The sequence below is a fragment of the Leishmania mexicana genome, chromosome 15 (assembly GCF_000234665.1).
Source record: "Leishmania mexicana MHOM/GT/2001/U1103 complete genome, chromosome 15".
NCBI classification, from domain to species: Eukaryota; Euglenozoa; class Kinetoplastea; order Trypanosomatida; family Trypanosomatidae; genus Leishmania; species Leishmania mexicana.
This window is the reverse complement of record NC_018319.1, coordinates 109,340-165,025: the sequence shown is the minus strand read 5'-3', so window position 1 is coordinate 165,025 and position 55,686 is coordinate 109,340. Positions and strand designations below refer to the sequence as shown.

The following is a 55,686-nucleotide window of genomic DNA, read 5'->3' as shown; positions in this document are numbered from 1 at the left end:
CGCCGGCCTTCTCCGGCTCCACGTCCGTCATCTGCACAGTGGAGAGCCGACGCTCCGGGCGCTTGCGGTGTCTTCCTGGGTAATGCGTTGTGAGCGATGCCAGAGATGGTGTCTGTGGTGATTCGCCCTTCTCTGCCGGTGCTTCATCGGTGCAGTGAAGGCGTGGGTGTGTGCTGGGAAGTTCCTCATCAGTCTCGTGAATTTCGCCCACTTGATGCTCCGGCACCGCTTCGAAAATTGTCAGGGAAGTCATCGACTGGGTTCGGCGGCGGGTGTGATGCCGGCGCGACTTTTCACTCACCACCACTTTCGGACTCTCCAAGGCGCTCTCCAGCGGCTGCTGCGCCTCGTCCACGGGCGTGCCCATCGACCGCTCCAGCACGGCGTCGCGGTCGGCGCGCTCCTTCTCAACGCCGGCTTGCTGCAGGGCGCTCTCCAGCGGCTGCTGCGCCTCGTCCACGGGCGTGCCCATCGGCCGCTCCAGCACGGCGTCGCGGTCGGCGCGCTCCTTCTCAACGCCGGCTTGCTGCAGGGCGCTCTCCAGCGGCTGCTGCGCCTCGTCCACGGGCGTGCCCATCGACCGCTCCAGCACGGCGTCGCGGTCGGCGCGCTCCTTCTCAACGCCGGCTTGCTGCATGGCGCTCTCCAGCGGCTGCTGCGCCTCGTCCACGGGCGTGCCCATCGACCGCTCCAGCACGGCGTCGCGGTCGGCGCGCTCCTTCTCAACGCCGGCTTGCTGCATGGCGCTCTCCAGCGGCTGCTGCGCCTCGTCCACGGGCGTGCCCATCGACCGCTCCAGCACGGCGTCGCGGTCGGCGCGCTCCTTCTCAACGCCGGCTTGCTGCATGGCGCTCTCCAGCGGCTGCTGCGCCTCGTCCACGGGCGTGCCCATCGGCCGCTCCAGCACGGCGTCGCGGTCGGCGCGCTCCTTCTCAACGCCGGCTTGCTGCATGGCGCTCTCCAGCGGCTGCTGCGCCTCGTCCACGGGCGTGCCCATCGACCGCTCCAGCACGGCGTCGCGGTCGGCGCGCTCCTTCTCAACGCCGGCTTGCTGCAGGGCGCTCTCCAGCGGCTGCTGCGCCTCGTCCACGGGCGCGCCCATCGGCCGCTCCAGCACGGCGTCGCGGTCGGCGCGCTCCTTCTCAACGCCGGCTTGCTGCATGGCGCTCTCCAGCGGCTGCTGCGCCTCGTCCACGGGCGTGCCCATCGGCCGCTCCAGCACGGCGTCGCGGTCGGCGCGCTCCTTCTCAACGCCGGCTTGCTGCATGGCGCTCTCCAGCGGCTGCTGCGCCTCGTCCACGGGCGTGCCCATCGGCCGCTCCAGCACGGCGTCGCGGTCGGCGCGCTCCTTCTCAACGCCGGCTTGCTGCAGGGCGCTCTCCAGCGGCTGCTGCGCCTCGTCCACGGGCGTGCCCATCGACCGCTCCAGCACGGCGTCGCGGTCGGCGCGCTCCTTCTCAACGCCGGCTTGCTGCATGGCGCTCTCCAGCGGCTGCTGCGCCTCGTCCACGGGCGTGCCCATCGGCCGCTCCAGCACGGCGTCGCGGTCGGCGCGCTCCTTCTCAACGCCGGCTTGCTGCATGGCGCTCTCCAGCGGCTGCTGCGCCTCGTCCACGGGCGTGCCCATCGACCGCTCCAGCACGGCGTCGCGGTCGGCGCGCTCCTTCTCAACGCCGGCTTGCTGCAGGGCGCTCTCCAGCGGCTGCTGCGCCTCGTCCACGGGCGTGCCCATCGACCGCTCCAGCACGGCGTCGCGGTCGGCGCGCTCCTTCTCAACGCCGGCTTGCTGCATGGCGCTCTCCAGCGGCTGCTGCGCCTCGTCCACGGGCGTGCCCATCGGCCGCTCCAGCACGGCGTCGCGGTCGGCGCGCTCCTTCTCAACGCCGGCTTGCTGCAGGGCGCTCTCCAGCGGCTGCTGCGCCTCGTCCACGGGCGTGCCCATCGACCGCTCCAGCACGGCGTCGCGGTCGGCGCGCTCCTTCTCAACGCCGGCTTGCTGCATGGCGCTCTCCAGCGGCTGCTGCGCCTCGTCCACGGGCGTGCCCATCGACCGCTCCAGCACGGCGTCGCGGTCGGCGCGCTCCTTCTCAACGCCGGCTTGCTGCAGGGCGCTCTCCAGCGGCTGCTGCGCCTCGTCCACGGGCGCGCCCATCGGCCGCTCCAGCACGGCGTCGCGGTCGGCGCGCTCCTTCTCAACGCCGGCTTGCTGCATGGCGCTCTCCAGCGGCTGCTGCGCCTCGTCCACGGGCGTGCCCATCGACCGCTCCAGCACGGCGTCGCGGTCGGCGCGCTCCTTCTCAACGCCGGCTTGCTGCATGGCGCTCTCCAGCGGCTGCTGCGCCTCGTCCACGGGCGTGCCCATCGGCCGCTCCAGCACGGCGTCGCGGTCGGCGCGCTCCTTCTCAACGCCGGCTTGCTGCATGGCGCTCTCCAGCGGCTGCTGCGCCTCGTCCACGGGCGTGCCCATCGACCGCTCCAGCACGGCGTCGCGGTCGGCGCGCTCCTTCTCAACGCCGGCTTGCTGCATGGCGCTCTCCAGCGGCTGCTGCGCCTCGTCCACGGGCGTGCCCATCGGCCGCTCCAGCACGGCGTCGCGGTCGGCGCGCTCCTTCTCAACGCCGGCTTGCTGCATGGCGCTCTCCAGCGGCTGCTGCGCCTCGTCCACGGGCGTGCCCATCGGCCGCTCCAGCACGGCGTCGCGGTCGGCGCGCTCCTTCTCAACGCCGGCTTGCTGCATGGCGCTCTCCAGCGGCTGCTGCGCCTCGTCCACGGGCGTGCCCATCGGCCGCTCCAGCACGGCGTCGCGGTCGGCGCGCTCCTTCTCAACGCCGGCTTGCTGCAGGGCGCTCTCCAGCGGCTGCTGCGCCTCGTCCACGGGCGTGCCCATCGGCCGCTCCAGCACGGCGTCGCGGTCGGCGCGCTCCTTCTCAACGCCGGCTTGCTGCAGGGCGCTCTCCAGCGGCTGCTGCGCCTCGTCCACGGGCGTGCCCATCGGCCGCTCCAGCACGGCGTCGCGGTCGGCGCGCTCCTTCTCAACGCCGGCTTGCTGCAGGGCGCTCTCCAGCGGCTGCTGCGCCTCGTCCACGGGCGTGCCCATCGGCCGCTCCAGCACGGCGTCGCGGTCGGCGCGCTCCTTCTCAACGCCGGCTTGCTGCATGGCGCTCTCCAGCGGCTGCTGCGCCTCGTCCACGGGCGTGCCCATCGACCACGTAGGAACATGTGTGACATGGTGAGGCTGAGCGTGATGTTCGTGGTGATAGTAGCGTTCACGGTGTAGATTTTGCCGGATGATTGTTGTATAGGGATATCGTGTGTCGGTTGCGGGCGCCGAATCGTCCATGTTGACAGCGCTGATGAATGCGGAGCTGAGCGTTGTTGGTTCGAGAGATTGATCGCTGGGCCGGAGTTTGGTCACTAGCGCAGTGGACTCGCCGGCTGTGGCGACAGTTTCTGGGCAAGCGCGGCGTGGCAACTGTTGGATGGGGTGATGGCCCAGTTTGTGCTGTGTCGGCGTGCTTGACGCTGGTGCTTCGTCGTTGACAGTGATGCACGGGCTGGGTTGAGGTCGGTGCCCTCGCTTGGGCTGGGTGCGAATATATGTGGCCGTGAGGGGTGGAGAGGTGGACGACGGCGTGGAAGAGGCGGAGGACCGCGCGTCGGTGGCTTCAAGGCTCTCTTCGTGCTTGGTCGGGCCGTGTTGATTCTTACGAGTCGCCTGGACCACGACAGTCAATGGCTCCGTATCCTCATCATCACTCTCGCTAGAGTGCTGGCTTTCCGCTTCATCGTTCTGGAGTAGGGGTTCGTGGGTACGACCGTGCACACGCGCAGGACGCTGGTTGGTGCGGCTGGGTATCATGGGCTCCGTATCCTCATCATCGCTCTCGCTTAGGGTCTCGCTGCCATGTTCCTCGGCGGAAGGGTGATGCGTTTTTGGGAGAGGGCCTGCAGAGCGCAGCAGTGGACGACCTTGAGCAAGCGGCGTAGCCTCTTCCTCCTCGTCCTCCTCCGTTGACACAGCGGATTGCTGCTCACGAGCCTCTTGCGGTGCAGCTGCTCGAGGCTGCGCCTTTCGCTCGACGCGGCTCTTCGGCTGCACAAACGACGCCAACGGCTCTTCCTCACTGACTGCGTCGGTGTCGGTGTCTGTCCTGCCACGGACTTCCTCTTGTGCGCACGGTGCCACTGACGGGCGGTGCGCCGTTTTACGTTGAGGAACGCATCGCACCAAGCGCACTTCTAGTGGTGAGCCATCGGAGCTGTAGTCGTCTGAAGCCGCATGGTCGGCGTCGGTCTTCTCAGGGGCCTTTGTGTACGTCGGATCACCTGTTGCGTGCCGGGCGCGGCCGTAGATTAGCCTCATCGTTAGCGGAACATCGGAGTCCGAGTCGCTGTTTCTCGGTTCCTGTGCATGTGCAGCCGCCACCGGCACGGCCTTTAATGAAGGTCTGCTACTCGAGGGATTGCCGTTCTGCTGCACCCGTGGCAGCAGAGGTGCCTCCTCGTCGCTGCCTTCGTCCCCGTTTTCTTCTGCGGCCTCGCCGACTTCTGAAGGGCGTCCAGCGGCGCGCTTCGGGCCGAACCCGAACGACGGCGATAGCTGCTCCTCATCGGCATCCGTCTCCTCAGCACTCGTTGCTCGTCCATCCTCCGCCGATCCAAGGTCCATGGAGGCGGGGCGGCCAGCGGCGCGCTTCGGGCCGAACCCGAACGACGGCGATAGCTGCTCCTCATCGGCATCCGTCTCCTCAGCACTCGTTGCTCGTCCATCCTCCGCCGATCCAAGGTCCATGGAGGCGGGGCGGCCAGCGGCGCGCTTCGGGCCGAACCCGAACGACGGCGATAGCTGCTCCTCATCGGCATCCGTCTCCTCAGCACTCGTTGCTCGTCCATCCTCCGCCGATCCAAGGTCCATGGAGGCGGGGCGGCCAGCGGCGCGCTTCGGGCCGAACCCGAACGACGGCGATAGCTGCTCCTCATCGGCATCCGTCTCCTCAGCACTCGTTGCTCGTCCATCCTCCGCCGATCCAAGGTCCATGGAGGCGGGGCGGCCAGCGGCGCGCATCGGGCCGAACCCGAACGACGGCGATAGCTGCTCCTCATCGGCATCCGTCTCCTCAGCACTCGTTGCTCGTCCATCCTCCGCCGATCCAAGGTCCATGGAGGCGGGGCGGCCAGCGGCGCGCATCGGGCCGAACCCGAACGACGGCGATAGCTGCTCCTCATCGGCATCCGTCTCCTCAGCACTCGTTGCTCGTCCATCCTCCGCCGATCCAAGGTCCATGGAGGCGGGGCGGCCAACGGCGCGCTTCGGGCCGTAGAGGGCATAAGCATCGAGCTGTTCCTCCTCTTCTTGATCATCTGCGGGCACTGGTGCCGTAGAAAGCAGCAGAGCAGTGGACATCATCTGGGCCTGCGCAACACGCTCCCGTTCAACTCGGGCCTTCTCATGGCGGAGCCGCAGGGCACGCGCTGCCCTTGCGCTGCGTGCAGCGGCGATGACTTCCTCATCCATGTGGACGAAAGCGTCATCCGTGTACCCCTCAGGCGTTGCAGCAAACTGCCGAATTGTTTTCATGCGGACGGTGTGGTCAGAGCGTGTGCTCAGGCAGGAGCGTCGCCTGTTCAGCACCGCGTAGCCGCTCTGGGCGCGGGCAAACATTCGGCAGAAGCCAACGGCAAACACGTCGCCTCTCTGTGCCGCATCCGCGCCTGACTCCTCCACTGCAGTGTCTCTCTCCGACTCCATGCGTCTGCTCGTGAGTATGTTGGCGGAGGAGCGCAGCCGCGACATCGCGCGTGCGCTGCCGTCCAGCAGTGTGTCACCAACGCTTACCTGTCGCCCATGTGAGCTAGCGGAGGCGGGTGTGCGCGCTTCGCATGGGTCACTGCCGTTATCCTCATCGTCGCTGCGCTTTGCAGTCAACATCATCGCTGCCGTCTGCGCGGTTTCCCACGCTCTGCGGCCACTCTGAGCAGACCCCACCACGCGTTTCAAGCTATGAGCAGCCCTTGACGTCAGTGGCACCTCCTTGACCTCGGCATCAGCGTCACTTGCCTTGCGAGTGTCGGTGTCGCGCGTACGACCAGCTCTGCGCTTTGGTCCGTGGGCCGAGCCTCCCGCCAAAGGCCCCTCCTCGTCGCTGCCTTCGTCCCCGTTTTCTTCTGCGGCCTCGCCGACTTCTGAAGGGCGTCCAGCGGCGCGCTTCGGACCGAACCCGAACGACGGCGATAGCTGCTCCTCATCGGCATCCGTCTCCTCAGCACTCGTTGCTCGTCCATCCTCCGCCGATCCAAGGTCCATGGAGGCGGGGCGGCCAGCGGCGCGCATCGGGCCGAACCCGAACGACGGCGATAGCTGCTCCTCATCGGCATCCGTCTCCTCAGCACTCGTTGCTCGTCCATCCTCCGCCGATCCAAGGTCCATGGAGGCGGGGCGGCCAGCGGCGCGCATCGGACCGAACCCGAACGACGGCGATAGCTGCTCCTCATCGGCATCCGTCTCCTCAGCACTCGTTGCTCGTCCATCCTCCGCCGATCCAAGGTCCATGGAGGCGGGGCGGCCAACGGCGCGCTTCGGGCCGTAGAGGGCATAAGCATCGAGCTGTTCCTCCTCTTCTTGATCATCTGCGGGCACTGGTGCCGTAGAAAGCAGCAGAGCAGTGGACATCATCTGGGCCTGCGCAACACGCTCCCGTTCAACTCGGGCCTTCTCATGGCGGAGCCGCAGGGCACGCGCTGCCCTTGCGCTGCGTGCAGCGGCGATGACTTCCTCATCCATGTGGACGGACATGTCGGCCTCGTTTTTCCCTCCCGCACTTGTGTCGCAGTGATCCGTTTCGTTCCCTGTGAGCGGTGGTGAGTCGAACTCGGATGTGAGCTGCACGGCTGAGGCACTCGACACGTCAAGAGCGTGCAGGGTGTTGGCCGTGAGCCACGAAGAGCCACTTCTTGTGTACACCCCCGGCTGTGCCAACCGCTCAATACGCGTCGCCGCATCGTATGGTACGGCGTCGCGGAAGCTCTCGAACTCCTCGTTTGGCTCAGCTGCAACAGCGAGGCCACCGCCGTCGCTAGTCTGGCTTGCTGCTGCTGCGGCGGCGGCGCTTCTGCGCTGCAGCCGCGTCTCAGCATCTTCGTCTTCGCGGAAAGGGTCGAAGCCTGCGTCGACCTCGCCTTCACCGGACAGGAAGCCCCGCTCCTCGCCATTTTCCTCGCCGTCGATACGACGGAAGCCATCTTGTAGGAGTTCGTCTTCACATGATATCATGATGTCGCAGAGATCCTCCAGCTCATCTTCAGCGAGGCACTCGAGATGAAAACGATAGCGGTCCTCGACAGCGGAGAGGTGCTCGATGTGCTCAGCGCAGCTCTGCCCTTCTGTCGGTGAGCTAGCATCGCTGCTCGGCTCGCTCGCCCCTGCCGGCGCCGCCGCGGCAGCCCTGGGAGTATTGCCTGAGTTCGCTCTGACACGCCCACCACTAGTGCGAGACGCCGAGGCACGTTGCATGGGTGCCGGGTTGGGGGTGTTGCCACTAGTAACGTCGATCGAGGACGCTGGGTCCTCGGCGAGGATGTCGCTCGTGCGCGGGGTGGCGCCCCGGCCGGAGCCCGAACCTTCAGTGGTGCTGCGCGGCGTGCGTTGTGTCGCTTCGTGTCCAGCACCACCAGCACCAGCCAAAGCCGTAGCGTTACTGGCGACGGCTGTCGCCGACGACGGATCCATGGCGAGCGCGACAGAGATTTCTGCGTGACGGGAGAGACACACGAGGAGGTGGGGTGGCGCCGTAAAGCGAAGGGAAGAAAAGCGCTACAACACAAAGTCTCCGTCTCGATGCGTGTTCCGACCTCCACGCAGATCTCCAGCTCGTGCAGGGGTGGTGGGGGTGGGGGAGGGCGCGGCGGACGCAGAAGCACTGTGTATGTGCGAGGATGCGCCTCTGTCGGCGTGCCGCGAGGACAGCCGCCGCAGGTGTCAGAGCAGATGGAGAGGGACAACAAGCAGGAGAAGGGCCTCGATGAACAGACAGCCACGCGCGTGCGTGTGTGTGTGTGGGGGGGGGGGGAGGGGAAAACACAGAAATTATATATATATAAGGAGTGCAAGGGAGCAGAGTGCACACGCACGCAGGCACGGGGGCCCTGTGCAGGGGTGAGGGGGAGAGAGAGAGAGCCAACAACGGGGGCAACAGCGGCACCAGGCAACGCGCAGGCGCCGACACACAACACACAGAGAGGAGGACCCAAGGGGGGGGGTTGGCGTCGAGGAGAGGGGCACTGACGTCCCCCTCCCAAAAAAAAAAACAACAACGGAAAGATAAGTCCACAGCACCGAACCAGACGCAGCAGGAGCCTCTTCCCCGCCTCCCGCCCGCCTTCCAGCGGCAGTAACAACCACACAGGGAGGGAAGAGAGGGAGATGCGCTCCGAGATGCACGGCGGAGCTCAAAGGAACGGGCACGAAAGAAAAGGTGGATGAAGGATGGGGTGTGTGGGTGGGTGGGTGGGGGGGGGGGCAGCGATGCACCAGACGAAAGACTGGAACTTGTGCGTGCGTGCGTATTTGTGTGTGCGCGTGCGTCTCCCTCTCTCTCGCTCTTACCGGTTTGCTTGAAGGGGGCCGGCGGCGGCAGCAGTGAGTGAGTGAGTGAGGTGGGCTGAAGACGACGTTGTCACCACACAACAGGAGAGGGAAGGTGGTACGTGATGGACCACGGCTTGTGTGTCCGACCACACACACACAGGCGCTGGCACACGCAGAGAAAGTAAAGGAAAAGAAAGTAGGGCAGTCCCTCCGAAGATGTCTTCGCAAGGGCACGATGACGGCGACGGTTTCGAAGACGAGAGAGACGATGGTGGTGGTAGATGGGGGAGAGGTCGGGAGGTCGGGAGGGCACAGAGGTGCACGGCGCGCCCGGCGCGGAGGCGACCGAGAAAAGAAAGCAGAAGAGATGGGGGGAGGAGGAGGGGGAGAAGATGAGGGCTCCAGGAACGGAATAAAAAGCTGTAAAGGAATATATATATATATGTATACGTGTGTATGTGTGTGGCGAGGGGTGGATGGGGTGGTGGTGGTGGGGTGAGCGCCACGTCCGGCAGACACAGACACGGAGAAATCAGCCGCCGTGCGAGGACACGCGGTGACACCAAAGGTTAGCACCCGCAACAGAGTCCAGGACAGCACACGATACCTCTCCCCCCTCGTAAAACCACGCCCGCCTCCCTCCCTCTTGCCCTCCCTCCCCCCGAATTCGCACACACACACACACACGCGCGGCAGAACAACTCGAGCAGGAGGAGAGATGGGGAAAGTGGCGCCACGAAAAACAAAGCAGCAACGGAGGATGAAGGGTCTGTGCACACGAGCACCCGAGGGTGGGACGGAGGAGACCGTCGACGATGGGGTCGAAAGAACAACGAAAGCGGAGAGACGGACGATTACTGGATGAAAAAGGACGAACCGTGCGCAGGAGAGAAAAGTGCGCAGAAGAGGGGAGAGGAGGATGGGATGGGATGGGACAGGGGTGGTGTGTGGTGTGTGGTGTGGTGGGGGTGTGCTCGATGGGTGGAGGGAGAAGCCAACAGTACGTTTGGCGCCCTTCAGAGACAGGCAGACACGCACACACGTACACACAGACAGGCAGACACGCAGACCCCCCAGTGAAACGGAGAAAAACGGCAGTGGCCGATAACAAAAGAATTGGTGTGGTGGGGGTGCGAAGAGGAGCACAGAGGTACACAGACGCCCCCTGCCCACAGACACGCACGCACGCACGAGCGCGCTTACACGCGAGAGTCAAGCGACAACGAGGAGGACGAAGCTTGGAGCGGGGTGCCTACCCCTCCAGGATTTTCGCAAGCGCGTTTTCCGCCTTTTAGGTCTCGCTTCTTCCGTCTTGTGCTTGCGAAGAGGTGAGTGCGATGCACAGCGCACGCGCACGTTGCTTCCCCACCCGTACGCTTGAAAGTTTCGCACGCGCGCGCGCTCTCTGCCACCGATGCCGCCAACGCTAACGCTCACTCTCACCTTCCCTACCACTCGCTCCGTTTCGTTTTCTTTTCTGTGATACGCGCCTCTGTCTGTGTCTGTGTGTCTGCTTCCTGGAGCGACAACGACGGGGAGGGGGGACCGGCCGGCCGGGCGGGTGGAGTTGTGGAAGCCGATGTGTCGGCGTCTCGAGAACGGATGTAGGGAGGGACGAGCGGCCGACAACACAATGGGCACACACGCACACGCACACCCACAGCTTATACAGAAGTATATATATATATCACCTCAAAAGACGGAGGCACACGGCACACACGCAAGGGAAGGGGTGGCGGTGGTGGTGGCGGTGGGAGGGGGATGAGGGAGGAGGATGTAGCAAAAGGTGGTAACGGTGGTGACGGTAATGGCAATGCTAGCCACCTTCACAGACGCACACGCACCCCACGAGGCAAAACAGGCAGACAAGGCTGCACGCAAGGAATAGTAGACAACCAATGTTATGTACATACACGTGTGTGCGTGCGTGCGTGCGTGCGTGCGTGTGTGTGTGTGTGTGTGTGACGAACCTCCCACCACGGAGCACTTCTATCGGGGTGGCGGGTGGCGCGGTGGGCGCAGGATGAAGGGTGCGATGGCCTCAGACAGGGAAGCCTTGCCTGTACGTGCTTGCTTGCTTACAGTTTTCTACGCTGTTTCTGTCTTCATGTGCGTCTGCCTTTCCCGCTGCTGCTGCTGCTGACACGTGGGCACGTCCTTGTGCGCGCTCGCGACTCCGCTGCGGCCACAACGGCTCTCTCACGCGCTTTGGCGCTGTGCTTCTCGGCGCGTGTGAGAGCAGGCAGGTGATGCGGCGGAGCGAACAACAACAAAAGAACGGCACAGAGGGGAGGGGAAGGGCTGTCGGGTGATGTGCAAGCTGGTGTGGCTGCGTGCGCTCGAGAGGAGGAGGGTGGTACTCACCAACACACAACACGTTGAAAAAAAGACTTGTGAAGGGCGCACGCGTCATACACGCCGTGAGCGCATGTTGTGTAGGGGGATGCGCGTGCATGTGCATGTGGGAGTCACACAAGAGGGCGAGAGGGGGAGGGGGGGGGGGCAGATGCAGGCAGAGAGAGAGTGAGAGAGGACGGGGCCGCATACGTGCGGGTGTGCGTGTGTTCCCAACACGAATCGCCGCTTTTTATCCCCCCTCCTCCCCCACCGGTGCAGTCTAGGTTCCTGAGGAGGACTCCGCAGTGCGCACCGGCACACCACAACGTGACCGTGAATGGGAGAGAAGCGGAGGTGGAGGGGGGGGGTAGGGACAGCAAAACAATGTCGGGGGAGACCCTGACGCGCTCAGCAGTGCTGGCGGTTGATGCGCGCCCCTTGATGAGGCTCTTCTTGTTCGTCGTCTCGTGAGGGCGCGTATGGTGACTCGCAGGGTCAAGTACGAGGAATACGGACACAGCCATGACACACAAACATGAGGGCGGAGAGGGACGGCAGGGAGGGGGGGGGGCGGTGGCAAGGGGATATCATGCACCACGAAGCACGACACACACGACTTCAACGCCAACACGCACAGATGGCGAGATGCGAGAGACACGCAATACAGCGGCAACACACTTCTTGGGACGCAGCAGCAGGAGCGAGATTCCCCATAGCGGTCCCACGAGCGCTCAGTGGGGGAAGGGTATGGGAGCGCTGATGCTTGGAGACGTGCCCTGCCTCGACGACTTATACGCTGGGACACACGCACACGCATACACCGCTCCTGCTGATGGGTGGCTAACCCGAGATGGGCAACGTTGAGCAGCAGAACAGCAGCGGTGCGTTGCCGTCCTCGGCGCCTCCGTCCAAGTCGAGGGACAGCTCGGAGGCGGTGCACATCATCACCTGCTTCGTCGTGTGCACCTGCAGCTCTGCCGCTGTCCACCCTGACGGGTGCGCGCACGGTGCGAGGGCTGCGGTGTGCGCCGGCGAGGCGTCCGCCGAGGACGCGGGCGCCACGTTGCCGGCGTTGCTCCACTCGCCAGCCACGCGATCCCTTTGTGGGGCACCAGGCAGGTGGCCAGCAGACTTTGTGTTGGACATCGAGAAAGTACGCGCTCCAGCACAGCCCGTCCTGTCCCCGGGCACATCCGCACCTGTGTCTGCAGTCATCACGATGGCCGTGGTGGCGTTAACCGTTGCGGTGATGGAGTCCGGTGTGCCTGCGGAAGCCCCGGTAGCAGCACCGGGAGCAGAGCCCGCCGCCGCCGCCACGGGGAAGGACGGGGGCTGCTTCGCCAGCAGACTCCACCGCACCGCGATCTCCTCGCATCCATTGGCGCTACGGTTATTGTTCTTTCTGGAGGCGGTGGCCGCCGTGCCAGCCGATGCCGCATGCTGCTGCTGCTGTGGCGCCACTGCAGAGGCGAACCCGCGCAGTCGATGGGTCTCTGGGATGGCGTTGGACGACAGGAGGAACATCGGGTACGGGGTACCGGTGGAGACGACGGCGATGCTGCTCGTGTATGCCGTGTTCTCCGGCATGGGCGGCATTACGGAGCTCCAGTTGGTGTTCGCCGCACCAGAGCCACCACGACCAGCGCCGCCACCTCGGCGATCGGCGTTCTTGTCTCCACCGGCTCCTCCACTGCCGTGCTCGCCGACCGCATCCGTTGTCTCAGGCTTGATCATGTCCTTGATGCGCATGGTGCCGGTGCCGGCGTGGTGCAGTTGAAGGAAGAGTCGATAGATGGAGATGAGCTGTTGACCCTGCTCCGTCGAGAGACCGCCGGTGTCGGCGTCCCTGCTCACCAGCAGCCCGTCTGACGTGTACACTTTCATGCTGCTTCGTTGGGGAGGGAAGTGGAAGTGGAGGTGGGGGGGGGCGAAGGTGCAACGGCCAACAGGTCCGTATCTGTGTATGCGCGTGCGAGTGAGCGCTCTCGACGGGCTAACCGCACACGACAGAGCGGAATGACCAAAGCCACGAGAAGCGGCACTCACGAGGGCAGCGGCGCTGTAGAGGGGGTGCTCGTGCACGGGATGAGGCCTGTGCAGGGGAAAGCAGTGGCGAGTGGCGTGCTGTGCGTCGAGAGGGAGTTTAGGGCGGCTGCGTGGAGGCCACTGGGAGCGAAGACTTTGGACCCACCGCAGGGTGGGGGAGTGGGGAGGCGTGAAGAGTCGAGCCCGTTGTTGAGTGGAGGAGGCGGGGGGGGGGCTTGTCTCCACTGTTTCACCTGACATGGGGGATGCCACCAAACGTGTTGGGCATCGACAGCGAGAGGCGGGCGGGGGGGCACGGACTTGGGTACTCCACCCTTACGGCGCCGCTGTTGATTCCTCTCGATGACGTCTACGAAACTGCAGGGCCTCGCCTTTTCCAAACTGCCACGCCTCACCCGGTGGCCGCCGCGATGAGGGGAGGCTGTGGTGGGTGGTGAGCTGGTCAGGGGGGAGGGGGAGGGAGAAGACTTGAACGCGCAGACAAGGTAGAGCACCGAGTTAGTATCCGCCACAGCACACAAGAACGGGAGGAGATGCGCCAAGCCGCGCGCGCACCTATGCAACCGTGTGTCACGGCCGGAAGCCGGCCCGACAGAAGCAGCGGAGGTCATCCCCCCTTCCCTTCCCTCCCACAACACACGACGGCAGAACACGCTCGCCGGAAGACAAGGACGGTGAGACGGGAAACACCATCATGGGCTGTGAGGGGAGTGTGGGCCACCACCGGAAAAGGCGAGGGAGAAGCACATCCACGCATCACCCCCGGGAATGGAGTGAACACCAGCTCTCATAGCACTGCCAGGGCGAAGCCAACGCACGCATGCTTACCAGAGCGGGGTGGAGCCGCTCTCGCCCGACCCACAGCTGCGCGCGAGGAGGAAAAATGAGAGAGGCGAAGGGAGGTGCGATGTGTGTGATGGTTTGCCGTTTCGTGGGTACACCTATGCGCTGCGGCATTGACCTCCTCCCCTCCGCCGGTGTCGGTGCCCTACCCAAATCGCATGCGACAGTACAACGACAGAGGGAGGAAGGGGGCGGGCGAGAAAGTGAAGCGTGCCTTGAAAGACATGCGCCCCTGTGGCACGTATGAGCCAGGGATGCTGAGCGCCGCGGTCGGAGTTTGGGGGAGGGGTGGAGAAGAAGCAGCACCACACCACACCACAGCGCAGACATTCGCCAGCCTCCAATGCATGAGGCGATGCCAGCGCTTTCGGTAATCGTGTCTTCTGCGGAAGAGGGTGCCGCCCCCGTGGAGGCTGCCCTATCTTCGATGTGATGGTGGTGGTGGGGAGGGGGGGGGGCAATCAGCCGCGCAGACGCCTCGTGCGTCTTGCTCACATCCCACCACCTGTGGGCACACACATACCCACACAACAGGCGAACACACAGCCAAGACAAGCACACGCGCACCCTCCTCTCACTCACTCAGTCAAGCGTCCCACGATACTGCATGGCGATGTCCGTCGTAAAGGAGCGCCGCTGCGCCTCACGGGCGCGTGCCGCCTGTGCGCGCGCCTGCCCTTGCTTCCAGGGCTCGATCAGCTCACGAAGCAGGAACAGTACAAAGATATGGAAGCCGGCGACCGGCGACACGGTTTCCGTGAAGCTTTTTCGGCACACCACCATGAGCATGTACACCATCGTCACAAGGAATCCGAGAAGGACCCCGGGAACCTGACTCGCCAGCTTCATGATGGTGGGGAGGTAGCGCATCAGCTGCGTCATGTCCGGGCCGTTCGTGCCCAAAGGAGAGAACGGCATCCCAGGCATCCCACCGGGCATCGCCTCCTGCGTCGATAGCGGTGGCGGCCCAGCAACAACTTTGGCGGCCAACGTCCGCATCGGTGCACGCGGGACATAGCTCATAGCGCGTGCGCTAAGAGAGATGGCGGGGAGGGGGGAGGAGGGGTGCCACAACACACAAGCTCGCTGTGTGTAGAGCACGAGTACGTAGGCGGATAGCAAGAGACAGAGGATGGGAGAGGGAGTGAAGGGGGTCGCGGGTGAATCCTCGAGACGCGTATGGGTGGGCGAGCGTCTGTGCATGCGCGCATCATTGTCAGCGCTTCCCTCCGCAGCCCCCCGCCCATATTTCTTTCGACACGGCGTTATGCACAGGTGAGGGAGACTGGGAGGGGAGGGGGCAGTACAGATAACACGTAGAGCGGCAAGGTCCGCTTTAATCAACGAAGGGGCCCGCAGCACAGGGTGGAGGGTTCCGCATGGGCGGAGGAGATGTGCTCTGCACACACGCACGCACGCACGCACCGAGAGATATTTAGCACACGCGCGATCATCATCATCGCCACTGAGCGTTATCAAAACATACACACACGTAAAAAGGGAAGCCAAGGGATGGCGGTGGAGTGTGCGCGCGCTCCGTCGGTGGCCCTGGCAAGTACGTGAATGCGCCCCACGTCGCCACCACAGCAGCAGTGGTTTTACAGACTAACAGCCTACACCTCCTGCAGCCACAAGATGCGCATGCGGCCATTGAAGCGGGTGCGGCTTTCCTCCACCAACTGCGCGCGCAGCTGCGCCGACTCCTGAAACAGATTCTCCGCCATGCCACCGCCAGCCGCACGGCCGTAGTGCTGCGTGTGCACAAGGCAGAAGTCCAAGATGCAGCGCAGTACCACGAGCATAGCCTCCCAGCACTCGAACTCCGGCTCCACCTGCAGACCATGCATCTCATACTGCTGAGCCATGAACTGCTCCATGTCCTGACGCAGCTGCTGCACGCACGGCAGGAGTCGCTGCCAGGCATCAAAGTCAAGGTCGCCGGCGTACAGCCCTGTGCTCGCATTACCGCTGCTGCTGCGCGCGGCGCCTGGTGTGGCTGCTGCTCCTCCGAGCGGTGTCGCACGTGACGCGTGGCGCTGCTGCTGTTGCCCATCTCCTACTGCTTGAATGGCTAGCGCGTCCGCCAATTCACCGTAGCGGCAGCCCGTGGCCACCCCGCGCAGGAACACCGCAGCGCCGGTGAAGACCTCCATCGCCTGCTGCGCCGCCTCCTGCGTTGGCGCGGCGGAGCCGGTTCTTGCACTCGTCAGACCCTCGCCCACCTTGAGAACGCCCGTGATTTCGATCAACTTGCGCACATCGTCCCAGCGCTGCTGCAGCGCCTCCGCCGTCTTGGCGGCAACGGTGCTGGGGGGGAGGCTGGCGCTCACGCCTTCTAACGCGTCTTTTGGTTCGGCGGCCGCCGCAGCGGTGGAGGAGCTGCCTGCCCCGGCGGCCGTCGACGCCGCTGCCGCTGGCGAGTCGGTGCTGCTGCTGCTTTGGCTCTTGGTGATCTGCTGCAGCGCCGGGAACGCTCGAAATTGAGAACTGTGGTCGTAGCAGATGCGCACCGGTGACCACGGGTCCCTGCTTGCCAGGTACCGTCCCACCACCCGCGCATCCACAGGAGGCGCCACAGCCCTCCACAGCTCGCGGTAAGCGGCGTCGTTGGCTGCCGAGGACCCGCGCAAGGCGTACCGCAGCAGCCGCTGCGCATCGCGGTCACGTCCACGATCGTCGCGCGAGTACTTCACAACATCCATCATCTGCGCCATGAGATCGGCTGAGTACAGGACGCCACTGGAGGTGAGCATGGTCAGCAAGGCGAGATACATGCGTCGCTCAGACACAGGCCGGCTGTCGTGGAAGTCCCTGTCAACGCAGCGCTCCACCGCGGCAAGTATGACGCTACACACGTCCGTGTCCTCGAAGTCGGTTGCCTTCACCTCGGCAGGGTCCGCCGTCGCCAGTGGCCGCTTCATCACGGAAGCCACGAAGGGGATGCGAAGCTGCAGCGACGGCACATCCATCGCGGCGTGATCGGCCCCGACGTACTCCCACAAGAAGTTGTGGACTTCCTGGATCAGTGTCTCACCGAGGTCGATGACCGCAAAGTAGCGCCGGTACACGGACGGGCTGAGACTCGCGTTGAGCTGCTTGAGGTTTCCTCGCAGACGTGCGATCTGCGCAGACAGCAACGCATCGACGCGATGCGGGGCGAGGCGCTCGATCTCCTCCAAGGCAAGGTACTGGTACAGCTCCACCAGCTGACGACGGCGTGTCTCACACCACTCCGGCGGCTGATGCGCGGCGTGCTCGAGCACCGTGTGCAGCGTCTCCACGGACGCAATATCCGGGCGGGCACCGAGGGCGATGAGTTCGTCGAAGAGAAGAAAGACATCATCGACTTGGATGTGCTCGTACCGCGCCGCGCGGGAGAGCAGCGCGTTCAGCGTGTCCACGTCCACCTTGACCCCGCGCTGCTTCATCTCTTTGTAGTAGACGAGCATCTCTGGAAACGTCGCGCAGGCACGCAGCGCGCCGTTGTAGGCGTAGGCGAGGTTTCGGTAAGAGAAGCGCAGCCAATCACGAGGGGTGCGGGGCTCGAGGCCGATGGACCACTTCTTCGCTGGCCAGTGTCGGCGGTCGGCAATGCTGGTGCTGTAGCTGTCCACCCAGTTCTCATTGTAGTGCGCCGGGTCCCAGACACTTCGCGGGATGCTCGGGGCAAATATGAAAAGACTGCGCCGCCACATCTCTCCCGTTCTTGCCTTCGCTGTTCTGTCGCCGCGGAAGCGGGCGGAGCGCGACGGAGAAGAGGGTGGTGGTGGTGGTGGTGACGGGGGCGGCGGCTGTGAGGTATGAGTGCACCCCTACACGCGCGTAGTCCGTGTGCGCATGCGGCGAGGGCCGAAGAAGGGGAGAGAAGACGGGGATGGGTGAGTGGACACGTGCGAGCGTGCCTGGCAGTGCACTGTGTGCCCAACTCGCAGCGACGGACAGTGAGCAGGAGAAAGGGATGCAGAGACAACGACAAGAGCGCGGCATGAGAAGGCGAGAGGGGCGACGAGGTGCTGAAGCCTGCGTGTATGTGTGTGTGTGTGTGTCGACACCGCTCCAAGTGGTGCTCACGCGTGATGTTCCTTCCGAAGTTCCCAGCAGCATCAGCAGAAGCAGAGGCGGTGGCGGCAGGGGTGTAGGGCGTGTGCGTGTGTCTGTGCAGTGCAAGAGAAACAGCATAAGCGTGTAACGGAAGACGCGGGCACGGCGACGGACCGAACGATGGGCGGCGGTGGGGCAACTTGCCGGGGGTGGGTAATAAGGATGAGGAGGACACGGTACGGCTGAATGCCCAGTACATGTGTTTGTGTGTGCGTGCGCAGAGGCCAAGCTGCACTCGTACAAGGACCGTGCCCACTTCGCTTCCCCGGTTCCACGAGCATGCCTCATACGCTCCACCCTCAGAAGACGTGCGCGTTGGCGCTCATGAACTTGTCGCACTCCTCCGGCACCGCGTAGCGCGCGAGCAGCAGCCGTTCATTCAGCTGATCCAATGCGGTGTTCGCCTCGTACATGGAGGAGGCCCCTCCGATCACCTCCACCTCGTTCGCTGTAACACTCCCACGGACACCACCGTCGCTGCCACCCTTGACGGCTTCAATGCACACCTTCGCCCGCAGAGCGGCCATCGAGGCGAGTAGGTTCACGTGTGCCGCGTCGCCGCATGTATACTCGCCACGGAGCGGTCGCACGTCGCACGGTAGCAGCACATCCACTGGCAGCTGGACGAGCTCCGTCGATCCGCAGACGTCAACGATCGTCATGAGGAGCGACCCCACATGCAGGCTGGTGTGGTGGATGGCGCGGTTTTTGTAGCTGTAATAGACGCGCTGGCGCACGACCTGTCCGGTGTCGGGGTGGATAGTGAGTACATGGACGGTGCCACTGCGAGCACACACGGCCAGCGCCACGGTGTCAACCAGCACGAGCTGCGTGATGCTCTCCGCTGCCTTCCACACACGCGCAGCAGAGCGCGGGCTCAATTTGACGAGGGAGAGCAGGGACGCACCCATGGCGACGAGGGTGACGCTGTCGTGCGTGGCGATCGCGGTCACGGTCGCCGACCACGAGCCCGGCAGTGCGACGCTCATGGAGGTGGGGGCTGCCTCCTCCACCGACTCGCGACGTGCGGCCGAGGACAGGGACGTGCCTGTCGGGTTTGGCGAGATGGAGGCGAGCTGTCGAACACGCAGGGTATGGCTTGTGGAGGTCGCGGCGTGCAGCAGACACGACGGCGGGCACGACAGCTCGGCATCGGTGGCGGCCTCGAGCTGGGATGCCGGCGCCCGCGACGACAGCAGTGCCGACAGGGCGGAGGGGTGGTGCACGGCGTAGGCGACGCGACTGGAGAAGGTGGAGGAACGGACCACCACAATGGGGCTCATCGAGTTTCCCAGACGCCGCCAGAGGAGCACCACGCCGTCGGTGCCGCTGGTGACAAGGCCAAGGCGCTGCGTGGCGCGCGCCAAGCGCTCTTGCCGCTGCGGTGACGTAGGGGACCCCGGCTCACCAGAAGGTACCGCGTGGGTGTTGGCGCCACGCGCTGAGGTTGTAGGGGTGGCATTCGTTGACACGCACCCATCCAGTGTGCAGGGCGGCAGTAGAACCGCGTCCACCTGCGCGACTGGGATGTCATGCGCCGCGAAGCTTAGCGTGTAGGACGTGTCGGAGAAGAGGCTGACACGACCATCGCTGCTGCCCACGATGCCGCGGAGGTACATGACGTCCTCGTCTTTTTCCTCGCGTGAACCGCCGCCGCGGCGCGGTCCCCCAGACGGCGGCGTGGCGGAGGTGAGGGAGGCGGAGAGGGGAATACGGCAGCAATAGGCGATGTGCAACGGCAGCAGCGTTGCACAGGTCGCCTCCGCCCCGCCGTTACCGACGCTGCGAGAGCCGGCGAGACCCCCGCTGCCGCTGATATCCGCTCGGCTTCTGGCACTCGCTGCCCCGTCAGCATTACTGCACCTGCGGGCGTTCTCGCGCGCCGCCATTAGCTGTTGCGTTGTAGGGAGGGGCCGGATGCGGCACTTCTCGTAAGGTGGCGTGTGCAGTCGGTCGAGTCCGTAGAGGACGACGTCGCCCCTGCGCAAGACAACGATGACCGCGTCGGCTCTGGCGCTTCCAATGGCGAACACAAGAGAGCGTAAGGGTGCACCGCACCGAGTCTGGGCGTCCGTTGCGGCCCCGCGCCCAGCCTCGGGTGGGTTGCCATACTCCCCAGAGGAGTGGGAGGAGGTCGCCCAGGCGGAGTTAGATGGGTCGAGTACTGCTGAGGCCGGCGCCTGCAACGAGGGATCCCCTGCCGCGCCGTCTTGGATGGAGGTGCTCGAGGCCACAAGAGTCGGGAAGAAATCCGCAAAGACGGCCTGCTCCTCCTCTGCGAGAGGGAGAAACAGTGAGCGAAACTCGTGCGTCATGATCGCTGGCAGACCGCGCGGTAGTGCCGCTGCAGCGTACCGGTGCGGGAAGAAGAGCGAGGAGCTAGCAAGGAGAGGGATTGGGTATGTGTGTGTGTGTGTGTGTGCGTGGCTGCGCCGGCTGCTGTCACGATGACGGAAGGACGGCGCTGAGAGAGGAGGGTTGGGGATGCGTGCGTGCGTGCGTGTGTAAAGGTTGACGGACTGGCAGCGCGTCGCAGTGCGATGATGGTTGCTGGAAAAGAGGGGGGGGGGTATTGGTGGGGTGGTTCCGCAGACACAAAACACGGCAGAGGGACAGAGAGAGGGGAAGAGAGCACAGCGGTGTTTTGCATGCTGCTGGGAGGCCTCCCCCCACACACATAAACATGCACACCTGCGTGCAAGCTGATTCTGTGTGTGTGTGTTGTGTGTTGTCTTCGGTTGCTGGATGTCTAGCATTCACGAGAGCGCCAGGAAGATGGCGAGGAACAAGCGAGGACAGTCTGTGCAGTGTGTGCGTGTGCGTGGGTGTATCGGTGACAACCCGTCATTGACGCTGCGAGACACATGTGCACATCGCGGATGCCCCCCTCCCCTCTCCTGTCTGAAAAACGAGCACACATATGCATACAGCTTCCTCGTCATCTCACCGTCTGCCCGTGCGCGGCTGCAGCTCAACGGGGGGGGGGGAGGCGCGGAGATGGCTGCGGAACCCACCCACCCCACCCCACCCCAGTCTCGCGATTCTCCTCCTCCGTCGCACCCTCTCCTTCTTGCTCAGCCAGTCCTCACAGCTTGGCATGTGATTCAAATAGCGGGGTGATCTCGCCTCGAAGATTCTGCGTCATGGCAGCGGCTACCTTTGCAGGGCTGAGCCCTTTGCCGAACAGGTACATGAGCTTCACCTCCGCAGCGGAGGCGCACATGTCGTTGAGGTACACGATCTCGGGCGAGATGGCGTGCAGGCGCTGGACCTCGGACGGGTTCAGCGTGCCGCTGATATCACGCACCACAGCGCAGACAACGATATTGTACTTGTGCGCAACTGCGACGATTCGCTGCAGCTGCTCCGCCACGATGCCATGCACGCTACCAACACCGTTGAGAGACAGCAGCACAGCATCCAGCAGAGGCTTCTGCGTGCCGTCGTTGTCGTCTGTCGAGGGTGCTGCCGTGACGGAGAAGGTGCAGGGAGGCGACCTTGGCCGCTTCTGCTCCAGCACTGTGAGGAGGGTGTCCACATCGGCCTCGGGGTCGATCGGGTAGCAGCCCACGCGTCCACGCATGTCCGACATAATCTTCAAGGCGCCCATCGGTTGCAGGAGCAGGTGCTCCTCCTTCAGCACAAAATCGGTAGCCCCCAGAACGCCAAGCGCCGGGTAGTTGAGAGAGCGGAAGGCGCCGTAGGTATGGTAGACCTTGTTGCACCGGTTGCCGCGAAACAGGCTGTCGTTGAAGAAGATGCACACCTCGCAAATCTTGGGGTTCGATGCGATCATCATGCCGATCACCACGTTGCGGCGCGCATCGTTGTACGGCTCCGCCAGCGCCACCATTGCCCCTGTCACGATCACCGGCTTGTCAAGGTTGCACAGAAGGAACGAAAGTGCGCTCGCCGTGTAGTGCATCGTGTCCGTGCCGTGGGCGATGAGGAAACCGTCGTACTCGTCGTAGTGCACCTGTATATCCGCGGCGATGCGGCAGTAGTCGCCGGCGCTCATGTCACTGCTGTCGAGAAGCTCGTCGTACTCGATGATGTCGAATGGCGAGATTTCGGAGCTCTCCCTCAGCTCTCGCATCTCGCGCATCTGCTCGGTCAGGTATCCGGCGACGGGCTCCAGCGCGCCTTCGGCGTTCTTCTTCATGCCGATGGTTCCCCCTAGATACAAGACAAGCACGCGGCGAGTATTCCTGCCGGAACGGGGTACCGTCGGCGGCCTTGACGCAGCCGCCGACGTTGCTGCGGCCTCTGCTCCCGCCTCCATCGCTGAGACGAGGTGCGGTGGAAAGGAAAGCCTCAGCGCTGTTGTGTGTACTCGGCGAAGGCCCTTGCCAGAGATTTGTGTTCTCCTCCTTTGCGCCTGCAGAGGTGCGGTGCGGTGGGGTTGATGTGCACGTATGGTGATATCTCGGTGCACTGGGTATTCCTGAAGAAGAGGAGAAGGAGGGGTGGCGCGTGCGTGCGTGGACAGATGGTGGACGAGAGTCAAGAGAAGTGCCAAGCAGCCTTAACACGGGTGGGAGGGGGGGGGATGGGTGGGCCTCGTGCACGCAACCGTGCAAGCACACTGCTAGCACTGACCGAGGCGGAGGCAGACGGGTGCACGAATGCGTGCGCGTGTTCGTCTATGCGCTCCCCAGAGGAGACACAGAAACGGGGAGCCGCACGCGGAGCTGCAGCGCAGCCTGCTGCTGCTGCTGCTACCCTTGTCTCCCTCTTTTTCCGCTCTCGAAGGTGCCAGCGACACGCACGCACGCGTACGGCGGCGGCGCAGGGCCCGAGACGTGCCGTTGATGGCGTGCGACTATAAATCAACTGTAGAGGTAAATAATAAAGGAAAACAGCATGAGGCGGGAACAAAAGACCGCGCGTCTGCCACATGCGTGCGATGCGTGCGGCGGAGTGAGGGGAGGAGAGGGGGGAGGGTGGATGCGGACAGCAAGCGAGTGACCGTAGTGAGAGCCCATGCTACACTTACGCGTGCACCTGTGCACACACACCCGCACGCACGCACGTGCGCACTCTCTCTCGCTGCGATCCGAAGAGCTTAGTCGAACAGACCAAAGCCCATGTCGTCGTCTGCCTCCTCCTCGGGCTCCTCCTTCGCGGCCGCCGCAGCCGGGGCCGCGCCGCTCGCAGCAGCGGCAGCGGGGGCAGCAGGGCCACCAGCGGCCGCACCGCCAAAGCTGATGCTGCCAAGCACCTCGCTCACGTTGACGGAGGCGAGGGCGTTGGCAAAGGCGGCGGCCATGCCGTGGCTCACCTCGACGCCAGCGGCCTTCGTCACGGCGCAGATAGAGTCGGCATCGGTCTTGCCGGACGCGCTGAGGATGAGCGCGGCGTACGTGCAGGCGAGTTGCGCGGTTGTCATTGTGATCTCGGACACACACAGTGGGGCGCGGGTACGTATGCTTCCACAGGGGCAGTAGGACACCGGCCGGGAGATGGGCGGAGGGGGAGGGGGAGAAGATAAGCGCAGCGCACAGGGCCAAGCGTGCGAAGATGAATGCATGGCGTGATGCGCCATGCAAAAGTGCGTTGGCGGCAAGAGAGACCGAGAGCGAGGGAGGCGAGATGTTTGCGTCAATGGTACGAGAGTTGCGGTGCGGTGACTGGGTGGGGTCAGGACTGGAAGCGGGGTGGGGTGGTGGTGGCGGAGAGCACCTCCTTCAAGCTATACGCCGTTCCTACCATATCCTCTCTTGGCCCTACGTTGCCGAGCAACGTGCACATTGCCCGGTGCTACCAAAATGGGCCCATACCCACCCTTACCCGCCGTCGTGCACACGTAAGACGAGTGTGGAGCACTCACCCACCCACACATATACACATGCCAGGCGCGGCACTGGCAAGGAGGCGGCACCGAGTGCATTGACGCCGTTTCATCAGAGGTGAGAGAGCTGGAGATGAAGGCTCGAGCGGAATGACGATTTGAGGTGCAGCTGTGCGTCCGTGTCCTTTCCGCCCGCCCGCCCGCTCTGTCTGTCGTCTGCCTGCGTGACGCTCGCTCGTCTTGCTTGGGTTTTGCTCAAAGTGGGCCGTTTAAAAATAAAAAAAAGTGATGCACACACAAAAGCACGAGACGTAAAAGGAGAAGCCCGCGACACGCACGCACGTGCGCACTCTCTCTCGCTGCGATCCGAAGAGCTTAGTCGAACAGACCAAAGCCCATGTCGTCGTCTGCCTCCTCCTCGGGCTCCTCCTTCGCGGCCGCCGCAGCCGGGGCCGCGCCGCTCGCAGCAGCGGCAGCGGGGGCAGCAGGGCCACCAGCGGCCGCACCGCCAAAGCTGATGCTGCCAAGCACCTCGCTCACGTTGACGGAGGCGAGGGCGTTGGCAAAGGCGGCGGCCATGCCGTGGCTCACCTCGACGCCAGCGGCCTTCGTCACGGCGCAGATAGAGTCGGCATCGGTCTTGCCGGACGCGCTGAGGATGAGCGCGGCGTACGTGCAGGCGAGTTGCGCGGTTGTCATTGTGATCTCGGACACACACAGTGGGGCGCGGGTACGTATGCTTCCACAGGGGCAGTAGGACACCGGCCGGGAGATGGGCGGAGGGGGAGGGGGAGAAGATAAGCGCAGCGCACAGGACCACGCGTATGCGCGTATGAGGCGGAAGTCGCAAAGGTGCGCGGCCACGCCCGGAGTCACCGTTCCGTGCCGTGGCGTGGCGGGTGGAAGGGGGGGGGGGGCGCAGCAGCGGCAGCAGAAAGACCGACGCGAGAGGAGAGGGAGAGACGAGAGCGAGAGGTGTGAGCGCATGGGATGGAGAAGAGAGTTCGTCACAGCATCAACACACACACACACACACGCACACGTGTATGTACGTGCGTGCGCTGATCGTCGAGAGGCGCACAACACAAGTGTGGAGGCGGTGCACGCGCACGGGGCATGCCGCGCGACACAACGTCCGAGAGAAGAGAATAGGAGCAGCAGAGACAGCGCTTGACTGGCATCTCGCTTTCTTCGTGTGTGTGCGCATGTTTCTTACGGTGATAAGGGTCGGAGGCAGCTATGAGAAGAGCCTTCCTACTCGACGCCATGACCACTGCGCTAACCGGCCCGGTAGCCAGCCTCAGCGACAGCGGCAGAAGGCGCTGACGAGCGGCATGCGCACCGGCGTGTTGCCGGAGAACCGAGACGGGTCCACTACAGATCATCGACGCCTCTTTTAGTGTGCCCACGAGGGCAGCGGCACTTCAACGGACACAAGCTCGCCGTCGTCGTAAGTGAGCGTGTACTGCCAAGCATGCAGATCGATGGCCTCCGGGCATATGCAGCCGCGCGCGCTTCTGCTCTCTGCGAAGACCTCCGGCTGCCACCAATCCCCCAGCGCAGCACCGGCTGCGGCAGTGCCACCACCAACCTCAGAGTTGGCGACAGCAGCACGGCTTTTGTAGAAGCAAGCAAGCGAAGCCTCCGAAGCGAGAGGCGCGCGGGGGATGCTGGTGGCCGCGGTCGCCTCGCTGCTCTCTGCCGGGCCGTGCTTGCCCTCTTTGGCCAAGTTGCGCATGTGCGCCTCCAAGGCGATGTACTTGCTGTCGTGCACAATCGGGTGTCCGAGAGAGGCGAGGTGGACGCGTAGCTGATGCGTGCGACCCGTGCCTAGGGTGCACTTCACCACTGTCTGATCGGTGGCTTGGTCGTAGTGCATCACCTTTAACGCTGTTTTGGCCGAGCGAAGCGTCTGCAAGTACTGCTGCACACGGCTGGAGGTATCCGAACGAGCCGTCGACGTCTCTCGTGCCGGCGGAGCTGCTCCAACGTCGCTCACAGGTTGCAGAGCTGAAGCCAGCGCGCCAACCGAGGCCGCTCTGCCACCTCGCGTAAGCTGACGCATGTGCTCATGCTTAGCCGCAACAGCCTCTGGCGTGCGACCTGTCTTGCCTCGTCCGCCCGAGGGCGAGCTGTTGCGCAGCTCGCATGCTTGCTGTTGCTGGTGTTTGACGTCTGCCTGGTGCCGCTGCCACGAGTCTGTGACGGCGGCATCCGGCGACCAGTACAGGCTGTTGTGGTGATCCAGGCACCCGATGGGTCGACGGACAAGGAGCTCGGCAGCAGCGTTGTCTCGTGCCGCGCTGCTCGTGTCAGCTGTTGCAACAGCAGCGCCAGGTGCCCCAAGCCCATTGCTCGCGCGTTGCGTCAGCGGCGATGGGGTGTGAAGGACGCAATGATGCTGCTGGCGTGCAAGGCTCTCGAGGTCTACTCGGCCGTGCACTCGTGCGCAATACACTTTGTGCGACGATGGCGCTGGTAGCGGTGGAGGCGGGGTCTCCGAGCCAGCGCCGTCCCGTACGTCGTCTCCCCCACGCACATTGCCGTTCGAGGCACTTTCATCGTCGTCGTCCTCGCTGCCTCCCTGGAGAGCCTTGCTCGCAATGGCTGCCGCCGTGCGCCGTGCCGTATGGCTGTTCAACCCCAAGAGGAGTACACCGCTGGTGGCCGCGTCGAGTCGATGCACGACGAAGGCCTTCATCGTGTACGAGGGCGGAACAGCAGCTGCCGCGTCGCCGCCCTCGACATCGCGCGGACGCTTCACGCGCCGTCCCGTCTCCGCTGCGAGGGCGATAACGTCGTGGCGACCTGCACCCGCGTCCTCTTGTGGATTGCTCGGCTGAGCCCGTTGCGTCGTCGCCTCGCGTTCGCGCATGAAGAGGGCCTTGAGCACTGCCCAGTCCTCGGCAGTCACGCCAGTTTCATCGACAGAGGCGATGGAGGACGAAGAGCCGCCAGCGACGGCTGCGCTAGCGTCCCTTGCGCACGGAGTGCGCCGCAGCCACACACGAATGAGCTCAAAGCCGCCCTTCCTGTGAACAACGGAGGCGTACGGCCGATGCGACAGCGTGCCGCCCGTCGCCGTGCCGGCGTAGTGCTCCTCGATGCGGTAGAGGCGGCGCGCATCGCCGTCACCTCCACCGCCCAGCACGTCTTCAAGGATGCTCGTCACCGAATTCTTTCGGTAGCACCCGGAGGGGTGCACCGGCAGCCCTGGCGGCTTACTTACCACGATCATGGCAAGCGTCTTTGCCACGGACGCCGGTGCCCTGCAATGCGCCGCAGGAGACACGGTAGAGAAAGTCGCGGCCACGTCGCAGCGGATGATCTCCAGCGGCGGCTGCGCGAACATGCGTCCTTCGCGACGCCACACACGGTGACATACCACGTCCCTCTGCTGAAGCGAGAGAAGTGGCGGGGGAGGTGCACGGACGACAGCGGCGCTCGCGGTGTGCGCCCCATCAGTTACCTGCGCAACGGTGCTGTCTCCAGATGGCGATGTAGATGCGGCCAGCAGCATGCGCGGCAACAGCACGTCGACTTCGGCCTCGGAGGGCAACTCCGCCAGCCACAGAACTGTGCGGCACCACGCAGCCCACTCGCTTGGCGTCGCGCTCGTCTCGCTGATCGGGATCGCGCAAAGTGTGGCTGCTGGCGCAGTCGCTTGAGGAGGTACACCCATCTGCTGCGGCGGCGGCGGATACGGCTGCACGCCAAGCGCACCACTGTCGCCTCTTTCACGAGCGCCGCCATCTGCGCTGCCGGGGCTGAGGTGGCTGCGTTGGGCGCGTGCCACAACGTCGATGAGGGCCTTTCGGTAGCGGCGCCCCACCGCCCGGCACTCCGCCTCTCGGTCGCGCAGCCAAAGCACGCCCTCGCACAGCTCCTCTATGTACGCGGGGAGGGTAAATCGACGGTCGAGTGTGGCGCCGCCGCTGATACATGTTGAGGGCAACGGGGATGTGGTGCTTGACGGCAACATCGACGCCGCTCGCCGCTGTAGCAGAAGTGGCACCACTGCAGAGCGGATAGTGCCGGAGGTTGTGTCGGCGGATGCGAGCTCCCGCGCCAACGGCAACGGCACTGTCGCGGCGGTGGCAGTGGTATCGAAGGGTACGAAGGCAAACTCCTGCAGGAAGAGCTCCAGAAGACCGCGGCCCAGCCACCGACCCTTCGCTGGTGCGCGGAAGAGGTAGCTGTACGGCCTCACCGCAATCCACGCTACGTTGCGGTCCGCTGCAGCGGCTGACGGAAAGGTAAGCACTGCATCTCCGCAGGTGGCGGCACCGTGCTCGAGTGATCCGGCTAGGGGCGCTACTAACGCACCACTGTTTCGGTGACAGCACTCTAGGCAGCAGGGATCACGGGTGAGGTAGCGGTCTCCTGGTTCAACCGCGGTGGTGGCGGAGGAAGCAGCAGCCATGAAGGACTGCCAAGTGTAGGTATGGAGAGGTGCGTCGGCGGAAGAGAAAGCGCGAGAGCACGCAAGCCGGAGACACACGAGGAAGGTCGGCAGAGGGTGGGAGGGAGAGACATGCATGCACACACACAGACACACACACACACTCACACACAGACAGAGAGATGGAGGGTGCGAGTGTGCCCGCGGATCTTGTCCGCCTACCTGTCTGTGTGTGGTCAACACGGGACGTCTTGCGGCGACGACGGCGTCCCGACATACCCCACACGCGGACTATCAGCGACCGAATGGATAGGTGCATGTATACATGTAGCGAGGGGCAGCGAGGAGTAGAAGGAGAGGGGCTGAGCTCACGATGGTGTGTGGAGTGGCGGTGGCGGCTCACTGATACTGCGCTCCATTCTCTTTCCCTCTCTCTGGGGGGGGCGTGTCTGGTCGTCTGTGCGTCGGACCGCACCCCGCTCACGAGCACACACAGGGAACAGCAACCCGGGGGAGGGGGAGGGGGCAGACAGACAGCGTGAGTGAGTGTGAGAGACGTGATCGTTCGCATGAGGTGAGATGGACGTCATGCACACACGCACAGCGAAGGGGAAACCGGAAAAAAAATGAGGTGAGCAAGCAACGACGCCCGCACACGCCCAGTAGCATCATTTCGTCTATATGTTGCGCCGCTGCACCTGCGACAACAGCCTCATGTGCTCCGCTTTGGCCAACTCCGTCCTGTGACGGAGTTGCAGCACAACGCTTTCGGTAACGAGCAGTGCAACACACAGAGCGACGAAGATGCTGACGTAGGCAGTGCGCGGGGTGCAGGTGAACGTGTCGGCGTTAAAGGAGTAGAAGAACACACGCGTGCAGGGCACATAGGCGCACCGGTTTAGCGATGCGTAAAACGTGTGCTTCGCGCTGCACACAGCCTTGGCGACGCACAAGGCGCCAGCCACGCTCACATCCGATGCAACCGCCGTCCCGCGCGGCACTGCCAGGTACAGCAGCGCTAGGTTGTACCCTGCATCGGAGGCACCGACGAGCCACTTAGCGATCCTTGCACTCCGTGTCACGGCGACGGTGGCGCCGCGCAGCTGCTGCACCCCCACCACGATCGCCGGCTCGTGAAAGCCTGTCAAGGAGTGCCTGTGGCGATTTAGCTCTTCAACGAGCGACCCGGTGGAGTAGAAGCGAAGGCCGTTGCCGTCTGGGCTCACACACGAGCTGAGCTGCAGCGCGATGCTGCACGTACTGTTTGTTTCGGCCGTGCTCACGATGGACTCGTTGCGCACAGACAGCACGAGCGGCGGCAGGTACGCGAGCACCGAGGTATCGAAAAAGCACTCGAGGTACTCGCCGGTCCGGTAAGCGGTGGCCTGGCTTGCGTTCCAGCCCCACTTGCAGCACCCCTCCGCGCGCAGCAGGCTCTGCTTGGGGTCGTCGTTGCAGGAGGCGTTGCGCTGGGTGGAGGCGATCCACGACGCGATGCCCACGATAAGCTCCTTGGGAAACGAAAGTGCCTCCACCCCCTCTGCCGTCGTCAGCACCGCCGTATAGCCGCGCATGAGAAGCGTGGCGTCCTGCTCGTTGATGCGATCACTGATATCGGTGCCGCAGATGGACGCGTCCACAGCGAAGACGGCGCCGCCATCGCCGCGGTCTGAGCGAGCACTACTGACGTAGAAAGAAGGCGGGAGCTGCCGCACCAGGCAGAAGTCCATCTCCTTCGACCTGGATGGAGCGTTGACTACGTCCTTGGCGGCCACGGCTTCCGCGCGGACTGCCTGCGATGCTGCCGTGGCGGCGGAGGCGGGCTGCGATGAGCGGGGTGCTCCTCCGCTACCGCCGCTGCTGCTGCTCTTGTTGCTGCGCTTGCTGAGCGGATCGCGTGCGCTTTCTGCGTCTAGGAAGGCGCTGTAGAGCGCCGCGGCCTCGTTGTTCAAGGCTGTCACGGGCAAGGTAGCGGCCTGGACCAGTAGGCCCCGCGTCATGTAGAGCACGAACGTGCTGTTCGTGGAGCCGCAACAGGGCATGGAAACGCCGAGGCCGCCAACGGCTGGAAGCGGCGACGTGTAGGTCACGTCTGCCGGGCTGCTGGACGCGTTCACAGCCGCGTGCGCCACGATCGTGTTCTCCATGTCGCATGAGTAGGTAAGACAGTCCCATAAGAGTGCGCGACTGCTTACCATCGACGAGTCGATCAGCTGGAGGCCAGGCGAGGCCAGCGTACACCAATAAACGGACTGCTTGATAAGAATGCCCTTTCCATTCCCGGTGCACCACGCCTGCGCGATGAGGCCGACTGCAGTCGAGATTCTGTTCGCCGCACCACCACTGACGCCGCCGCCGTTGGTGATGCAGAGCACGTAGGAGTCGCTGCGAAGCGGACGCAGGCTGCTCCGCATAGCGTCAGCACTGGTGAGCTGGGTCGCCTCGTAGACGGCGCGTACGGTGGTGTTGGTGGTGCGAAAGGCGTTTGGCACCTGTTCAAAGGCGTCCTTGATGGCGCTGACACGGACAGCGCTCAGGAACGCAAGAGCTAAAAATGTGACGAGCAGAGACGGTGCGCAGCAGCTGTGCTGGCGTCGGCGTCGAGCACCCGCGCGCGCCGCCAGCCGGAGCAGCGATGCGCCCCCGCCACCAGAGAGAACGTCAAGGGGAGCCCCCATGTGTCATGGCGCGTTGCCACACGGCAGATAATGTTCTGCGCCGGCGCACCACTTTCTCTGCACCGCTCCGCACGTGTTAGAGAGAGAGAGTGTGGAAGGTGAGTGGGTGGAGAAGAGGCGTAAGGGCGGAAGAACAGCATCAGCAGTGTGCGTGTGGAGGAGGGGGGGAGGGCGCCGCGCGATAGCAAGCAGAAGTGGGTACGGCGAGAGGACGAGGGAGGAAGGACGGGGATCGACGCACACGCACACGCACCTCTGAGACTGCAGGAGTCGTCGTCGCGGAGCGCGGAAACCGCGAAAGGCAAGGACGAAAAAAAGGGTTGAGAGAGGAGGAGGTGGTGCGCTCCACATCATGCGAAGGGCGCCCACGCGCGGGGACAGTACAGCGGGTGCTTCACAGCAACAACAGCAAACAGATCTAAGCGAGGGAAGCAAGCAGCGAGGGAGCGCGAGACGACGCATCCAACGGCAACGAGAGCGGGAAAAAGGCGAGGCCCACCCCGTGCGGTCCTGCGGATGCGTACACCCATACAGATGCCCGCATGTGGGTGCTTGCGGTGGTGACCTCAGCATGGAGTTCCAAGAGATGCTATCTGGTGCAGTGTCTCCATCGCCGCATCCAGCTCGCAGTGCAGCCGTTCCAGGTTTTCTACTTGCTCTTGGATGACCGCATCCTTGTGCGTCAGCTGGTCCGTTAGACGGCACACCATGTCTCGTGCGCCCGCGTCGAGGCATGAGTGCTGCGGCTCCACGGCAGATGCCTCGCCGTGTGCCACATCCGGTATTATCGTCCTCGAGGAAAAGAATCGCTTCCTCGTCCGCGGTACCCCCTCTTGCCGTCGCGGCCACTTCTGCTCGCCGTTCACCGGGCGCTTCGCCGCATCCGTCGTGGTAGGCAACAACGACCGCACGCAGCTGCCGCAACGGTCCCCAAGATGGGAGGGAGACGCTGATGAGAAGGACCGTTGCCTCTGCGCAGCTGACGCGCGCTTCACGACCTCTTCTGCTTCATCTCTCTGCAGCGAGGTGGCAGTACGGCGACGACTGCCAAGGCTGGTGATCGGCATGTAGGGCTTGCGCAGTGACGGGATCGACTCGCCAACTCGGAGCCCTAGTTGAAACTCGTGTGGCACCGTCAGCCGACTTGTCCAGTGATGTGTGTTACTGCTGTTAAGGCGCGCCTCTGCCTCCCGGCGGTGCCGGCGCGCCTCCTCCAGACGTGCAAGGTGCTGCGAAACGCCAGGGCCCTTCGTCACGGAGACCTCCGCCGCCCTGACGTCGGGACTGTGGCCGCCACTACCGTTCGATACGGCTTCCGCATCACGGGTGCTCTCCATCGCCGCGGGTCCAAGCTGTGGCCGAAAGGTACACTCCATGAGCTTCGCATCTTCCTGCTCGCGGCGCATGGCTTCTTTTACCTGATCGCGCCGCAGTGCCCACGCCTGTGACTTGATGTATGTGGCGTCCGGCGTCGACGCTAACCGGTACCGCCCCGCCGAGCGCAGCCGCTCACCGATAAGGTAGTCGATGTCATCGTGCTCGCCAGCAAAAGTGCGCTGACGAGCTGCCGACGTTGCCGCCGCAGTGGTATGCGCATGGCACAGCGACCGCGAGGTGGAGCGCCGCTGCCACGACGGCGGCGTACCGACTGGGACGCTCGCATACGAGCGGGTGGGCCCCACCGGGCTTCCATGCGCTGCGATGGCCCGAGCCACATCCGCTACCGATGTCGCGGATGACATCGTTATCTTGGGGGCGCGCGCAGCTGACCCCGCATGCCCGCCGCTGTCACGCGATCTCTCTACGCGTTCCACGTCGTGGTCGCCAGCGCTCGAGCCACGGATATAATCGAAATCACCCCCACCGACATTGTGCGTGGCCAGCACGGTTTCGCTTGGGGCTGTCCGGCGCTGCTGTTGCTGCTGTGGGCTCGGCGACCTCGGCGGCGGCGTCTTGCTGTCGGTCCGAAGAAACTCCTCGTACACGGCAAACCTGCGCTGGTGTCGCGCCAGCAGCTCCTTGACCTCGCTGGACATACGGGGCGCTCCACAACAGTGGGTGAGAGGCTGATGAGTCAGGTGGTGGCCACAAGGGCAAGCGTCGCGGCAGCACTGATGGGTCTTCGGACAGGGGGGGGGGAGGTTTGAGATAAAGATATGCGGTCGATGACGGAGACTCAAGCAGAGGTGGTGCTGCGTTGTGTTGTTTGGGTGTCGGGGACATGCGCCTCTCCGTCTTGTCTCAGGCACAGGGGCACGCTCCCCAAAGGGTTCGCCCCGCACGCGTGTGTATGCGTCTATCTGGGCGTGGGCCTGTACGTGGCGCAGGAGGGATTACTTACATCACTGACGGGAGGCCAGTGAGTCGGCCGAGCCGACGGCAGCACGGCAATGCGAGGCGAGACCGGAGGACGAGGGGGGGGAGACAAGACGCAGAAGTGAAGTTTTGGCGGGCACTTGAGCTGTGCAGCCTTGTGTATGGAGGATGATGTGCGCATGTGTGTATGGGTGCGTGTCTGGCATAGGAACCCCACCAGTCGAATGACGGCTTGATAGCGCCGCGATCGCCTCCCAGCCCCACGAGACCATCATCGTGGCGCCGGGCGCTGCTGTGGACGCTGATGACGGACCTTTGTGTTCATCCGTGCGGGTGGCACTTGGGTTCCTCCGGCTGGGTTGTGTGCGACTCCGCCGTGATCGTCCGCGAAGCGCCTTTCCCTGTTGTCTTCGGGGCATCTCTCATATCTGTCTCGCACTGATGGAAATAAATAAATCACGCATGCGCGGAGCAACGCACGGAGCAACGCACGGAGCAACGCACGCGCTGTTCTGCTCCCGTTAAAACTGAGCTACACATAAAGCGAATCTTTCTTTAGCGTTTTGATGACATCGGCCCTCTAGCGTCGAGGGACGCCGGCGCGCCGTCTTCCACGCGTGTGCCGCGTCGGCTCCCCTTCGTCGATGCGGACAGGCACACACATGCCCACGCACGTGACCAACCCATCCTATGCATGCATATTCGTGACTTCGACACCATGGAGAGCCAAATCACAGCAGCGGCGGACACGGGGAGGGATGGTGGTGGTGCATGTGTGTGGGGGAGGGGTTATGTGCACGCTTAGAATGGACAGATCACTGTGCACAGTCGCAGTGGCAGCGAGCGATCTTCGTAGGGCACGGCAAGCGGCAACACCGCGTCAGGCATCACGTTCATCTCTGGCGCATGCGCCCACAAGTGTGCCACCCTGTCCCCCGCCGACAAGGATGAGGTCCACACCGAGTCACCGAGGGAACTCCCACTGGCGCCCTCGACGTTGGGCCCGTGCGAGCCCGGCTCCGAGGCGCTGCCTTGGAAGTCGATCGTCGACTCGTAGTCGCACAGGAAGTCAACGCAGCAGCTGCGACCCGCCGCGATGCACTCATCCACGAAAGCGTCCGAGTGTCGACCGCCAGGGATGACGAGAAAGCCAAGCTCCACCGGCGGCTGAGGGCGGTCCTCGCGTGAGGGTGGGATGATGGGGCTGATGGTCGCCAGCGACAGAATCGAAACACGAGACACCCCTGCCCCGTAGGAGTACTGCTGCTGCTGCTGCGCCGCGTACGGTGCTGCACCGGTGTCCGCAAGGTCATCACTGTGGACGAAGACGATCTCCTGGTTGTCGGCCAACCCCACGGCTGCGCCAAACGCCTGTTCGGTAGTCGTCGCGGCTTCTGCCGAGCCCGCCGCATCGAAGTCCGCCACCACGGCACGCCGCGACGGCAATCCCGTCAATGTACTTGGGAAGCCACCGACTGCTGTGGCCGTGCTGCTGCTCTTCACTTCACCGGCTGCGGCAGCCAAGGCTCCCGGCAACAGACGACGACTGCGTTGTGCGTGACGCCGCGCCTCCTCGTTGCATGCACTGCGCCGCAGCGTGTAGCGTTCCTGTGCCGCTCGCATCATTCCGACGAGAGACGCGCTCTCCGTGACGGGCGCGCTCTTGTCCGCGTCGCCGTGCACAAAGAACATGCGCTGTGGGAAAAAGTCGAAGATGTTGTCCGGCAGCACCTCGCCGGTGTCGCCGCCGCGGCGGTCGTCGAAGTAGGCGTGGATGGAGTAGCGCGCTAGTTGGTCCCGGCCGCCAGCGATCTGGTACAGCACCGGGGTGGTGAGGCCCGCGGCCTGGAAGTGATCCACGAGACCTTCGATGTTGTACATACCGCTGAGGCCGACGTAGCGGTGAATCGACTCACGCGGGTTGTACCGAGGGACGTTGTAGGCGACGTCTGACGGCGGTGGAACGCCTTCGTGGATGCCCTTCTCGGCGTTGTGCCGGTACGCGGAGAGCTGCGCCTGCGACAGCAGCGACATCATTGTCAGGTGCGCACCGGCGGACTGCCCAATCAGCGTCACATTGTTCAGGTCGCCGTTGTAGCGCTCCGCGTTGTTCAGCACCCACGCGATGGCGTCCGAGATGTCCAGCGTCATGCCCTCCATCGTCGTCTGCGGGAAGTTGCGGTAGTCGGGGCAGAAGACAACGTAGCCACGCTGTGCCAGCACCCGCGCTATCATGGTGCTCCAGAGGTGGCTGCCGATGATCCACACCACCCCCGAAACGTCGATCACAATGGGAAAGCGCTTGCGGCGCAGCCGGTGGCTCTGCTGGGTGTACTCGAGCGTCTTCATGATGGCGTCCAACGGCGCCGGCAGGACGATGTCGACGGTAGCCCGGTTGTGCAGGTTCATGCGATCCTCCTCGTCCTCCTCGTCAAGTTCGGCAAAGAGGTTTTCTTTGGAGAACGTGAGGGCATGCGGCTTGCGCTGCGGTTGTACAAGCGGTTCGCGCGCAGCTTTCCCGCGGCACTGTGGCGGCGGTGCCCCACTTCGCCGACGCAGCCGCCTCGCTGCTGCGCCCGCGGGCTGGCGTCGCGGATGTGGCCCTGACTGGTGGCCGGGTTGTGAGGGCCCCACCGTCACGTCCGACGCCTCCGCCTCCTGAAAGGCGGCAAGCACATCTCGCAGCATTGGATCGCTCGAGGGGTTCACCTTGGGTAGCGTCTTGTAGTACACAGGGCGACCTTCGTACCCCTGCATGCGCTGCGGGCTACCGCGCAGTCTGCACCCACTCATCTGCTCTTCTGTGCTGTCCGCCGGCGCTGCGCGGAGGACGGCAGCCTCGTCGACAGCTGCATTACGCCGAGGCTTGCGAGGCTGGGTTTCTGTTCCGCCGCTCGATGACGAACTGCCGTGTGCCTTGGCGCCTGCCGTGGCAGTCACGGAAGGGCTGCTGTGGACATCCTGCCGCTGTCGCAGCGGCAAGCTACGCATGGCGGAGCCGTCAGCCGGGTTTAGGTTGCACGTGACGGCGCCCATCAGTCGCTCAAGCGCTGTGGCGCCGGGCGGGCCGCTCGTGGAGGCTTCGGTGCCGCCGTGGCATGGTCTGATCAGCGTCGAGCGCGATGGTGTTGGGCGGCGGCGGTGCTGCGAAGACGAGGATACGAAGCTGACCTCATCGTAGCTGTCGGAGTCACGGCCTAAAGGCTCGCTGCTGATGCCAAGGGACGTGCGCTGGCCATACCCGCTGCCAGAGGCTTCCCAACATCGCAGAGTGGAGAAGGGGGAGGGATTATGCAGCTGTGAGAGAGAACGATCATCGACTTCACCGTCGACCGTGTGCGGCAGACTGTCACTGCAGTCTCTGGATGCTCCATTCTGCTGCCCAGCGGCAGGGGCAGTCGCTAGACGGCGTCGACGACGCGCCGCCGCGGCTGGGGACGATGGTCGCTGGATCTGCTGTGATGACTGCGTTGCTTGCGCGATGGAGTCCTTGCGCAGCGCCTCACGCAGGTCCACACCCTCTGCCTCCAACACGCGCAAGATGTTGCGCCACTTCGTCTTCTCGGAGGAGCGGTACGACACGCGGCGAATAATGTTCGGCGACGTCAGGTACCACCACCAGTGCGAGATAAAGCACACCCCAACGCACGCGCCGTAGACGAAAAACCGCAACATCTGCATCACCCACACCACCCCTGTGCTGAGCGCGTAGATTAGCTGCAGGGCGCTGGTGAGCATCCACACAATCTGCCGAATAGCGTACGGCAACATCTGCAGCGCAAGTTGACAGGTCGGGGGAGAGAGAGTCGGAGGGCGGAGGCGGGCCCCCTGAGAGAAAAGGACACAAAAACGTCCAAGAAGCAAGTCCAGAGCGTGGCGATGCGGTCAACACCCGCGTGCGCACGACACACGTCGAGGCAGCACCGGTCTCTACGCACGCACAAAGCACAAGGGATCGCAGCCGCTGCTGCCGCTCCAGACAGAGAGCGACGAGGAAGAAGATAGACAGACGAGGACCGCGAGAGGAACGACAAATGCGTGGGCGTGTGTGCGTGCACTGGCATGTCCTCCTCAGCGTGTTCGCCTCTTCCTGTGTCTCCCCCCTCCCGCCCACTACTTTTCCCTTCCAGGGGACGCCGCACAAGGACGCGCACACGAAGAGAAGGCAGACCAAGAGGCGCGAAAGGGCGGGGACGGGACAACGAGAGCGACAGAAAAACAAAATCCTCTACTCCGTGGGCGGCGTCCCGCTCCTGCTGTATTCGCGGAGAAGCGCGTATCTGCGCGTGCGTGCGAAGAGGATCACGGTGGCGCAGCGGAGCCTCCCTCCCCCTTCCTCGCCGCCACTGCTCCCACCACAAAACACAACGACAAGGGGCGACGACACGGGGTGGGGTGGCGCCAGGTTTAGGACGGAGACGGTGGTGTTTCTGCCCTTCACGTGTGCGCTGGCGTGTGCTACCACCCTCCCCACTCACCACCACTTTGAACACGACACAGCAGCAACAACTGCAGCGCCGCAGCACAGGAGGTGACAGCTGAGGAAGGCGATGCCGCCTCGCTGCGTGTTTGGCCCCGTGCGATGGTCCTTGTCGGCTGCCCAACGAGCAAGAGAGAGTGCGATGCTGTCTCTCCGCTACCGTGCCTGGCGAGAGAGGTGAGTAGTGCGAGCCGCCCCGTCTTGTCTAGCGCCGCACCTCACCGGCATGCAGACACGCGCGCACGCAACGCTCACAGACACGCGGGCGTGCGGGAGATGGAGAGAGAGAGGGAGGGAGGGAGGGAGAGAGAGAGGGAGGGAGGGAGGGAGGGAGGGAGGGAGGGAGAGGGAGTGTGTCTGGCGATGGAAAAGAAAAAAGACCCCGGCAAGCAGAGCAGCGAGAAACACACCCAGCCGCCGGCAGACACCGACGTGCGGGCAGGGAAGCAGCCAGGGGAAGCGAGTAGAGACAAAAGAACAGGCCCAAAAAGGCGTCAGGAAGGGAGAGCAAGAGAGGAGCGAAGCGAAGCTGTGGCCGCACACACACACACACACACACACGCACATGGAGGCGGTTGCGTCAGAGCGCACCGGAGGATGCCGGAGAGGAAGGGCGACTGACTGGGGACAGCAGGAGGAGATGGAGAGGCGAGCAGGAGAGGATCGGGCTGCCCACACCACGGCCTATGCGTTGTTACGTGCGTCTCGCCTCCACGGTGCACGCGAGTGCTTGAGCGAGTGATGAGGGAAAGTGGGAGCGGCTGAAGGCGGCAACACGTACGCGCACACAGCAGCAGCGACAACGGTGATCAGGCTCGGGGGATGCGGCAGGGAGAAGGGCAGGTATGGCTGAGAGTTCGAGAACGCAGCAAAGTAAGCGGGGGACGACTTTGAACGGGGAGGAGGAGGAGGGTAACACCAGTAACCATCAACGAGTGACGTGCGGCTAATGACGATGATGCCACGTCAAGTGATGGAGAGGGGCTCGTGATGACGGGGCGTGGGATGGCTTGAGTGGTGGCAGGAGCGGGGGGGGGGGAAGGGGAGGGCAAAGCGAGAAGAATACCAAATATGAGGGAGAAACAGATGTGGGGACGACTTTACAGTTCGGCGGCCTCTTTCGAAGTAACGCGCGTGTGTGCGTGCGTGTGTGCGTGCCGGAAGTGGCCGGCGCCGTTTGTACAAAGAAGGTGCAGCGGGGATGAGAGAGAGAATGGCGCAGTGGGGAGCAACAATCCAAGCACGTACACTGAACACAGGTTACCGTCTGTGTAGGCGATTGCGATGCGCAGTGTAACGGCAGAAGAGCGACGCCGGCGCAGCCATGCGTCAGGGGATGTGGACGATGCACGCTGGCCCATGAAGAGCGCAAGAGGAGAAGAGATTGGAGGCGGCTGCCCGCTGCCATCGCGCGGCTGGTTTACTTCGCGGTTGTGTTGGTTGTCGCATCGCTGAGGAGAGGGGGGGGGTAAATCGGCAAATTGGGGCGAGCACCGTTCATGACCAAAGCGTGAGTTGGTGCATCAACGCGGGCACATGCGGAATCGGAGTACCGTGGCACCGAGGCAGCCCTCAAACAGACTTGGAGAGAGAAGGAGGTGTGCCACTCAAGCCATCCCCCTCTCCCACGCGCACCAAGGAGGGGGGAGCCGTGGCTTGAGCACAAGCACGCACGCACACACCGACCTAATGCACCCACAGGCGCATGCAGATGCCCACACGCATCTCTCCTTCCCTCTCTCTCCCACACACACACACACATCCCCTTCGCGTCTGCGTGCGAAGTGGATGAGCATCGCCACGCCAACGGCGAGTGCTAAGGGAGCAAACACAAGAACCGATCCGGAGCGAGTGAGCGGCGGTCGCGACCGAAACAAAACAAAAACTGCGCAAAGTACCACTCAACACCTAGCTCTGTGCGTGTGCGTGTGCGTGTATACATATATATGAGGTGGTGGGGGGGAGGCAACATAACGGCACCAACCACCTCGCGTGCTCGATGGCGCACTCGTGACGCGCACACATGCGCGGAGCTTTTCCATCCTTGGCCCCCCCCTCCCCCTCCCTCACCAATCATAACCACACACACACACACGCACACTGGACCTCAGGCAAAGGGGCGGTCAGGAGCTTCGCATGTCCTGCTCGAGATGATGCTCATGAGCACCAGAGGTAGAAGGCGGGAGAGGCGAGATGGAGGGGCCGGTGGAGAGATCGGCACAGAGGCGTGGAGCTGGACGGCTGCTTGACGGGTGCACGCACCCACACGCACACACAGACACGCCCGAGATCATCTGGAGCGCATCTTCTCAAAAGGGACAGATGTAACTGGCCAGCTGCATCAGCTTACTGCGCGTGGAGGGTGGGCACGGAGATATCAAGATGCCGTCCGGCCGCGTGGCGGGGAGTACAGGGAACGTGTAGCGTGCATCCGCCGAGATACCGCCCAGCGCGGGGCTCAAACCCTTTGAGATGGAGTCCAGATCCATGAGCTTCGGCCCGGAGGCAGAGCCGTCAGCGGCGCCGCTGGCCGCACTGCTCACAGCCAAGCTCGACGTTCTGGAGTGCGCCGCGTCTGTGACGACAGCACCGCCGTCTTTGCTGATCGCCCCCACCGATGTTCGCCCAGTCAACTGCGCGTGTCGGCGTTCGTCGTCGTCGATGTCGTAATAGCACAAAAACTCGACGATGTGGCTGTTGCCGCAGAGCGGCTCCTCGATAATGGAGTCTGTGTGTGTGGCGCCGGGGACGAGGATGTACTCCATGGTCACCGGCTTCGGCAGCGTCTTGGCCGCTTCCGGGTTCTCCTGAATAACCTTCACGATCGCGTCTCGCTGCGCGTTGCGCATAACGTACACAATGTTCGCGCTCTCCGTGACGGGCGCGCTCTTGTCCGCGTCGCCGTGCACAAAGAACATGCGCTGTGGGAAAAAGTCGAAGATGTTGTCCGGCAGCACCTCGCCGGTGTCGCCGCCGCGGCGGTCGTCGAAGTAGGCGTTTAGCGTATATCGGGCCATGTTTGACTTTCCGCCGGCGATCTGGTACAGCACGTCACGGTAGAGGCCGCGCCTGTTGAAGTGCTTTACGAGGCTGGCGACGTTGAAGATGCCGCTGAGGCCGACGTAGCGGTGAATCGACTCACGCGGGTTGTACCGAGGGACGTTGTAGGCGACCTTCGACGGGGGCGGCACGGACGCGTGGATGCCCTTCTCGGCGTTGTGCCGGTACGCGGAGAGCTGCGCCTGCGACAGCAGCGACATCATCGTCAGGTGCGCACCAGCGGACTGCCCAATCAGCGTCACATTGTTCAGGTCGCCGTTGTAGCGCTCCGCGTTGTTCAGCACCCACGCGATGGCGTCCGAGATGTCCAGCGTCATGCCCTCCATCGTCGTCTGCGGGAAGTTGCGGTAGTCGGGGCAGAAGACAACGTAGCCACGCGCGGCGAAGAGGCGTGCCACCAAGAAGTTCCACAAGTAGCAGCCAACAATCCACGCACCACCGGTGACGGAGATCAAGATCGGGAACCTCTTGCGCGTCAGCTTACCGCGGCGCTTGTGCGACGGATGCTGCTGCTGCTGCTGCTCCGGCGCGGTGCTGCCGGGTTTGGGGCTGCGTTGGTGCTTGCCGCCGGCCTGCATGTGCGCCGTCTCGTCGGACTTGCGCTCCTGATCCATAAAGCGGAAGAGAGAATCGAGCGGGACGGGGAGGTAGATGTCCAGAGTGGCGCGGTTGTGTAGGTTCATCCGGTCCTCCACATCGTCCTCATCGTCGGAGTCTGTGAAGCTTTCGTTCGAGACGGCCGGTGTCAGTGACACCGGCACCTGCACCTGCGACGACTCCGCACATGATGTCATGGGGACAAGCCCTGCCCGCTGCTGGTGCTGCTGGCTGCGATGCCGGTACACCCGCTGCAGGGCTTCGAGCGTGTCGTCAAAGGAGTTGTTGAAGGTCAGGGCCGTCTTCTGCCGAGCCGTGGCCTGAGAATGAGCCTCGTCGCCGATGTGCATCGGAAGTCCGTTGACGAAAGTGCCGTCAGCGGGGTTGATCGCGGACGCCCAGCGCTCCACCGTCTCCCGGTCCACCTCTTCGGGGTCCCTGGGCAGGAGCGGCGACGGGGAGGCGCCAGAGTGCACAATACTGGCCCCGCTGGGCGATAGGTGCGCCTCGTGGTTGCTGCTCATGGGACTCCAAAGGAAGGTGCTGGTGCGCCCCGCGGCGGCCACCGATTCCCGGCTCACTTGCTTCAACAGCAGCGCCTCCAAGTTGCGTAGCTTCGTTGTCCGGGAGGAGCGGTACGACACACGGCGGATGATGTTTGGCGAGAGCAGGTACCAGAAGACGTTCGGCATGAAGTAGACCAAGTCCATCGTGGCGAAGGTGACGCAGCGCGCTGTCATGAACATCCACTTGATGCCGATGCCCATCGCTGCAATCAGCTGCGCGGCGGTGCCGATCAGCCACAGCACCTGCTGAAAGACATACTCGAAGGTGCCGCCGACCATTGCGTGAGTGGCGAGAGAGGAGACGAGGAGCGTGAAGAAGGGTGTGCGTACAGGGTGCAGCTCGACGAGGCGGGGACTGTGCGCGGATGCGGGCACGCACCTTGTGAGGGCGGGTGTTTCGTGGGCGTATGCGTGAATACGTGCCGGCCTTTACAGGCACATGCATTACGCTAGGGTGGGCAATACGGGGAGACAGACAGTGCGCAACGCAGGCAGAGACAGAGAGATGGGTAGAGCATCCACAAAGGTAGCGGTAATACAATATGCGCAAGCGCACGTGGGTCCCGTTTAACGCGTGCCTCAGCTCTTTCTCCCCGACGGAGAAGGGTGGGGCAGGGCAGCAGGGTGGGGTGGGGGGAGTAAGACGTCGGAGGCAGGGAAAATAAAGCGTGCCTGGCGAGACAGCAGAGAAGGGTGGCGGCGGCGTCGTGGAGGGGCCCAGTTGCGGCTGCCGTGATACATCAATGCCACCGTCACCATCATCCGCCGCGGTTTGCACGGTTATGCGCGTATTCAGATGCCTTGCCAGGAGAGGGCAGGGCAGCAGGGTGATCACGGGGGGGGGAGGGAGGGGAGCCGAGTAAAGAAGAAGCCGCGGATCCGTGAAGAAAGTGTGCCAGTGTGTCTGTGCAAGAGATGTCATAGAGGCGGAGCCCAGGGAGGAGCGGGTGAGGGAGGGAGGGAGGGTGGACCTCTGCAGCCCGACACCCATGCCTCCCAACCACGTGTCCTGCATGAAGCGAAGCTCGTGCAGAGGTGACGTTGACGGGATAGGGAGCGCCAGAGAGGAGTGCTTTATTGCACGACGCACCGCTAATCTAGTCCGCCCCTCACCCCCTTCCCATGAACACGTACACGCGTACCAGCTTGCAAGTGGGCAATGGCCAGACGAGCGTCCGCCATTATCCTCGCCATGGGCATCCTCTTCTACGGCTGCTACCCTACTGCACGTCGAAGTGCGTGGTCCTCACGCTCACGCGCGCTTGTTCTATGCGTAGTGCCCACTTGTGAGCGTGTGCTCGAACCCACCGTTCACCTTTCTCTTACCACCGCCTCCGCGTCCGTCTGGCCCCTGCGGCCACGTTGACCCGCGTGACTTGACCACGGGCTCCGGCACGGATGCGCAGGGAGGTAGGGGCAACAGCGGGGAGACGTGGGGGAGAGGAGGAAGGGGGGAGGGCGACGTATGTAACATCGTGTCGAAAAACGCCAGCAGCTGTCGTCGCGTCGATCTCTGAGACGGAGAAAGAGGTAGGACAGACTGCACGATGGCGTCGACAGGAGTGGCATACCTGAAGAGCGTTGGAGGGAGGGGGGCAGGAGGGGCAGTGGCGGCAGAAGAAACAACAAAGTACAGCGACGGTTCCGTGTACATGTGGCCGACTGCACGGCTTCCTCCCTCTCCTGCGTAGTTATACATAGACGCATCACCAGCGAGCACAATGGTTGCCCGCGCAGAGCCCCCGCCCCTCGGCCACTCACGACTGCTCACTCATCGCACCCGCCCAAAGGTCGTAAAAGTAGAGGCGGCTGAGGGCGACACGAAGGCTCTTGGCGAACGGGTTCACGCGGGTGGGCAAGGTCAGCTCGCCCAAGGGAGGAGGCCCAGAGAGTGATGCTGGAGGAAAGGACATGGTTTCGCCTGACATGCCAGTCTCGGTGCATACACGGGAGATACCAACACCCTTAGGCGCTGCAGCTGGCGCTAACTCCGTAGGTGGGCGGAGAGGCGCTATGGAAGCGCTACTCAGCGGCGCCTGACGCGCGGGTGCCTCTGAGACACTGGTGACCATCGCATTGCTCCTCTCCTCGTCTCCCTGCGCTCTGAGCCTCGAGGCCCGGATGCGCGCCACCAACGCAGCGAAGGACTCCTCCTCACCTCCGTTGCTGCCCTCTGCGAAGCCAACAGTGTCGGTGCCGCACGCCTCACCACCCGCGCCGTCGGTGATACGATGCCTTGCTGCCGAGGTTGGGGAGGATGGCTGCTGCGGCCCGTTGCCAGCAGCAGAGTCAATGCCTCTTGCAGGAGTTCCACGAACGTCTCGCTTGGTTGCTTCAGAGCTGCCTATTGTGGCAGACGGAGCCCAGACCCACCGAGGTCCTGCCCCCCCCTCAGCGGCCACAGGAGTGTCTGCGCCGGCTGCAGCGTCGACGTCAAGGCCACAGCGAGTACAGCAGCACCTTGGAGCGTCATCCGACTTCCCCGTTGTCTGTTGTCGAGCCTCCTCCGATGGCAGAGGCCCCCGTGGCTGTTGCAGCGCGCGTTCAAACCACGCGTGACATGATGGACACACTGCCACTGTCACAGCAGCCGTCATGCGCGTCCGCCACTCGAGCGCAGCAGCTCCGCCGCTGCCCGCATTGTCCTCTCTGCCAAGACGTACTGTCGAGGTCCAACTCGACCGCGGTGGACCACCTTCTACGCCACTCGCGCATTCGCGTTGCTCCTGCACACGTTGGCGGAGCGCCATCGCGTACGTTGCCGCGGAGCTGCGCGCGACCGCCGTGCCCTCCGTGGATAAGGAGGAGAACGCGCCACCGCCGCCACCACCACCACCACACGAGCGCAACACTTGCGCTTTCATTCTTCTCGTTGTGGTGATCGCCGATGACGTCACGGCGGATATGATGGACGCCTGCGAGGCGGGCCGAGAGGCAGAGAGTGCAGCAGAAAGGCGGCCAGCGGCACCGCGACCAAGCACAGACGGCCGCGATGGCGGCTTTGTGTACAGCTCGTGAGACGCAGCCGCACGGAGATTGCCGGCCGGTTCTACACCGCCCGCGAACATCGGACGCTCCCCTCGTTCATCCCAACTCAACGCTGAGGCCGTCACCGCTATCGAGCTGAAAGGCAGCGGTGCTGATGGGCAACGCCGCGTTCGCCATGTGGTCGCCAGCCCCGTCTGACCATCGCGATCCTCCACCTGCCGCAGTGCCTCCTCGTGTGACACATTGTAGTCCACTTCATCGGCGGCGGTGCACAGCGCTTGGTACGTGCGGAGTGCGTTGCTAGAGTCTAGAGGCAAAGGTGCCGCGCCGGTAGGCGTGATGGCGGTTGCTGCTTCTGCGAGGCGCATGCAGGCGGACGGGGACGCGGCGTCCGCTCCACCCCCATCAGCGACAACCGGCTTGAGGTGGAAGTCACCTTCTAACCACGCGGGCGGTATGTCAGCGATGCCGCCGCCCGCTGCTGCTGATGCAGCCACGGATCCTGAGGTTGCAGAGCCGGCGGTAAGCGACGGCGCCCGTGGGCCACGTGCTCCACCGCCACCACCACCACCAAAGAGAGGCGGTCGCAGCTCCTCCTTGATAAGGGCTCTCCGTACATCCTGCGAGCTCAGCCCCGTCCGCGCCTCTGCCCGCAGCTTCTGAACATGTGCATCGAGGGCGCGCAGCGAGGGCTGGACAGGGGCATGAGCAGCTGTCTTCGTGCCGCGGTGCGCGCTCATGAGACCCAGGTATGGAAAGATGGAGCGATGGGGAGGGGGGAGCGATGGTGATTACATGTATCACCTCTCCCACTCCCTCCTCGTAGCAGAGTGGCGGCCGCGGACGCACAGGAAAAGAAGAGCGAGCCTGCGGGAGGTGGACAGTGTGAGGCGCGCTGCGGTGCTGTCGCCTTCCCGACTACTGCCGCTGTCTTGGCTTACCCAGAGATCGTGTGTATGCGTGTGCGCCTGCCTGCGTGAGCGCACGTGTTGCGCGTGACGCGAAGAGGCTTGAAAAGGGGGGAGGGAGAGGGAGGGAGGTTAGACGACGAAAAGCGAGGAGAAAGGGCTGGAGGTGATCGCCTACGAGCGGCAGACTCACCGCACAGATGTGTTGTGCTGGACGCCTTGACACACATAGATGAGCAGCTACTTACCGGGATGGTTGACATGAGCACCTCGGCTGCGCCCCCCCCCCAGCGCGGATGGGAGGAAACACGAAGGCGAAGAAGACGTGCACACGCGTGTGCCAAGCCAAGGTGGCTGCCACCCCCACTGCAGCGTCGAGCCAAACGAGAAACTCCGCAAAGAGGCCTCCTGTGAACGCTGACGTGCACCCATGGGGGTCTCCTCGCAGCACCTGGGCAGCGACAGTGCGCACGTGCCACCGACCGTGTATCGTGATCGTTTGCCATATCCCCCCCCTCCGCCCTGCATCACCGCCACGGGCCTCCTCCCCTCTCATCTTTCTGCATACATCACCGCACAACACTCAGAGGCATGTCGTTGAAGGGGGGAGGGCAGGTTCGCCGAGGTTAAATGCATCAGTAACCCAAGGAGGCAGAAACGGTGCTATAGCGTAGGTGCGCTTGCGTTTGATTCTTCCGTGGCTGCGCGGGTCCTTCGTGGCGAGGGCGGGCGGGCGGGGGGGGGGAGCGCGCACATCCCTGCTGCTCTTCCGTTCTTTTTCCGTTGCTTCATCATCATTACCTCTCCCTCTCTTGTCGTCCCCTGTGCATGTGGTACGGGGGGTTGGGGGGAGGAGAGGGAGGGATGGACGGCCTTCCTCAGGCCTGCGTACGGTCGTTAAAGGGCAGAAGAAAAGGATGCCCCATCCCCCAACGAGAGGCAGACGCTCGCTCTCCGTCTGCGTGCCCGCACCACCGCCCCACGACATATGGAGAGAGAGAGGGAGGGAGAGGGAGACACGATGGGGAACAGTTGATCCGTCAAAACGCAGGGCAGTGTGTGTGAGGGAGGGGAGGGCGGGCAGACGGACAGACGGAGAGAGAGAGCGACACGGCGACAGCCCACGCAGCTCTACGTGGAAGAAGAGGAAGAGGAGGAGGAGGAGCCACACTTTGGCCGTGAGCGCAGCCGCGGAGGAAAGACACGGCGACACGCACACACGGTATTACAGAGATGCAGCAGTAAAAAGGCGGAGGAAAGCCAGCGCGCAGGCGTCGACGAATAAACCCTCGCTGCGGTGCAGAGGCAGGGGAAGAGCACGAAGAATTTGCGTGGCGCAGGGTGAGGCGGTGCCCGATGAGCTGGTAGGGGGGAGGAGAGGGGGGAGGGGAGGTGTGTGTGGAGAATGAGAAGAGGCGAGAGGGGTGCCCTGTCCAGTGGCACAGAAGTACAGAGACGCCGGTGGAGCGACACGTAAAGGGAAAAGGGAAGAGGATGAGGGTGATGAACAATGAAGCCCAGCGGGCGACCGCTAAGGTGAGAAAGCACAACGAGCGGGCGAGCTCGAAATTGGATGTCTTACTCTGTGGCTGCCTGCATCTGCCGGCCTCCGCACCAGACGCCGTAGCGCAGCTCCGCGTCTTTGGGCAGATACACCACGACCGGGTAGCGGCTCCTGTACGGGAACATGGGTGCGGTGGACATGGCGACGAACTTGCGAACCTTCTCGCCGTGGTCCTCATCGTGGACGTGCATGAGGGTGGAGGCGGCCTGTTTCTCCAGCTTCACGTGGAAGAACGTGGCGCCCCAACCCTCTACGCTGTGCTGCTCAATGCTGCCGCCGAGCGCCTGATGATTCGCGGCGTCTTCGCGCGACAGCTCCAACACACGGCCAGGGATAAGCTGCAGCATGTACTGCTCCTGCTCCGCCTCATCGCCCTTGTGGTCAAGGGCGAAGATGACCCGCTTCTCCCCGGCCTCTGCCGTCGGGTACGGGGCCTCGATCTTGCAGTACGACATGATGGGGATGGGGGTTCGGTTAGCGTGTGTGCGTGTGCTTCAGACGTAAGCTGGGAGGGGGGAGGGAGGAGAGGTGCCGGTGTAGAAGATAAAGCAGCGCGTGAGGAGTCGACGTTTGTGCGCGTGTGTGTGTGGGGTGTGCGTGCGTGCGCCCCTTCGGCGCAAATGGAGGGAGAGGAGGAGGGGGAGGAGGGAGGGCGAAGCGGACGTTCTCTACCAAGCGAAAAAGAGAAGACCTGTGCGGGCGGGCGGAGTGGGGAGGAGTGATGGAGCACTTCGTCGTGCGCGGGCATCCTGGACCCGCCCCCCTACCCGCTTCTTGTCCCGCTAATACCGCCTGCCGTCTACTGCACCGCGCCTCTCTGCGACACATCAAGCGTCGAGTGATGCGCATATTCGGATACCAACCCATGCACACGCGCAACTTGGGCATAGGCGAGGGAGGGGAGGACTGTCACTTCAAGGGGCTTCGTGTCGTCCACGGCTTTAGGTGCTTACACACACACACAGATAGACAGGCGGCCAGACGCGGAGAAAGGCAAGAGTGCCAAAGATATGCTGTGGCAACACGCACACACGTGCCCTACAGAGCCTTCTCGTCAGAGGTGGCGTCAGGGGGACGCGCACCGTCCTCGGGCGGCAGCGGCGACGCTCCTTGCGCGTTTCGCCGCCGTCGCATTAGCCGCAGCCGCATCTGCCGCCGAAGCAGCATATCTGCTCGACTGTCCAATGTTCCAGATGAAGAGGGCGCAGCACCAGCGCCTGCCGGCGATGACGACGCCTTCGCATAACGCCGCAGACGTCGCCGGGCAGCCGGCGTAGGCGCCACAAGCGTGTGCAGCGGTGGCCGATCTTCCACGGAAACGTCCATGTCATCTTCAGCCCAAGCCAAGGCCGCCTCTCGTCGACTGTCGCCCTCATACCCGGTAAGCTCTTCCTCGCCGGCAGCTAGTTCCTCCGCCGCCAGGTTTAACGGCCTATCGTCCTCAGCGTCGCCTGCACGCGTTGAAGAGGAGGAGGAGCTCGGGGCTGCCAGCTCCACCGCGCCTGCCCCCATGTCTATCGCAGAGAGCTGGGCCTCACTTGCCGCCCCCGCCGTACTGCCCGCCGAAGAGGTATGCCGCCGTGCACGTGCAACGCGCCTCTTGCGCCGGCGCTGTGACGTCGCAGGTGTCGCCGACGCCGCTGCCGTGGCTGGCGGTGCGAGTGGGTTCGGTATTTTCTCCGCCGGCTCGACATGGTCCAGCACACCGCTCCGCATGCCGTACACGTAGCCGCTGTACGGCATGTTTGACTTTTGGTTCCACCACTTGAGCGGCCGCGCGCTGGGGGCGTCGTCGAAGATGTAGTGGTCGACGCCCTGGTGGACGTTGTACTCGAAGAGGCTCAGTGGCACACCCCTCACAAACGGCGAGCCGACGGAGCCGCCGGTGGGAAAGACAATGGCCGCGTTGCTGTCCGCCGTGCCGCCGGTCTGCGTGCTGCGCGCATCCGTGCGGATCACCGCGGGGCGGGAGAGCTGAATGCGGAAAGGAAGGTCCGACTCGAGCGGCACGTACGGTGGCGGGGTGCGGGTCACCCAGCTGACCGGGAGGAAGCGCTCCATCCCGGCGAGCCGGCGCAACTCCTGTAGCCGCGGGTCCTCCAACTCCGCTGCCGCCGCCGCCGGCACCGCAGCGTCGCCACCGGCTTCCTCCGTCAGTGCAGGCCGCAGCAGTTGATGGTGCAATGCGGTGCGATGGATGAGCTGATGCACGGCGTCCACGGCTGTGAGCACCGGTGCCTCGAACTGCCCCATGTAAAGCCGCTCATTCTGGGCAACCTGCGAGGAGGCGATGAGGGCGACAGCGTCGGCCCCACCCTGGACGCCGATCAGGCGCACGTGCGGTGCGAGCAGCGAGACCTCGTACGGACGCAGCCGCCCCACCTCGGCGCTGTCGCACAGCTGGTAGTCGTAGGAGCCCATCTGACTCTGCAGAGCCCCGATGCGGCGTGTGCGTTGCCAGAGCATCGGCTTGCGCTGGAACCAGGTTCCATAGCCCTCCACAGTGGACATGGCCACCACACCGCGGCGCACGTGCTGCTTTTGTAAGTCGAAGGACACGCGCAGCGTCACGGGGTCTATCTCCAGGACCTCGCGCACGTCAACGGGGCCGGTATGGATGATGTGCGTGCGCAGCCGCTCCCCACGAATGCCGTACGCACAGCTTATGTAGGACGCCTCCACCAAGCCGCGCATCTGAACCACCGAGTGCTGGGCAAAGGTCACGAGATACATGGCATGACCCTTCTGGACGAGGTGGCGAAGCGCGTAGTTGGCGTGCCGCGACATGAGCTCCAGCGTCGTCAGTTTGTTGTAGTCGATGAAGACGTCGTATCCCTCCGCCGTACTCGATGCCGTCGAGGACGAGAGACGACAGGAGTGGCCCGTCGCCCTCTGCTGCTCTTGTGCGTCTGCCGTCTTCGGTGTGTCGGTGCGTGCACTGCGCGCCTTGGGCAGCACGTGCACCTCCGGCAGCAAAAGTGGACGCCACTGCGGGTCGCCGAGCTTGTACGTGGCTACGTAAGAGTTGATGCGATTGATGTTGTTGCTGCGGTGGATGGAGGCGACGCAAAGTTCGTCGGCGTCTCGCACCCATCGGCGCGGGGCTGGGAGCGTCTGCGTGCCGATAGCGTCGCCGTCCTCTTCGTTGGGCGCGGCTACACCGGACGAACCTTCCACATACTCGTCGTGCGCTCTCGCTGCGGGGGGTCGTCGAGCCCCGCCGCCACCACCGCCCCTGTTGAAGCAGCTCAGTGTGTCCGCAAGAAGCCGCGTTGCCGGGCCGCCTCCAGGGCCAACATTCATGGTAGGGCTGTGGATGAGCGGCACTGTAGCACCTCGCTGGGCGAGTGCCATGGGGTACGTGAGCAGCTTCAAGCGCTCTGTGTTTGCCGCAGTCCGCGGTGACTGGCGGAGGCGCACCGTGCGCGTCGCTGCACGCGGCGGCATCTTGCCTCGGCGCTGCTGCTTGGCCTTTCTCTCAGTTTTCGCGCTTGTTCCTCTCGGCAATGAACGACAGCGGATTGGGAGGAGGAGGAGGACGGAGAAAAGGCGTCGGGTAAGGCGTCGCCTCACAAAGGAAGAGGGGAGGCGCCGATGGAGTTAGGCAGCACCCCTGGCCCAGGCTTGAGGAGTGCAGCCGACGTGCTGGAGCAAGCGTGTGCAGCTGCCTGTCTCTGCCTGTGTGCGGGGTGTGGGAGGTGTGGGGTGAGGGTCCGCGGAGCAGAAGGCGCAGCGTCACAGTCCTATCAATATGTGCAGCCGCTGAGTACGTCCAATGCACACCACACTCGTCCTCAGCCACGCAGCATCATCAAGAAGGGATTCAGAGAAGGAAAGTCACCGTGAGGGTGTCAGGAGTGCGCGTTATAACATGTTGGGTGTCAAGAGGGATAGAGGTCGTGTTGACGGCAGTCAGTGACATGGCCTGCATGCGAACTACTCGCACGGGCCCGATGGCATGATGCGCTGACACGCCCACGCACGTCACACGCAGACGTTCAAAGGCGTCATTTCCGTGTAATGCAGCTCACTATGTGAGCATGCACGGGCGTGTATGCACTGCCACTATCACCACCACCTCCTCCTCTGAGCAGTACCTGGAGGGGGAGGGAGATCCGGTACGGTTGCCTTCGCCGTTCGGATTTTGTTCGCTACGTCTCTACTGCTAAGCGCGCACACACGCACGCATCACACCACATCACACACGTCAACAGAATGGAAAAGGGATAAGAGAAAAGAATCGGTTATCAGCTCGAGAGAGCACGCGTGGTGGCCGACACGCATGCATGCATCATCATCACCGTATCTCCAGCTTCTGCCGCCCTCCTCATTCCCTGAGCGTGAACACGCTGAGCGTCGTTGCCACAACGAATACAGACCTGCGCTCTCATGCGCACTGAAGAGAGAGGGAGTGGCGGTCGGAGAACTGCACAAAGCGCGATTCGGCGCGCGGACGTGATGTGTGTGTGTGTGTGCGTGTGCACACCTTTCCTACATTACGTGATGTATCCCTCGGTCACGCTGCTACACGAGGACGTGCAGAGGAGAAGCGGCGACAGGGAGGGGAGAGGAGGAGGAGGAGGAGGAGGGGGCGATACAAGACTACCGCTTTCTGCGGCCGGCCGTCGCACCCCGTCTCCACTTCTCTTGCCACCATGCGATGTGAGCGAGCGAGCCAAGGAGGGGGAGAGAGAAGAGCCCGCAACGTGAGGGAGGCACGCGGTGAAGAGCAAGACAGAGGAAAGGGAAGGAGGAGGGGGGGGGGCGGAGTACGCCTCACCAAACACGCATCGGAGAGAAGCGCGTTGATGTCTTCGCGACGGTGGCAAGGAAGGAGAGCGTGTTGGTTGCGGTGGTGGTGGTGGGGGGTGGAAGGCGCGGGCTGTGGAGCTCGTAACACGACAAAGAGGAAAGCCGCTCGAGACGCCCTTTCCAGACAACGTTTTTCCCTTCCCTGCCTTGATCCGCCAAGTTGCGCTTCCTGCCACCTGCGGAGAGGGCCGATGCACCCATCCAGACGCACACCACCGCACGCTCGTGTGCACCCCCTCTGCTTTCCTCGCACCACCCTCCCCCTTTCTCATGCATACTTAACGTTGCCGTCAACGGCATGCGCAGTGTTCCACTGCTGCGCACACACCCACGCATGCCTCCCTTCCCCCTCATCGCTCACCAGCACACGCCGCAGTTGCGTCTCCTCTCACCCATTTCCTTAACGATACGATCAAGATACGCGTCGCCCAGGCTCGGCTGTGATGCATCCTCCGCACCGAACCGTCCACGAGCTGCCATCAAAGTGGATGGTGGTGGTGGTGGTGGGGGGAAGAAAGTACAAGTGGCACGCGGCGTATGCAGCGTCTTACTGGATCTTGATGTCGAGCAGGCTCTGCTGCTGCGCCAGCGTGCTCGGGTGCTCCTTGCCGTCCGCCATCGCCTTCGAAGCGTTTGCCTCGTTCTGCTGCACAAGGTCCGCCGGCACGCACTTGAACTCAGCCTCCATCAGCTTCGCAACGCAGTAGCCGAGGCGGAACTGCCCGCTCTGCACGCACTCCTTCAGCACCCACGTCCACGACTCCTCGTTCGGCTTCACCTTGTTGCGGTGCTGCATCTCCTCCATCAGGTCCATCATCGCGCAGAACTTGCTCTCGTTCTCCACCGGCTTCTCCTGCTTGCTCGGCGCTTCGTAGATCCTCTGCAGCGTCGCGTTGTACGTCTCCAGATCCGGCGGGCAGTTCTTCACGTTCATGTTCACCAGCACCTCGCCAGCCTCGTCGTAGTAGCGGCAGTTCCTCACCTTCTCGATCCACGGCGCCGTGTTCGTGTCCACCTCGTAGCCGAACAGGTCGTACTTCTTCGCGCCGCCGGCGGACGCGAAGCGGGCCGCGGCAGCGGTGCACATAAGCTGGCTAGACAGACGGCGCATGCTTGAGGGCTTTTCTTGGGCAGGTTACTCCAGCTTTATATGGGGGTTGCGGCCTGACGAGCGGGGCTGTCGAAGGGCGGCTTTATCGGTGACGAGGGTGTTGTTGCGAAGTCCTTGTGCGGGACTACGTGCAGGAACGGCGCGCAGTGTGCGTCGAGTGGGGGAGGGGTAGAGGGGGGGGGGACGTGAGAGGGAGAGAGAGGGAGAGAGAAGTGTAAGACGCGCGATGACACTCCGGCACACACATACACACATACACATTGGGAGAGGAAGAGTGTGCAAGACAGAGGGAGCACACCCTAGGGCCGATAAAGTGTTGAGAAGTCGCCTCCCTCCTCCTCCTCATCTTCGACATTTCGGTGCTCAGCGTAGCGGTGGTGGGCAAGACGAGGAAGAGACTCGTGAAGGCATCTTGACACCACCTTCGACACACAGAGCAGAGCGGAGGAGGGAGGGGGAGGGGACGGGAGAACGGTGCGAGGTAGGAAGGGCCGAACATATGGACGCCGACTTTCGCCCTTCCTGCGCCTGCACTCCCCCTCCTCCCCCCTTTCCTTTCCCTTCCCTGTCGAGCGCGCGTCGCTTCGACTGCATGGACGTGGCTGCCGTCCCTGTCGCTACGTGCTCGGGTAACTAACACTCCCTTCATTATCCCTACAGAACAAAACAAAAGGGGACTAAAAGAAACGAAGAGAGAGTGGAGGCGTGATGGGCACACACACGCACACACACGCGCCGGTGCAAGCGCTCATGCTTTGCATGGATGCGTGTGCCTGTGGTGTGGGTGTGTGTGCAAGAGCCTTGAGGTGAGCGAGAGTGTGCGTGTGTGCGAGTGGGGGGGGGCGGAGGGGGGAAAGGGGAGGGGCGTAAGTGGTGAGAGAGTCGCAGAGACACGCCCCTCGGAGCCGTTGGCCCTGTTACTCGTCCCCGTTACGCTTTCCACACGAATGTTCAGACAGAGACGTCACCGTCCCCCACCCGCTCCATTCGCTGCTCTCATCACCTGCCATCCCTACGTTGCCATACCCTCCTTCCCTTTTCCCTTCCACTTCGGTGCGCCCGGCGTCGTCGTCATCATCGATGCGAGATCACACGTGCCTTCCTACGCGCAAAACAAAGGTCACGTCCACTTCCTGCACGCACGTCATCCACGCAGACGGAGAGACAAGCGGTTTGTAGTGTTCACACGCGCGCGTGCGCGCACTCTCCCTCGCTCCCCGCCTCCCAAGCACCCCGTCACTTCTGCCTCGCCACTGCTTCGTCTCCCACGTTACACACAACTCAACGGCGCGGCGAGACGAGGTTAGGAGGTGATGGATATGTATGAACACGCAACGCGGGGGGTGGAGGTGAGGGCTGTCATCATTTACCAGGTTCACGGCATAAAGGGCTCCACACCTAGGCAGTATGGAGAGGGCAGTGGGTGGACGTGTGTGCGTGACAGAGGGAGACGGAGGCAGAGGGATGCAGACGATACCCACATATGCGCACCCGCACCCACGCACAACCCCGAGCATCAGCGCACTTCTGTACCCCCATGGCACTAACCATCCCTCACCTGCTGCTCACCAATTCACCGTCATCCGTCCAAAGTCACTACATGTTACTGGATCTTGATGTCGAGCAGGCTCTGCTGCTGCGCCAGCGTGCTCGGGTGCTCCTTGCCGTCCGCCATCGCCTTCGAAGCGTTTGCCTCGTTCTGCTGCACAAGGTCCGCCGGCACGCACTTGAACTCAGCCTCCATCAGCTTCGCAACGCAGTAGCCGAGGCGGAACTGCCCGCTCTGCACGCACTCCTTCAGCACCCACGTCCACGACTCCTCGTTCGGCTTCACCTTGTTGCGGTGCTGCATCTCCTCCATCAGGTCCATCATCGCGCAGAACTTGCTCTCGTTCTCCACCGGCTTCTCCTGCTTGCTCGGCGCTTCGTAGATCCTCTGCAGCGTCGCGTTGTACGTCTCCAGATCCGGCGGGCAGTTCTTCACGTTCATGTTCACCAGCACCTCGCCAGCCTCGTCGTAGTAGCGGCAGTTCCTCACCTTCTCGATCCACGGCGCCGTGTTCGTGTCCACCTCGTAGCCGAACAGGTCGTACTTCTTCGCGCCGCCGGCGGACGCGAAGCGGGCCGCGGCAGCGGTGCACATAAGCTGGCTAGACAGACGGCGCATGCTTGAGGGCTTTTCTTGGGCAGGTTACTCCAGCTTTATATGGGGGTTGCGGCCTGACGAGCGGGGCTGTCGAAGGGCGGGGAGGACGACACAGCGGCGGTGCTGCAATAGGTTTGTGAGTGGGGTCACGTGTGTGGGAAAAACGAGGAGGAAGTACCAGAGAGCAAGACGGTGGACGGAAGAGGCGAAGAGAGAAAGTCATACAACGCCCACGCAGGCTTCTGCTAGAGGTGTGCATGGGCGGGTGCGTGTATGTCAGAGAAGACAGTGTTACTCAAGGCGGAGGAGTTCAAAGTTGACCCGAGTTTTGCCTGCCCGCTCGCCACCGCATTCCC

The 55,686-nt window shown here is 63.7% G+C and overlaps 18 protein-coding genes across 18 annotated transcripts; all 18 read right to left on the bottom strand.

Annotated features, from left to right (window-relative positions):
- Positions 1-298: 298 nt before the first annotated feature.
- LMXM_15_0440 (tb-292 membrane associated protein-like protein) lies at positions 299-3,859 on the bottom strand (the record flags this gene model as incomplete). Its single annotated transcript, XM_003873524.1, has 1 exon — positions 299-3,859. A coding segment is annotated over one exon (3,561 nt), but the record flags the coding sequence as incomplete, so codon positions are not given.
- A 7,902-nt stretch (positions 3,860-11,761) lies between these two features.
- Positions 11,762-12,805, bottom strand: LMXM_15_0430 (conserved hypothetical protein; the record flags this gene model as incomplete). Its single annotated transcript, XM_003873523.1, has 1 exon — positions 11,762-12,805. One exon carries the CDS (start codon positions 12,803-12,805, stop codon positions 11,762-11,764), a length of 1,044 nt encoding a protein of 347 aa, XP_003873572.1.
- A 1,587-nt stretch (positions 12,806-14,392) lies between these two features.
- LMXM_15_0420 (conserved hypothetical protein) lies at positions 14,393-14,833 on the bottom strand (the record flags this gene model as incomplete). The annotated part of the gene is made up of 1 exon (XM_003873522.1): positions 14,393-14,833. The coding sequence occupies one exon, from the start codon at positions 14,831-14,833 to the stop codon at positions 14,393-14,395; it is 441 nt and encodes a 146-aa protein (XP_003873571.1).
- A 590-nt stretch (positions 14,834-15,423) lies between these two features.
- LMXM_15_0410 (conserved hypothetical protein) lies at positions 15,424-17,505 on the bottom strand (the record flags this gene model as incomplete). The annotated part of the gene is made up of 1 exon (XM_003873521.1): positions 15,424-17,505. The coding sequence occupies one exon, from the start codon at positions 17,503-17,505 to the stop codon at positions 15,424-15,426; it is 2,082 nt and encodes a 693-aa protein (XP_003873570.1).
- Positions 17,506-18,210: 705 nt separating this feature from the next.
- Positions 18,211-20,226, bottom strand: LMXM_15_0400 (conserved hypothetical protein; the record flags this gene model as incomplete). The annotated part of the gene is made up of 1 exon (XM_003873520.1): positions 18,211-20,226. The coding sequence occupies one exon, from the start codon at positions 20,224-20,226 to the stop codon at positions 18,211-18,213; it is 2,016 nt and encodes a 671-aa protein (XP_003873569.1).
- A 770-nt stretch (positions 20,227-20,996) lies between these two features.
- Positions 20,997-22,193, bottom strand: LMXM_15_0390 (cytoplasmic l-asparaginase i-like protein; the record flags this gene model as incomplete). The annotated part of the gene is made up of 1 exon (XM_003873519.1): positions 20,997-22,193. The coding sequence occupies one exon, from the start codon at positions 22,191-22,193 to the stop codon at positions 20,997-20,999; it is 1,197 nt and encodes a 398-aa protein (XP_003873568.1).
- A 783-nt stretch (positions 22,194-22,976) lies between these two features.
- Positions 22,977-23,300, bottom strand: LMXM_15_0380 (putative 60S acidic ribosomal protein; the record flags this gene model as incomplete). Its single annotated transcript, XM_003873518.1, has 1 exon — positions 22,977-23,300. The coding sequence occupies one exon, from the start codon at positions 23,298-23,300 to the stop codon at positions 22,977-22,979; it is 324 nt and encodes a 107-aa protein (XP_003873567.1).
- Positions 23,301-24,077: 777 nt separating this feature from the next.
- Positions 24,078-24,401, bottom strand: LMXM_15_0370 (putative 60S acidic ribosomal protein; the record flags this gene model as incomplete). Its single annotated transcript, XM_003873517.1, has 1 exon — positions 24,078-24,401. One exon carries the CDS (start codon positions 24,399-24,401, stop codon positions 24,078-24,080), a length of 324 nt encoding a protein of 107 aa, XP_003873566.1.
- A 697-nt stretch (positions 24,402-25,098) lies between these two features.
- Positions 25,099-28,242, bottom strand: LMXM_15_0360 (conserved hypothetical protein; the record flags this gene model as incomplete). The annotated part of the gene is made up of 1 exon (XM_003873516.1): positions 25,099-28,242. The coding sequence occupies one exon, from the start codon at positions 28,240-28,242 to the stop codon at positions 25,099-25,101; it is 3,144 nt and encodes a 1,047-aa protein (XP_003873565.1).
- Positions 28,243-28,781: 539 nt separating this feature from the next.
- Positions 28,782-30,782, bottom strand: LMXM_15_0350 (conserved hypothetical protein; the record flags this gene model as incomplete). The annotated part of the gene is made up of 1 exon (XM_003873515.1): positions 28,782-30,782. One exon carries the CDS (start codon positions 30,780-30,782, stop codon positions 28,782-28,784), a length of 2,001 nt encoding a protein of 666 aa, XP_003873564.1.
- A 566-nt stretch (positions 30,783-31,348) lies between these two features.
- On the bottom strand, positions 31,349-32,818 carry LMXM_15_0340 (conserved hypothetical protein; the record flags this gene model as incomplete). The annotated part of the gene is made up of 1 exon (XM_003873514.1): positions 31,349-32,818. One exon carries the CDS (start codon positions 32,816-32,818, stop codon positions 31,349-31,351), a length of 1,470 nt encoding a protein of 489 aa, XP_003873563.1.
- A 1,081-nt stretch (positions 32,819-33,899) lies between these two features.
- Positions 33,900-36,869, bottom strand: LMXM_15_0330 (conserved hypothetical protein; the record flags this gene model as incomplete). The annotated part of the gene is made up of 1 exon (XM_003873513.1): positions 33,900-36,869. The coding sequence occupies one exon, from the start codon at positions 36,867-36,869 to the stop codon at positions 33,900-33,902; it is 2,970 nt and encodes a 989-aa protein (XP_003873562.1).
- Positions 36,870-39,887: 3,018 nt separating this feature from the next.
- On the bottom strand, positions 39,888-42,080 carry LMXM_15_0320 (conserved hypothetical protein; the record flags this gene model as incomplete). The annotated part of the gene is made up of 1 exon (XM_003873512.1): positions 39,888-42,080. One exon carries the CDS (start codon positions 42,078-42,080, stop codon positions 39,888-39,890), a length of 2,193 nt encoding a protein of 730 aa, XP_003873561.1.
- Positions 42,081-43,558: 1,478 nt separating this feature from the next.
- LMXM_15_0310 (hypothetical protein, unknown function) lies at positions 43,559-45,529 on the bottom strand (the record flags this gene model as incomplete). The annotated part of the gene is made up of 1 exon (XM_003873511.1): positions 43,559-45,529. One exon carries the CDS (start codon positions 45,527-45,529, stop codon positions 43,559-43,561), a length of 1,971 nt encoding a protein of 656 aa, XP_003873560.1.
- A 1,746-nt stretch (positions 45,530-47,275) lies between these two features.
- On the bottom strand, positions 47,276-47,716 carry LMXM_15_0300 (putative ecotin; the record flags this gene model as incomplete). The annotated part of the gene is made up of 1 exon (XM_003873510.1): positions 47,276-47,716. One exon carries the CDS (start codon positions 47,714-47,716, stop codon positions 47,276-47,278), a length of 441 nt encoding a protein of 146 aa, XP_003873559.1.
- Positions 47,717-48,299: 583 nt separating this feature from the next.
- On the bottom strand, positions 48,300-50,708 carry LMXM_15_0290 (conserved hypothetical protein; the record flags this gene model as incomplete). Its single annotated transcript, XM_003873509.1, has 1 exon — positions 48,300-50,708. The coding sequence occupies one exon, from the start codon at positions 50,706-50,708 to the stop codon at positions 48,300-48,302; it is 2,409 nt and encodes an 802-aa protein (XP_003873558.1).
- Positions 50,709-52,620: 1,912 nt separating this feature from the next.
- LMXM_15_0281 (ribonucleoprotein p18, mitochondrial precursor,putative) lies at positions 52,621-53,184 on the bottom strand (the record flags this gene model as incomplete). The annotated part of the gene is made up of 1 exon (XM_003873508.1): positions 52,621-53,184. The coding sequence occupies one exon, from the start codon at positions 53,182-53,184 to the stop codon at positions 52,621-52,623; it is 564 nt and encodes a 187-aa protein (XP_003873557.1).
- A 1,603-nt stretch (positions 53,185-54,787) lies between these two features.
- Positions 54,788-55,351, bottom strand: LMXM_15_0275 (ribonucleoprotein p18, mitochondrial precursor,putative; the record flags this gene model as incomplete). The annotated part of the gene is made up of 1 exon (XM_003873507.1): positions 54,788-55,351. The coding sequence occupies one exon, from the start codon at positions 55,349-55,351 to the stop codon at positions 54,788-54,790; it is 564 nt and encodes a 187-aa protein (XP_003873556.1).
- Positions 55,352-55,686: the final 335 nt, after the last annotated feature.